Source organism: Tauraco erythrolophus, chromosome 7 (assembly GCF_009769465.1).
Source record: "Tauraco erythrolophus isolate bTauEry1 chromosome 7, bTauEry1.pri, whole genome shotgun sequence".
NCBI classification, from domain to species: Eukaryota; Metazoa; Chordata; class Aves; order Musophagiformes; family Musophagidae; genus Tauraco; species Tauraco erythrolophus.
Genome location: NC_141471.1, coordinates 31,346,986 through 31,419,074, shown reverse-complemented (window position 1 = coordinate 31,419,074; position 72,089 = coordinate 31,346,986). Strand labels below are relative to the sequence as shown.

Sequence of the window (72,089 nt, the reverse complement as noted above, 5' to 3'; positions counted from 1 at the left end):
CACCACTAAAGTTAGTCTTAAAAATCCAGGCTCTGTTTTAGCCCTTTTAATTGCTAGCCAAGTATCTGAAGAGTCACTTGAAGCTCTGTACCAGTAAGAAAAACTACCCTCCCTTTTCCGTCAAGCACTATCCTGCCCAGTTAACACTGTTTGCACACTCTGTAAACAAGAACAGCTTAAAGCATAATTAAAGCAGAACACAGGCCCATCCTGAAAATCTTCTTCCCCCACTGCCCCCCCACCCCCCATAGTGTCAAATGTTTGAGTGTATAAAGCATTATTACATTCCTAACCACAAAATACTTAAAGAGTCACGATAAAAAAAGCATACTTTGAAAGTGACATAGCAATACCACTTTAATAAAATAGGGTATTCTGGGGAGATACAAGATGTGCTCTGCTAATTTTAACTCTGTCTTTACTCAATTAAAATTTTGTTTTATTGCCAGAAAAGTCACCAGTGGAGCAAAGAACGCTGCACTGGTTAGAACCACAACAGCCAGACTTGTCTTTATAGCTCCTTTACTGCAATTAATTAACTTTTAACCTGATAGTAGGAGGACATAATACTCATCATTCAGAAATAAACTACTAATCTTGAGTAACAGTTTAAACCTGATTAGCACTGTATAATGATGAATGGCTACTTCTAGAAAATAAAGACTTCACATACCAAAAACATGCTCTACGTTGGGAAACCATTTTTTTCATGCTCCAGCGTGTTGTTTACATTTTTTACTTGTCAAAAAGTCTTCCTTTTATCAGTTGAAGAATTCACAGCACTTAAATTTCAAGTATTAGAACTGAACATGATCCAATTTGAAAAAAGTGCCAAATTAAAAAAAACCTACACATGTAGCCAAGCTTTCATAGAAATCCCCAAACAAGGTAAAAAACAGCCTCTCGAAATAATGGGTTACTAGCTTCATACATGTTTTTAAAGCTGTATAATGTTCACCTAAGCACTCCACTTACGAGCATTAGAAGTTTAAAAAACACAATACACCTTCAATGCAAATTGCTTGCAGAGGGCACCCTCAAACATATGAATACAACACTAAGCAGAAAATCCTCATTTTATTTGGCTATTTAGACATCCATGTCACACATACCCACCCATCCATTTCCTGATAGTATTACATCATCTATTAGGGCTTCTGAAATAATGCAGAGCCATAAAACTCAGAAGAGACTAGTTTTTTTAAAAAAAAAAAATAAATCCATAACTGCACAGCCTTCCATACGGCAAGGCTGTGCAACTGATTGTTTTAACGTAACTAAGCTTAACAGCATCCAAACAAGCAGGCCTGGGTTTGGAAGCCGCCTTATGTCAAATTTTGACCATGTAACTACTCTAAAATAGAAAGGTCAAAATAGAACTCATCTCTTCTTTTTCTGCTGCCTCAACATTTTCCTTCGCTTAATTATCATATCGTGTAGTTTCTCCAGTCCTTCTTTGAGTCCATCTCCAATGATTGCGCAGGTAGGCTGCAAATGCCAGGGAGTTGAAGAACTCAGCTCACTCATTGCTAACATTTTCTCAATTTCAGAAAGGGAGAGAGAGTTCCTCAAGTCCTGCTTGTTAGCAATGATAAGGACAGGCACTCCTTGATTTTCAGATATCCTAGTAATCTTATGAAGTTCTGTTTTGGCCTCCTCCATTCTCTCGACATCGACGGAGTCCACCACAAACACAATGCCATCGGTGCACCTTGTGTACGACTTCCACAGCGGCCTCAGCTTCTCCTGTCCGCCTACATCCCAGAAGTGGAAAGTGACCGTTTTCGAGTTGCCCAGCGTCACTTTGATTTTCTCCGTATTAAATCCTTTAGTGGGGACAGTGTTGACGAACTCATTGAACTGCAGTCTGTAGAGCACGGTCGTCTTTCCAGCGGAGTCCAGTCCCAAGATGACAATGTGGAAACTCTGGAAAGAAGGCAGGCTGGAGAGGATCGGCGTCTGGTCCGAGAGTCCATTCCCCATTGCCAGCAGGGAAGGTGACAGCAGGCTGCCACGAGCAGAGGCCGGCTCCCGCGGCTACGCTCGCCGCCGCGCTAGGCTCGGATCCTGCCAACGACACGAGCGGCGTTAGCCCACGGCTCACCTCCCGCCCGCCTCGGCCCGGCTTTCGCGGCCACAGCGCGCCAGCCAGCGCCGCCGCCCCGACTGCGGAGGCGGCCACGGGCAGCGCGACGCGGAACGCCACACGTCCCCCGCCCGGCCCAGCGGGCTCTGCCGCCCCGCGCCGCGGCGGCGGCCGCTGCCGACACTGCAGCTCGCCGGCCACCTGCGCCGCTCACCACCGCCGCCGCGGCAGTCAGCCCCCCCCACCGCCCGCCCGCCCGCCCGCCCGCCCGCCAACCACCGCCGCCTCTCGCCTACCGCTGGGCCCCGCCGGCGGGCACGTCCCTCAGCGCGGGGAGGCGACAGCCGCCTGCGCCCCCATGCCCGCGCGCCGCGGCCGCCGCACGCGCTACCGCCGCTTCTTCTGCCACCGTCGCCGCCGCGACTGCCGCGACTCCCCCGCCTCTGGCCGCCAGGCGCCTCCCAGCCCGCGCCTAGCCTCGCGCGCCCCGCCCCGCGCCCCCCATTGGCCCCGCCGCGCGGCGGGGGCGGGGAGGAGGGCGCTCTCCGCCTCGCCTGTTGGCCGGCGACACCGGCCGCTCATCGGAAAAACGATTTTTACCGTCTTCAACGGAACGCTGGGGCCGAGCGCTGCCGGGGAAGGGGCCGCGGCCTTCGCAACGCCGCGGGCGCAACGCTCTCCGCCGACGCCCTGCCCGAGCGACCCCAGTCCTCGTCCTCCCTCCGCCCCCCGCGGGGTGGAGTCATTGCCTCGCACGGCCCCTTCGGGGAAAGCCGCTGCTGCTGCGCCCTCCGCCCGAGGCGTGCGGGCCCCGTGCTGCGCCAACGGGCGGGCGGTGCCGGCAGCGTCCCACACCCTGCGGCGGGCGGTGCGCTTATTGGATGTGGGGGCTGTCAATCTAGCCTCGCCCCCTAGCGGTCTGAGCGATCGCTCGGCGGCGCCTCGTAGCGCACCTGCGCCGCTGCCGGGAGTGCGCGACCTGCGGGGGGAGGGCCGCCGGCAACGCCCTTTTCCACCGAAAGCGCTCCCCGCCAAGAGGGCGCCGCCGAGGCTGCTCCGCTCGGCCGGCTACTGCGTCATCCCTCCGCCACCACCGGCCGCTCCCGCAGGCGCCGCGCGCCCGCCCGTCGCCTAGCAACGGGCTGCGAACCGGCAGCGCGCGGGCCGCCTTCCGCCGGCTGCGGCCCTCCCCACGTGACCGGCGGCCGCCCGCCCCCCGCCGCGGCGGGGCTGCGTGCCCGCTGGCGGAGCGGTTGTGCGGAGGCCTGGGCGGCGAGCAGTGCCCGGGGAGGCTGGGGAGCTGCCGTGCGCTCGGCAGTGCCCTCGGAGCCCCAGTAAATTCCCTTCCAGCTCGTGATTTGTCGGAGTGGCGCAGCGAGTGTCCCGGGCTCTAGGGCACTGCCGCGCCTCAGCGGCTGTGGAAGAGCCCGCTGGCTGCCGCGCCCCCGCCACCGGGGGCATCTGCGCAAGCTGAGAGGGGCCAAGTTAAGAAGCAAGTGCTGTGATGGGGTTTCTTGTTCCTCGGGCCTAAGTAGGAGTGAGCACTCCAAGGCCCCAGGCCTGGCTGTACGTTCTTGGCATACTCTTCTTCCCGCATTCTTCTTGCCTTTTGCTTGTCCCCATGAAACAGGAGACCAACAGTCCGCAAGGAGCTGAGGATAGCTGAGTGGATGAAATAGCCCTGTTAGGTGCCTGGCACGTAGAGAGAGCAGCAGTGCTCAGGTCTGAATGAACATAAACCTTACAAGGAAGGTTTTCCACAGCACAAGAGTATGTTAAGTAATTCTGCATTTTAATATCTAAGCCTGATTTGAGCAGTGAAGTCTTTCAAAGTCAGAACTAATTAGTCGTGTCTAATAAGACGTTTTCGTATGTTACTCTTTCCAGAGCATACAGGTTGTAGAGGAGGCCTGGAGGAGTATTTTGTCTCAATATTCTTGCTGTCTCTCCATCATTCTGTTCCTTCCTGCGGCTCTTTTCACTTACTGCGTTTGCCACTGTAGTTTTTATACAGCGGTGGCAATGTAGATGGTTACTTCTGCCTGTGTGGGATGCACAGCAGTGCAGTGTAAAATACCAGTAGCACACAAGAGTATCAGGCTGACTTCAGAGTAGAGCATATTAAAAAAGTCTTCATTTATTATCCTTAGTTAGATAAAAAATAGATCAATCTTTTTAGTAAAAGCTTATGTTTAAATGCTAACTAAATCTATTGTGCTACTGAAGTCTACTTGTCGTGGTTTTAGGCTGATCCAGCAACTAAAACTCACACAGTCTCTCCTTCTCCAGTAAAGTAGAGAGGAGAGAAAAAAAAAACAAACAAAGGGACTGAGGGTTGAGACAAGAACAGAAGGAGCACCCACCAACCATGGTCCTGGGCAAAACAGCCAGGGCTTTCTCAAAGCAAAACAGTTTATTAATGATTACTTAGAAGGACAAAGGGAAACAAAACCGATTAGTCGAGAGAACAGAAAGAAACAAAACCAGATCTTAAAACCGACACCTTCCCCCCCCCGCCTTTCCTTTTCTTCCTGGCTCTACCTCCTCCCCCCAGCAGCACAGGGGGCAGGGACTGGGGGACTGCAGGTCAGTTCATTCCATGCTGTTACTGCTGCTTCTTTCTTAAAGGAGAAGGAGTCCTTACACCCTTTTCCCCTGCTCCAATGGATCCCCTACCCACGAGGAAAAATCCACAAACTTCTCCAGCGTGAGTCCAGCCCACTGGAAACAATCCTTCCCCACAGATTGCTCCGGTGTGGGCTTTACCACAGTCTCGGGTACTTAGGGAGTTGTAGCCACTCGCTCCGGCGTGGGTCGTCATGCAGACTCCAGATGCCTCTCTGCCTTGTCGTGCACCCCAACACGACCATCCTCAGGCTCAGGCATCTTCTCCCCACGGGCTGCAAGTGGGTCTCTGCTCCACCGAGGCCGTCCTGGTTGCAGGGGGGCCGCCTGCTATCTCACCATCAGCCGCAGGGGAAACTCGGCTCCGGCACACCTCCTCCCGCTCCATCCTCACTGACCTGCTGTCGATGCGGCTGTTTCTCTCAGATCTCAGTCCTCTCCAGGTGAACTCAGCCCAGTGGGCACCCCGGGAGTGGGGTGCCCCCGAGTTCCCCAGCTGGCTCCGCCGCCGCCATTCTCCGTGGGCGGCGCTGGCCCGACGCAGGCAGCCGCCCGGCCGGGAGCCAGGGAGCGGGGGCAGTGCCCTCCTCCCTTCTCTGCTCGATCCTGGGCAAAGCACCTTTTCCGGTTCCTCTGTCCTGACTTAAATAGGGCAATTCGCAGAGGCGCCCTATTGGCTCAACCCCCGAGGGGGATGGCAGTCTGATCTGGTGGCCAGAACTAAGCCTAACCCGGTTCCAAAACCAGGGAGGTCGCAGGGAGCAAAACCCCTCTCCTGCCACCGGAACCCCCCCCCCCCCGCATCAAATCATGACACTACTGTTCCAAGTGTATGTTTTCTCTGGTTTGTACCACAATCATCCAAGTCTTTGTCTAGCTGGGCTACAATAAAATAGAAAATGGGCATTTTCAATATTAACCTTGCATTTTTTCTTGATGACTTTCAAATTTCTTGAAGTGGCTGCTGAAAAGGGATGAATTTTAAAGAATATTTTGGCAATCATATTACTTTTTTTTTCCTTTGAAAGTGTCATACTTTTAAATCACAAAGAATGATGATGTATAAAAGAGAAGTAATTTAATAGTAAAAGGACATTGTATAGCAACAAATTTCCATAGTGTGCTGTAGACAAGGTTTCATGTTATTAAAGTGTTAAGATACCCATTATAGTTCTGCTAAAAATAGCAAATTCTCATTTGCTTACATCTGAGATTAATGTTTCTCTGCTTTTATCTTTGTTAATTATTTACATCCTGATCTTGCAGGTGACTCTAGAGGAAGTGGCCTGTTTGTATAGGAAAGTGATTTTACATCAGTGAAATAGTAGGGGTGGGTTACTACCCCTAAGGCCGATTGGTAAAGTTTCTGATTTAGCAGTATTTTGCACTGCTTTCGCATAGCACAAAGAGCTGCAGATCATACGATGTAGTAGAAAAGCATTTATAGTGACAGTAGAAGTGGGCCTTAATTATTTTGTAGATTGTTTTCAGTGATTTAAAATTGGTGGGAACCAAATAGAATTACCTTGTTAAAGAATATTATTAGAGATAAAAGATATATTCATAAAACTTGACAAGCAGAAATAAATCAAATTGACCTTTATCTCCACCTACGAAATCATCCCTATTTTTAATGGAAAAATAAGCCTATTAGATGCTATAGTCGTCTAAACTTTAATGTCTGATTGTTACCAAGATCCGTTCACACTTTAACACAGCTTTATAATAATATATTTTACAGTTAATTCCACAAGGAGGAATGTGGGCCAGGTCCTACTTTTATTGGAGGTATTTTAATTTTAAACATAAAATGCAGAAAGATTGCCTTTATTTCTTGCTCTGCTGAAAAGCAGTCAGTACGTAACAACAGATCTCATTGCCCTTGAAAAGGGAGGGCTACAGAACTGATGATTTCCTGGAGAATAGCATATCCAACACACTAGGTGGAGAAGAAATCTCAGAGATGATGTGTTTCTTTGGAAGAAGAGTTTTATGACTTCAGGGAGATCATTTTAAGAATTAGAGAGAAATTAATGTCTTCAGCAAAATGAGCCTATCTGTATTTGTAAATATATACATGAGAACTATCCACACTGTCCAGAAAATGCTTGGAGACGTAGACTATCCCTCCCTACAGTTAATTTAGCTCATCCACCTGTTGTAACTTGCTATAAAGTGAATTATAAACTCTGGGGCAGGGACTATTTTTCATTGTAAGTCGTCTTAGTGTTTAGCACCTTGATCTTAATTAATGCCTTTAGGCATTTCTGCAAAACAGCTATTAAATAGCAATCCGAGTTGATCAGCTCCTCCCATGCACTTCATGCTACTTTGGAAGTCAAACGTGCAGACTGGGCAGGTGTTCCAGGTGTTACGAAGGGAGTAATGGTATCTAAATTAGTGGGAGCGTAAGAAAGCTGACATGTTCAGCCTCTGGTAATTGAAGGCAGGGGCGAAGCAAGGCTTTGATTATCCTGTGCAGTCCTTGAATGAGGTGCACAGCAAGAAGTATCCTGACTTTCTTTTCAAGTGTGTAGCTAAAGAGGGGGAGTGGGCCCTCACTAGATGACAGGTGACAATAACTGCGAGATACATAGATGAGGAAACAACAGAAAAAGGCTTAATGTGCAGACTTTGTAGTGCAAAACAAGGAGGAGCCTAATTTCTGTGTTGGGGTCATTTGACGTACTGATACTGTTCTCACTGCCTAACTTGTCTACAGCTCTGAGTTCTTTCTTGGCTCAGCATTCCTTAGCTGGTGGAAACAATCTGCAACTTCACCTTCTCTGTGCTAAAAACCTCCCCTTATCTTTGATACCAATTTAACAGGGTAAATGGCAATACATTATTTTCTACATATGTTTCATACATATAGTCTACGTATATTTTCCACACAGAAAAGGTAGCCTGGGACAAACCTTTGTGTTTCAAGAAAAAGAAGCAGCACCTACATAACGTGCAGCTTCTTTGCTATGGTAAAAAGGATTATTTTTTTTTTAGGTCCTAAATGGTCTAGGGATAATTTTGGTTCAGGGCAGGTTCTGGAGAACCAGGCCTCCAATGGTGCAGCTGTTGACTGTCTCTGTGAAACTTAGGTAGTCCTTATTTGGGATAAGGACCACGAAACTGGTTGAAACGTTGCCAAGAAAGAATTGGCATAGAGTGGAAAGAGAAGACTCTTTGAAATCTTAATATTATTACCCAGCAGAGACTTAGGTTACCTTTTAACACACCCCACCCCATGCACTACAGGAGCTGTCTCACAGTGCCCAGGTAAAAACAAAAAGGATCATCAAACGTCCACTTGCCAGGCTGCACGTGTACTTCATAAGAAACCACCTTTCATATGGAAATAGCAATTCATGGAAACTAAAAGCTAGCAGTTCATGAGAGGTTCACTGTAGCAAGACATTAAATCAGAGCTTTCAGTCAGTGCTGCTCATTTTAAAGGTAAATTCCATTCAAGCAGATATGACTGTTGTTATACAACCACATCTAGTGACACAGCAGTGGAGAAATTCTTTCCAAAATCAAGTCAGTGGGCTTGAATTTCCTTGGCCAGATAAGCACAATATTCCTTTTGTTTTGTTTAAATACCATTATTCTGTAGAACAGGCTAATGACGTTTATTATCTCAGTTCAATAGCTAATCACCTTAGCAGTTATTTTTTAATAACACCACATAAGATGAGTGACCCAAATCCCATATACTGGAGATGCAGAGGGATACAGCCAGAACTATAGAACAGTAAAGGACAGAAGTAAATAAGAGCAAGTGCAGAAGGAGGCAGAGGAAGAAACCAGCTGCATCATGGAGGTGAATTAGCTGTAAAACACAAAGGAATGAAGTCTAAGGAGAAGGGAATTATTGCAAGGACAACGCACTGCTGGCTGCAGGTAGCTGGCATACAGTGATGGGATCCCAGCACCTCTGTCTTCATGAAAGAGAGATGTCAGCAACCTCACACCACCAATTCTTGCTGCTTTATATGGAAACCGAGCAGGTTTCTCAATGTGGACAAAAGAGAAAATCATTTGCATTTCAGTACAATGACATGGCAGACCTAGGGTAGAGTAGTATGTATTAATCTATCTGTAATAATAATGTTTATTATTGTCACAGCAACCAACTGTAGCTAGGTTGTACGTTCAAAAACTGAAGTTACTCCCTTTCAACTATACCCTAGATCTAAGATTAGAGCTAAAAAAGTATTGCTTTGAGATGACATTGTATGGTTCTAAAAGACTATCAGGTTCCCACATAAAAGGCTACAGCAGTCTCACCATGGATTTTGAGAACCCACTTGAAAATAAGCCGTAACAATGAAATCGCTGACAAATTGCTACACATGAAGTTTTGCTCTTAAGACCATCTCTTAAACTGACATACAAAATGTTTTGCACAAAGAAGCCTTTTATCATCTTTGCTACATCTGCTGAATTCTTTTATGATAACTTACATGCTGCATGAATTATTTTGCTTTGATTATTAAAAAGTGGTTGGTGGTAGAAGATCTAATTTTATTTCCTCACAATAAATGACGAGGCTTAGAGCAGTAGGAGATGGAGTCGCTGTGTGTTACAATTTAAGTTACCGCTCTGATTAGACTAGTTAATTAAACCTGTTCTTGTTTCATACATACCTTCACATGAAGTTTAACATTTACATTTTACTGCTTTCATTTTCATAAATAAACATTGTGTCATATAGCAAGCTAACAAACAAAAAGCCATGTTCTTTGGTACTGACAGTCACACCGAGTTGCATCTTCAATGCTGCTTAGGTCTGTCAGCTGAAAAGAAAGTGGTAGTAGCTCATAAATGTTCTTAGTCGTACTGAGCACGCGTTGTCTCAGGGTGACTACAATTATAATCTCCGCCTTCCAAGTTCTGTGAATTTTGGTTGCTTCATCCTCTGATAGGATGGCTGCAACGGGCGATGACTGCAGGTTTGCAGAGCATGGGGAACAGTCTGACCACTTTCTGTAGGCGTGGTTGTGCGAGTAGCACACCTGCTTCCTGAGGTGTGGTGGGACAGGGGAACGGCTGTCCCCAGCAGCATCTGCGTGTTAAGGACTTGTATCGCAAAACTCCCTGCCGTACTAATTGTTCGTTTAATAGCAGCATGTCATTAATGGAGGTTAAGCATAGATATAGCAGAAGGTGTCCCTGCCCATAGCAGGGGGGTTGGAACTAGATGATCTTTGAGGTGTCCCTTCCAACCCAAACCATACTATGATTCTACAACTACTGGCTTGAGTCAAACACACTCTTTTGCTGAGAATGCTGGGCTACTCAATGCTACTATGCAAAAATTTTGCCAGTTACAGCACTGGTTCCAGGAGCTTTTTTTCCCCCAGTATTTTTCCCCCAGAAAAGCCATGGGCAGTTTAGGGCTTTTTTGTATGCCAGAGTTATTCTATAGTTTAAAATTGTATCAAGCTGAGATTTCAATATCAGCGACCATCTCCTCACAATGCTTCCTTTGAAGAGGTTGCACAATTTTTACATATATCACTTTTCTTTAATACAATGGAAGCAATTTCCAAGCAGATTAAAAGTACTACAGCTTCAAACACAAGAGCAGCATCTGTTTTATTTTGTCCCTGCACAGCTAGATTTAATACGTGAAGGCATTTTCCCTGCTCCACAATAATAATGGAAATAGTAGTACTATATCATACTGCAGTTTGCTTTGTGATATCGCTAGCACAGAGTAATGATGAAGAAAAGAGAAAAATACAATTACATTTTTGCTTTTCTAATGAACTTTCTAAATACTCTATATTTATGTTTATTAACATTTGTAAGGGTGCTGAGATTTGCTGGAATTATAAAAGATTAGATAAGCAAACAGACCTTGAGGATCGGAACTGAGAAAGCTTATTTTTTGATTAATTTGTATCTCAGTTGATTGAATGTGGTGGGAAAAAGAGCTGCAAGTTCTGACTGAGACTTCTGACTAAATGTTTATGGGATGAAACATTGGTTTAAGCCAGTTATTTCATAATAATCCATCCACTTGCAACAGTTACTTATTTAAAAGCTGCATATATCCAAAAGGAAGTGCAAGGACAGGAAGAAGTGTAGAGCACTTACTTCACCGAGTAGAACTTTGCATACAGTTCATTAAATGCTTCACTGACAAGCGCAGCGCACTGAAAGCTGCTGTGAGACAGTTTCAGAAATGGTCACAAGAGACAAAGCGCTGCAGCTCCACTAATTTGCAGGGACCGGCCTGTCCCAGTGGCTGGCAGGGACTGGGGCACTTGCCCATGTGGTGCGTGCACCGCTGGCTCGTGGGTGCAGGCGCGTTCTGGCCCTTTTGGAAACGGCGGAGCAGAGACGCCCGTGCAATGTACGGGGTCTGCTGTGAAAACGAGCGGGTCATGGATCTGCAGTAACCATGTAAAGCCAGTTAAGTGCAAATTCAGTGGCTCATGTCTCCTAAAAAAAGGTGTAGCAGCAACAGAAAGAGATTTCACAGAGATTACAGTGTATAGAAAAAAAATTTGATGGGAGATATGCCTAAACTCCCAAGAGGGCTGTGAAAAACCTAAAATCTCTGCTTCAGTGTATAATATGTTAGGTGGTATAGTGATATAGTGATAACGTCTGCTCCTTGAGCATGGTGTTTAGAGACAACAGCTAGTGTAAGTCCCTACTGAAACAACGAAAGAGCACAAACAGTTTCATGTTCTCTAACCACTGCTGTGTGATTTATCGGTGCTCCTAATAATAGGAGCTTGTGAGTGCTCCTTGTAACACCTCATCAACCACAAAACAAATATGTATGGAATATAATACAGCTACTCTCTGACTTTCTGAAAGCATCTCTTTCTTAGATGAGTAAAAAGGCTCCTTAGATGCAGGGGGAGGGTTTATTTTGTTTTTTTAAAGAAGGCAACAATTTATTATGGATTTTAGTAAGATAACTGAGCTCAAGTGTAGTTGTAATTTCTTTAATGACCTGATTAATAGATTAACAACTTTCCTGAAGATAAACAGCACCATATATGCTCAAGCAGATGAATTAACTTGGTGTTTTGTAAACTGCAGAAAAATGATGAAGTCCACTGATTGTCTGTGCAGTCCATGAGTCTCATCTTCCACAGCTTCACTTTCTACCAGAAGTCTTTTCTGGTCGCTTCATTTTAGCATTGTAGTTGTGAGGCATTTGTGAGGAGTTTTCAAAAACTGTGTCGCTGGACAGATCTTTTACTCTGTCTTTTGGTCAATTGGCAGCTGAAGTGCACAGAGGAAAATGCTTAATCTGGTCCAGCAAAATAAAACATAAATTTGCATTCAGAATAATATATGGCCTGATTCATTGCTTACAAGGAAGGACAAACTTCTAACTGGCTTTTCATTTACAGATTTGCTGGGAACTAGGAGTTTTGAGCTAAGACTTTCTTGCACATTTTCCCCTCTTTCAAGCCAACAGCACTTCGAGGTGTAGCGCACACAAACCGTGATGTAGTAGCAGCTGTGCAGGTCTACAGCTTTTCCAGGTGTGTGGCAGTTGCATCAGGCCCCTGAACATGTTTGGGTTTTGAATTCTGCTCTAGATCAGAAGAGTGTTTAAAAAAATCAGCTTTACAGGAGGAAGTGGAAAGAGCAAATACTCCTTTGCTTTGATTTCTAGCATTAAAAGTAGACTTCAGTCAGCAGAATATGAGCCAGAGCTAAGCATTCTAGATTGGATTTTTCTCAAGCCTAAACAGAGTTGTTTGCCTGGAGGTGATAAGAACTATAAAGTTTCAGTGCAACTGGAGGAGTTCTTTCCCCCAGGGTCATGGACAGTTTCACCAGCTAGCCTAGCTGCTGCAAGAAGGCTTCAGCCTCTTACGTGGACACACACTGGGTATCTGATGCTTATGTAGTACTGGATATTTGTTGTAGCCTCTAAAACATCAGCAAACAAAATGTAATTATTCTTCTCAGTCACAATACTTAAGAGTTTCAGTGAGAAATCCGAGCCTATTATTGTCTGCGATATGAACACAGCAAAAGGGAACCAACCCTTATCCTAGGGAACTCACAAGTTTGTATTATGGTTCGGTGAAAAAAGGAGGAAGAAAGAAACCAAAGAAAAGAGGAGGATGAAAGAACAGGGTTTCAGGGAAGGCAAACATTGTGTGGGTGGGGAGCAGTAATTTCAGCTCATTGCTCAGCTATAGTCTAGAATTTTTAAGTCTTATCAGATCACCAAGTCTTCTTTTTAAGTTAACAGTAAATCTCAAAATTATTTCAATGAATGCAAGATTGGGCCTACTGTTTGCTAAAGTTTAACAGCTCAGTCAATTGCAAATTGATTTGAAAGCCGATCACAAGTGCAGTAGGCAGAAAGCTTACTTTCGCCTTCCTAGGTTTCAGTTCTTGGATGGAAACAACAGTAAACTCACTTTGAAGACCTTATGAAAGCTGTGTCTGCAAAATTGTTTTTGCTTTCATCTCACAGAGAATACAATTCAAACACACCACATTATACATTCCAGTTTCATAATGTTGAAAAAGAGTAGAAGTCTTTCAGAGAGTCTAGTACCTAACAGCTCTTGCCACTAGATTTGTAAACTCTACTTATGTTAAAAATTAATATTTTGGCAAGTTTTTAATATATACATTTTTAAGCCTTATGTTGACATCACAGCTTTTTGTCAGAATATAGGTTTCCCCTGTTGTGGCTGTCATGGCCAGGCCACACCACTTAGCAGGCTTTAAACAAAGCAAGGCAGATAAAGAGACTTAGGAAGGAAGGAGTGTTTGGCTGAGGTTTTAATCATGTCACTTAACTCTGGGGGATGGCGACAATGCTGCAAGAGCCAGCGATTCTGCAAGGGTAAGCTCTGCCTTTTTCATCTCATCTTTGAAGGCCTTCCTCTACTCCTCTACCAGGACAGAACACGAAAGAAGATTAAGGAAGAGTCCAGGCAGGACTCCAGAAAGCAGAAGCAGCAGTGGAATACCATAAACATTTTTTTTTTTTTCCAATTTACTTATTCCATTCAAGGCCTCTTTACTACTGGGGTATAAAAAGAAAATAAATAATACCTCTTTATGTAAGGAAAAAAAAAAGCATGGACATACTGTGAGCAGAAAGAGGCTATTTAGGGAATTCTCCATGCTTTGAAGTCTTTGCATTTCAGATGGTGAGTAATATGATAGATATCTGATGCATACAGCCCATGAGTGCATGCAACCCCAATCTGAATCTTCAAAGGAAGCATCAGAAGGCTTTAAAGAGGACAAACGGTTGCATCCCTTCCTCCTATTTTCCTAATAGAAGGCCTGTGAAACCACAGGTCATTCTGCAAAAGCCTGTTACTCGGTCTTAGAAATCCTACCTGCTGAGTCTCACTTCAGAGCCCAGCCCTTGTGTTTCAGGATACCGACATCTCCACAGTCTCTCATCTCAGCACAACTCCAGATAGAGGGTTTTTTAGGTGAGCACCACTGCACTCCCTTTGAATCACTGATCTTTGAGTCCTTGCTGAGGCTTGATTGAAGGCCCAGCAGTTTAGCACAGAAAGCATATACATCTTCCTGTGTTTTTCAGACCTGTGATAGTTCAGAGTTGAGATAAAACAATAGCCATCAGCACTCACCACAGAGTCCCTAACTCCAAGCTTTCCCTGTTACAGAACTGAGGAATTCTTCCTTTTATGTGAAACCAATAGCAGCAGCCAGCAACTTCAGGAGTGGAGTTACCATTAAAATGCAAAACCAAAGCCTCAAACCAAACAAGATATTTGGCAGTTACCTTCATCCTTCCATCTGCAGTCAGCAGGCACTTTTTGGTCCCTGCAGTTCATGTACTTTACCGTGGGCAGGAGCCGAGTCCTCAATGCTCAGCCTCTGGATTGAAGCCACATCAGTGGAGGTCTATTACCCAGTACAATTCAGTAACGAAAGGAGAAAGATCCAATAAATTATCAACAGCCACAGTCCTTGATTCACCTAGGCAACGCCACTTGCCAGAAACAAAGTGAGCTGTACTGCAGAGAGGCCTTGTGTCCCTAACAGCAGCAGCAGAAAAATTTAAGGACATGGGAGCTCAGACAAGTTGACATACCTTTTAAAAGCAAACGTTCTCACTCACCAGGTCAAGGTAAAGAGGCATCTGGGGGTTTTGCTATTCCTTTGTAAACACAGCAGAACCTTGTCTTCCCCTCACGTTTACTATCCCCAGAGCAGCTGCTCCTGATCTCGAGAGGAATTCGTATGGACCTGATGCAGATGCACCTATAGTTATGGCATACAGAGTGCTCTGACAAAGCAACCCTGAACTATACTGCTGGAGAGGGGGGGAAGGTTATTTTTGCTCATACTGTGTTATATCCTAAAAGCTTTACTTCTCAGCTGAGCTGGCTGCTGCCCGTTCTTTGCTGCCCCAATGCCAAGTTGGTGGAGCTGCACCTGTGCTTCAGCAGGGCTCCAAGACATCGATCGCGCTTGTTGAATCTTGCTCTGAGCAAGACTGTGCAGCTTGGCACTGGTAACCCTGGCAGCTGTCTGGATTATGAGCAGGACCTACAAGGTGACAGTGTTGAGGAGTGACTTCACTAGGTCAAGTATTGTACAAACACACAGTAAAAGACAGCACAGCTTAAATAAACAGGGAGAGGATGGAAGAAATCCTCATTTAACAGGTGGAGAATAGAAGCACTGAAATTCAGTGAGTTACTTCAGGTTACACAAGGATGCACAGACGACAGGAAATGCAGGTTACCAGAATCCTTGTTTGCTCCTTGAAATACAGGACACATTTCCATCACCTTTCCTCACACAATCTTAAAAACAACCACTTCAAGCTTTGGGAATTCACACATGGGATATTTACTTAGTGGATGCTGGAGTGCATCTACAAATACTAGGATGGGACAGAGTCTGGCAGCAGAAGGTGTGTGAGGTATCTACTGTTGACTGAGACTGTCTAGCAAGAAAGTAGAGGATTGTTAGAGAGGAATTTTTACCTGTCGTCCTTGCTGATAAGACATTCACTGTCACTCCTGTCTCCTCTCCCTGCTACAACAACTAAGTTCTCCCCCAAGTCCAGTATGAGAGCAGCTGAGTAGCGGTGAGGGCAGCAATCTTTGACACCAAGAAAGATAACCACAGCCCCACTCAGCTGGTTAAACAGGGACTCAGCTGTGCTGCCAGGCTTCTTACAGGAAACCTATGACCTTTCTGAGCCACCTCTACAAAAATCTAAGCCCAAAGGGAAATTTATCTCAGATTCCTCCTAGCAATAGTCTATTTTAATGAGGATTGTTGCTGATTCTTCTGTAGGAAGGGCATCAGACAACACAAAGCACAGTGAACTGTCAGGTAAATGATGTTATAATCACCTGATTGCGTTCAGCCTTGATGTTAATATTGCCAACTGCTGTGAAATCACCCTGAGTCACCTCTGTGAAATGTATTAAAGAGCAGCAGAGAGAGCTGTGCTCTTCTAGCACTGGTCAAGAGGGTTTGCTAGAATAATCAAAGCATTACTGCTGCTAAAGCAAACATGCCTTCTGGTGGGATACTGTTCAGGTTGTCCCAGCCTCACTGCTTGGTTTTGTGATATGTTCCCAAATAAACATGGCACATACCTTCACTGGCCCTACTCGCCCCCATCCAGGTCATACTCTAAGTAAATGATCTGTAGCCTATCAAACAGTAAAAATTAATGTTTTTACTGGATGCTTTCATTTCATTTTTGGGGAGGCCCATATTTCAGTACCAACTGATTAAATGTGGCAGTAAAAGGTACAATCTTGTAGACACTCATAGCATCCTTTTGAGGAAAAAGCATTTGCAGGGTGGACATGTGGATGCATTTAGGAAGCAGCTTGGTACAGGCTGATTCCCCTTCTATCTGCTCCCCTAGAATAACTCCATTTGTTATAATTTAAAAAAAAAATACAAATCACCTTACGTGTTTTGTTCTATAGGAATAGATTTTTTTTTTTTCCCTATATTGCAAATATGCTTCAATCTCAAGAGGAAAATGACATGCAGGGGAGAAGGGCCAGAACAGTCATCGACTAATTTTATGGCATGGTGGGCCTCCCAGTTCCCTGGGAGGTCTGCCCTTCCCCCTCTTGCACCTCGGAAGCTTTAATTGAAGTAAGTGTTGTTTATTGATTTTTAGCATAAGGTAATGTGTTAATAGTGAGAGGTCAAAGTAACTTCAGGCCAGTCTAGAGAGGATGTAATGAGACATTAAGGACCTGTAGTGGATTAATGATCTGATTATGGTTTCAATGAAATCAGAAGTTCCCTTGATTTTAGCAGCAAAAGTCCTAGCCATAGGAAGGGAAAAGTGTACCATTTGTTTATCTAAAGACAAAGTTATTGTCTTTAAAAAAGAAAATGCAAGGATTTGGGAAGTCAGCACATTATAGTATTATCTGTGGTTTTATGAGATAATAATTTTTTTGTCTTGTATACTTAAATTTGGCTCAGTTAAGCCATAAAGGCACAACTTCAGTGAGATGCTGAGGAAGCAATTGTATTCCAAATCAAAGTTTGAAGTTTTTTTCAAGCTTTCCTATAGAGAAGTGGACTCTGAAGAGCAACGTCAGTCCATGGAAAATAATAACCTTATTTTGGCTTTTTAAAGTTTTTTAAGCCTTTTTAGATTCAGTAGAAATGAAGACTACAAGAAGATTGCAAAGTTCATAACAAGACATGTTCCTGTAGCCTAGAGATGTCTGAGAGCACCTTCTGCTGTAGTCCAGTAAACACGGTATTTTCCTGTATGATTCCTTAGTTCTGCTGTGAGGGATGGTACTACAATCCCATTGTTTAGCGTCTTCATCATTTTCTTGGTGTTGCAGGCGAAGCCTATGTGTATCTGACCTGGCAAGATACTGAACTGTTCAACTGAATTTAGCTACATTTAACGTAATCGTTTACAGCAGATCAGATGCTGTGTAGCACTGTGTGCTATGGTCAAAATGGGTATTTAGAGCAGCGATTCCAGAGGCTGGCTCCTCTCCTGTGCCCAATCTGCAGTTGTATTCTAAGATTATGCTATTTTATGTAAACTGCCAATACGATATAATACTATGATGTCCTGTTGGCTCTAAGGATTCCTAACATCTTGCTGTTGCAGTGAGATTCTATAAAACAAAGATGAAAAACGATGCTGTATTTACAAGCAATAGAATATACGAATGCTTGCTGTTTGGTGGCACAATGAAACTGCTAACTCAGGGTCTAATTTTGCCATTACAAATAGAGTGAATGTACTATTACTGTATGGTAATAATGCAAGATATAGCTTATTCTTGACTGGACTTGACTGTACTGTATACATCTGCACAATTTTTTCTATTTATTCTGAAAACAAGGCAGATTGGTTTGCTATGGGTATTCATAAAGTTATGTGCTTAAATGTTTTATTGAAAACAGCCTAATCTTAAATATTTCCAAGCACTCATAGTCCATCCTATCTGTCCTCTCTCCCTCTTTCTCTTCTTCCAGAGAGAAAGAAATACATCTTTGTGTGTACTGCGCATATATGTATGAAAAATAAACTTCCTCGCTAACAAGCAAACCCAAGAACAATGTTGCTGGCAGCTGTTGTGCTTAAAGCCCAGCTGAGAACACTGTTCCGTTATGAGCTCTCAATGCTCTTCTCAACATCAGTAATCAACATCAGTAATCAACATGCCAGGACAATGTATTGTAAACCCAAACGCCCAGGCTAGGCGACCACAAAAACTCCTCTGTTTTTGCGAGGGAACTGAAAAGTGGCTTTCACAGCGCTGCAGAATACGCTGGCAGACCGTGCCAGTTCAGAGCCCACAGTGTTCCAGAAGATGTTTATGTACAAGGAGGGCAAGTCTTGTCTAATCCTTGGTTAAGAAGCTACTATAACTGTTATTTTTAAAAAATGGGAAGAATCATATGTATGTGTGGAAGACAACCATCAGATAATTACAGGCTGCTCAGTGGCTGCATGAAGTGCAATAGCTGAGGAACTGAAAAGGTCTTTGTGCCCCTTCCAGTAGGAGAAGGGCATCTCCTTATCTATTCTCACAAATAAAACACAAGACCTATGCTTCAAAAACAAACATATGCCTAATTTCCTCCTAATTTTATAAAACAGTCATTTCTGCAGTTGATAATTTTTGCAAGTAGAAAGTTACAAAGCCAAAGAGTTTGATAAAAACAATAGTCATTTTTCTTAAAGATGAAATCACAAGCTGATAGTTCTTTGATTTTCACTGAAGTAACTTTCAAGGTGCTGGGAAGAGTTAACCCTTCATTGGGTAAAATGGCTCCAAAGTAAAACCAAATAAGTTCTCATTGTGTTGTCCATCTAAAAAGGAAGGTACCACTGGGTTTTTTAAGAAGTCTCGCAAGATGTCAGTGGAAGCATTGAGCTACAATATGTCAGAGAGAGGAAGATCAGCTCAGCATACAGAATACTGGTTTTTGTAATTTTATTTTAAATGAAATTACATTCAGATACAGCCCAGTTATATAATCAGAGATATAAACAAATGTTTAAGGCTAAGAAACTCCTATAATTAATCTCTTAACTTCACAATTCTTTTCTCATTGATATTGATTATGATCTTGGACTAAACTCACTCTTTTGCATTACCCAGATTCAAAATCACTATCATGTTAAAAAACAAATACAAAAATGTCTAAAACTTCACTTTCCAACCTAATTTGTAAGAATGATAAAAATATTGAAATGCCTTCAATAAAAAGCCACATTGACATGATTTACAGCTGTGCGAATTGTTTAAAACAAGCATTTTAGGATAAGTGATCAAAGCAGTGCTGAAGATTTGAAGCGGAATTTTTCCCACTGCCCTTACATAGACTTTTCTGGCTAAATTACAGATAAAAAACACTTAAAAAATGTACTCTTAAATTCACCAGAATAAAAAAAATCCCAAATAACTGTGTCTGAGAGAAAAGAGAAGGCCATATTCCATGATGAGTACTCACACTCCAAATTCCCAGGATGTGGAATGCTACAGAAAGAAGGCATATCCTTGCACTTGCACTTGATGTACTTGATACCTGACTAAGACCTGCATAGAGAACAAGTAGAAACACATCCTGCACCTGAAAAGGTGAGCATTCCGCGTGCTGGAAAAGAACTGAGTGCTGCTGAGTAAGGCAACTGAGACAAAAGTATGGCTTAAGTGCAATCGGCTTAAGGCACAGTACGTACTTTTGAAGCTGTTAGTTCTTCTGCTTCCACTTAAAAGCACTAGTGCACTAGAATGTGTTTAAGAGCTTTGGTTAAAAAGACCTAGTGGAGCTGGAGGTGGTTCACAGAGATAAATCTAAAGAAATTCATTGCAATGAGCTAGACAGTCCCTCAAAAAAACCTCTGTCAACTTCGTATTCTTACAGCCATTCAGTCCGCAGCTCCAAATATATGTACTACCGAGACAGACAAACATGCTAAGCACAGCTTTCTCAAAATACCCTTATTTGCCCCCTGCAAGACACAGCTCCCATTCTGGATTGGTTCCATCTGAAATTTTATGTGAGTGTGGCTATATTTTGGCCTAGTAAGTCAATCATGTGCAGTCCTACCGTTGCAACAGATGTAGAATTAGTCCTTCATCAGGCCAAATTCTGCACAATATTATGCTGACCTTAATCTAAAGGAATTTCTGTGGCATTAGTTTGGATTTTTAAGTGAAGGCAAAATTTGGCCCATTTTAGCACATTAAAATAAACTGATCCGCAGCTTCTGTTTGAAGAATCAATAGATTAAAGAAAGTATTGGTAGCACTTTCCATATTTACTATATGAAAAGCCCCACTCACTCCATTTGACCAGTTTACAATTATCATGTATCCTTTCCAGTGCTAAGAATTTCTATGTTATTCATAGAAACATACTGAAGCTTGGGAAAGCGTAACAATAGATACGTCATATCATTGCACAAGCTTATGCTTAAAAATACTAGAAAGTAGCTGGGGTCTGATCATTCTTTGGCTTGAAGCTGAAGCCTCCTTGGATAGATCAGTTCTTCCATTTGTTAGAGTCCCAAGCCAGGAACCAGCCTGTGAATGTTGGGGGTTCATGCCCCTGCTTCACGATTACAATGGGGGTCCCCTTATCTCTGCCAGAAGGATCTGTTTCAATATAGCGTTTGGCTAGAAATGGAGAGGGAATAAAACATGTCATATATTAGTTCATTCCTTTGGTATAAAAAATACATTAAAGGCCCTCGTGAAAGAACCCAGGGCTACTATAATACAGTATTCAATTAAATTATTTCAAAGGCAATGAAATGATCAGGTAATTGCTGATTTCTCCCAGCTGCCAGTGAAAGAATTTTCCAGGAAGTTAAAACAGAGGGACTGTTGCTCTAATCACCTCAATTGCCATACAGCTGGGACAATTTGGCTCTTGAACAGGGGAAGGAATTTTCTGGTGCTGTGCAGACGCACAAGCTTCATTCTCGTTTTTCCTATGTAAAAGCCAGTATAGTCTCCCTTGACATCGGAACGTGACATCAGTACGTATCAGAAGCACAGCTGGGTGACTCTAGCTGCTCCAGGGAAATACCTGCAAGCATTTTCAGCATGAACTTTGTCAGAACAGCTCAGCTATGTGAAATCACACCAGAGATGACACTAGATTTTTCAAGGAGGTGCGCTCCATGTGAGTTGTCTTCATTTGCTCTGCAATTGGGATGTCCTTCTCCAAATTTAACTCAGTGAAGGGTGGCAGCGTAAGGACTTGAGGATTTGGAGGCATTCCTTTGGCTATATACATTAGTGTAGAGTGCAGCTCAGCAGGCATCTCCTTTTAAATTCTCTCTCTTCAGTGTAGTTTCTTTTTATGGAGCTCTCCTATATATTCTTTAAAAAGCTTTTCAGCCCAGTAATGCTATCTTGATTAATTTTACCCTTCATAAACTTACAAATAAGATACAATGAGTTTTAAAGCACGCTTAAAGGAGAAAATCTTCTTCAGGATTAAATCTGAATAGGCTCAGTAACACTTTTAAACACTGTAAACATATCTAGATTTCTTCTACATCATCTTTTTCACTTCTTTAAGTAATACTGATGCTACTTCACTCAGAAGTCTGCTAAATTAATTTTATTTACCAGATTTAACAGATTCCTCTCGCTCAGTTTCATTAGCATCCTTCCCAATCCAGACAAAAACCTGCAAACAGAGGAGAGACAGATAGAGCTCCCATGTTGTTATACGGATGTTGTGTACAGCAGGTAAAGTACAAAATAGTTGGTTCCACTAGGAGATAGAATATACACTATCAAAAGACTGCAGAAATACACAGCTCTCACAAACCACAATTGATGATTTTATTTTTCTCTTCCTGTAAGAGACTGTAGTTCTATCCTCTGAAATCTCACTGCTCTCTTGATGCTGGAGGACTGTATCTTTATGCACTCTGATGAGAGGAGCTCTAATTACCTTATCCATGGATATCTTTTACAATTTGCCAGGGTAACTAGTAGATAACCCACTGAATAACCCAACAACCAGAGCCTCGATCTGCAGTCTCTGCTTTTTTTTATCTGTCAAGGATCCTTTTGGAAACCAGCTACATGTCCTGGACTTCTTTCCTTCTTACCTGAGCCAGTATGTCCCAACTACTACCCATCCAGCTCTTCCACCCACCTTCCCCCATGGACCTTAGACATTCCTTCTCATTTCCAAAAACCTCAGCCTTTTTTTCCTTAAGGGTTAGGCTGAAGAAGACAAACTGTGGGATCTGTGGTCTCCTCCTCCTTTCCCTCCAAGAGAAGAGGAAGGGTAGAGAGAATACACTGTGAGAAACAGATGTGCCCTCCGTACCCACAGTAAGTTTGCCTGTGATCCAAAAAGCTTTCAGTTTTCAGTGAACCTGGGAAAATGACAGATTATTTCTGTCACCCTCCACTCAGTTCTTCTGAAGAAATCTGTGTAAGGGTCTACTGTTTGTCCCCCTTCTCTGGTAAGACTTTTTGTAGATGATGCCTACATGGATTTTGAGGCTTCTGAGTACCTTCTATGCAATACCTTTCTTTTTAAAATGAATAAATATTAGTGATAAAGTCAAGAACAGTACTGAGAGCCTTTCAGTACACTGCTGGGGCTTATACTCTTGGAGCCTCCATTGGTTTTCCTGGGAAGTGCCTGCTGTGTGCTCACATTATGCTTGGAAATTCAGTTGTGTATGTTCACACTAGCACATCATATAGCTCAAAAAATGTAGCTCCCTCTGGTATAATTTAAAGAAAACAAAACCTCTTCCACTCTCACAAAGATGATTTTTCCTCCCATCTTATGATCTAAGTGGTTAAGAATAAATTGTTCTTGTTACCATAAAAAGCAGCAGTCAAGTACACAGCTTACCTGCTCCCAAGCATCCAGCAACATGACGTCATCTTCAGCCAAATCGTCCTGAGTGAATTCTCCTGGGACCTCCTCAATCTAAAAAGGATATTATGTTTAGGGGTTTTGTTGGTTTTTAATGATTTATCAAGATATTCTGATTTTGCACAGACCAAAGAGATTTTTAAAAGGAAATTCGAGAAGCTGGTGTGCAATTCTTTTTGCTCCTAAAGGGTCAAGCCCTAAACGGATGTGATGAATGTGTCAAGGGCGTTTCACTGAAAGGAAACAAATCACGTAATTGCACGTCCTATAAAATCAGCTCTCAGGTTGTCAGAATTGATAGGATATCCTCAGGAGAGGCAGAGGATTGCGACTATTTGTAATTGCGACTATTGTTAAGTTGGGACTGAGGTCTACCAGAAGAAGGAGACAGGGAAATTTCCGTAGAGCACCTTGTACCAAGCAAACTAAATCAATCAGCTGATACATTAAGGCAGCTTACATTCATTAATAAGGAAAAGAGACTGCTTTGGTTTGCAGTGGATGAGCTTAGTGATGAAACACACACCCAAGCAAGCTTTTCTGTCACTTGGCAATGGGATGTTACAGCTGACTAAGCCATCGAGGATTAGTCCCCAAAGGAATGGCAGACTGCTTGCTTCTTCCAAGGATGTGCAGGCAGATAGGAAAGCAGTTTAATGCTATTCTGTATGAGAAGGAGAGACAATAATGTAGCTAGTGGTCAGCCCTCTACTTTTAAAGAACTGTCAAGGGTTTGGCTATACTTGGTCAAATAGGAGTGCTAAAGGGAGAGTAAGCAGACGGTGCAAAAGACATTCCTTTTGCCCACCCTGTGGTATGGTGGCCAGAAAGGTGAGAGTGATCTGACCTACCTTTTCTGGTGAGTTTTAACAGTGGTGATGCTGTTACTAGAGAAATGCTACAGGAAAGAGAGGATTTCACAGAATTTGGAGGGAATTTAAAACAAAACCCAAAACTGCATAGCTCCCAGCAGACTGTTATAGAGAGGTTGATTCCTATTACTGTATTTCACAGGAGTGTTTTAGAAGCCTGTTAGAAGAATACACTTTACTACTCTCATAAGATTTTAAAGTCCTTATTAAAGGATCCTGTTTGTTTTATCCCTCTCCAAATGAATGAGCTGTGCCTTAAGGAGGCTGCAGAGCTGGTAGCCAACTACGTCCTCTACCTAAAAATTAGTGCATCTTTGCCCAACTGTGACACAGCATCCCCCTCCCAGAATACAGTACGTAATTGAGCCTGAATCACAGGCTTCACACCCGGCGCACAGCTCTGGGTATTTCTGCTAAGGAAATAGGTCTTCTTAGCTCCTTGGGCACAGGCCAATACCTTAAAGGCATAATTACATGTCTTAAACCTCCATGGAAAATTTCAGACTGCTAGGGATTTTTGGCAAGGGACATTTCTTTTCCTTGCCACCACTATCAAACACGTAAGGGGCAAGGCACCGACCTGCACTTCCTCAGCGAAATGACAGCACTCTGGCAATGCTCTGCAAGAACACAATCGCGTTTGACTGAGCAAACACCTTATCTTTTGGCCTCTGCAAGCCTCTAGTCCCAGGCTGGAGCAGGGAAACTTCTGCAGCATTAATTCTTCTGTCCGTCCTCTGCATGTGGATTGATTCAAAGCACCAAACCTCAACTCTCTAGTTCCTGCCAAGCATGGCTAACTAAGCCAGATCCCCAAATTCATTCAATGTCTGCTGATTCCCAAGGCAAAATATAACAGGAGCTATTTAATTAAACAGAGAGGAAAGTATCCCTCATATACTCACAATAAATCTGCCAGTCTTATTAGAACAACCATACAGGCGAGGGGGATGATCTTCACCCTTTGTCAACAGTTGTGATGAAGTCTGATATTTTTTTTTACCTCCAAGCGCCTTCCAGAATTCCTCTGAAATACACAATAATTTATTCGGCAGTGTATTTAACATTTGTTGGTTTAGCTTGTTAAATACTGTTTCAAGAATCCTCAAACAATATCTTTGCTGTCTCAAAGTTGAGTGCATTGTCTTACAGTTCTCCCTGCAGTTTGTCAAAATAACAATAAAAATATCACTCGCAGACCTAGAAAGAGCAACACGCTATGACTTTCTCCCCTCCTAGGCCCTCAGGGTAAAGACCACATTCCTCTGCAGCTCCTGCTACTGTCCTACAGACTTCCAGAGCATCGCACTGCTTGTGCATCAGCCAGTTCTGGATAGACCTCCATGGTAAATGTCAGGTTGGATTTTCAGAGAGAGGGAGAGAGAGAGAGCGAGCATATGCTTCTGCCTACAAAATAATGATCGCAAAAACCATTTAGGCTGTATTTCCTTGCAGTGCTGGGTATTCTCAGCTGCCTATTAGCAACCACGTGGCCTCATACTAACCGGGTTCCTGGCCTTCATTAATCTTAGCGGTCTGGCATTTAAGAACGCTGGCAATGTATTGAGCTCCTTGTTCCTCCTCTTTGTTTGCTCCTTTTCCTACCCAGGTGTAGCCAGAGTTGTTTGGCAGTTTCAGAACAAAGACATCATTAGAGTTTAGTGAAATTGCATCAACATCAACCTAGATAAAGAAAGAAATTGTTTTATTCTTCATATTTTCAAATAATGTGATCACTATTTTGCATGTTTATATAAAATATGTAGATAGATGTTAATCAGCTATGCCTTTTTTCTTCATTTTTTTCCTAGATTAATACTGATATAAATTAAAGAAGAACTTAAACCTCAGACAGGGAACTGACGTGAAGGGCAAAAGTTAGGACTGTTTGGCAGATAGTTTAACTACCATCTCGTAAAATAGGAAAGACTGTCTCATAAGGGTTGCTGATTTCTTGTCTATTCTTTGTCAGCTGACTGTCCACTACACGTTTTCTGACAGTTTCCTCTGAAAGATGTAGATTGGTTGCAGCCAGTTACAGTTTATTCTCTTGGATTTATTAGATGGGTTGGTCACAAGGAATTTGATCTGGAGTTCTGCATTCCTACCAGATGTGACTACCTAACAAGATTAGTCAGAAAGGCTCGTGGCAGCTACACCATTTCCCATGGGGAATAGTTGGTTTACTTAGCAGGTGTCCTCACCTCCGCAATCCTAGTAATGGCTGCCAGGTTCCTGCGGATCTGGAAGAGTCGTGTGGGTGGAGCAGGTTTCTGACCTTCCTGCTTGGATGTCCCATCCTTGTAGATAATAAGTGGTTTGCTCTTGAACAAGCTCAGTAAGTGTGCAGGCTCTTTGCCTTGGCTGACTCGGATCTGTACATACATACAGAAATGCAATCAAAGAAACAGAAAGGACACAGGTAATTATTTTTGGTCTTTGTTGAATAGCACAGGGGATGTTAGCCAATAATGCTAAGTATGTTAGCACAAATGAGAAGTGGCAAGCTGAAAAGATCTAAAAATATAGTTCCAGACACATTAAAGTTAGAACATTTGTGAGATTTTTTTTGTCAATCATGCTGACACAAAGACAAGATTCAAACTTAAAACATAATGGTTAGCTGATTAAAATGGCTGCTATCTACTGTAATAAGAAAATTACTCTTTTTCAAAAGAACTGTCATTTCATAGAGTTTTATAGAGTGACTTAATTCTCCTGAAAAACTATCTTGGAAGTTTAGGTGCCCTGTATTTAAGCAGAAGAGAATGGTTATTCCTCCTGTTTATTATTTCTATTTGTATTTTATCTGCAAGAAGATGAAAAAGATGAGCCTAAATCTATCTTGCAGAAGATAACATGGATGATGAAAATGAACTTCCAATACAGCTGCAAAAGAGGTTATTGCAATCTCAAAAAAACATTGAGCTATGAAGAACGACTATTTTTAGGTGAATGTATGATAAAAGTTATTTGTATACAACTGTTTGTTCTTCTTCTGTATCAGTCCCACCTGTCAAGGAACAGGGCTGCAACTCCCCCCTGCCTTTCACTCCCGGAAAGAAAGGGGAAAAAAGGGCATGAGGCATACTGAGTGGCCAGCAAAAGAGGAGAAGTGGCGAGCCCCAGCCCTGTAGCCCTGCCCGGGAGGCTTGGGGCAGCCGGAGCCGGGCAGGCCGGGGTGCGGGGCAAGGTGCGGGGCAGCCCGGCAGCGGGGGTCGTGCTGGGCAGCAGGAGCAGATGCTTTTTTTTACTTATCTCACAGCTGGATAGTTGCCTGATAAGGATACCCTAGGATGTTTACACTTGTAGGTGCCAAACTGCGGCAGGATTTTACAAACGCCAAAAAAACCCAAACCCAAAAGAAACCTCCCCGAAAACAGAAAAAAACCCAACCCTCTAACTGAGGGAAACACGTTCCTGCAAACGAATAGGGGACCGACTATTTAATGGTCATTTGTACTGTAGTGCCATCTAGTGACCACAAAATGATGCATTTAAACCTTTCAAATAACGCTAACTTAGACGCTAAGCACAGGTGGTAAATTCTAGGTAGCCATGTACATGCATACAAATGCATATATGCATACATACATATGTGTGTGTATATATGCACATACATATATATACACATACACATATTCCTAAATTCATTGCAGGCTAAAAGTACTTTTAAGTAACATGTCCATTGCAGCAAGATGGATCTCTTTCAGCTTTAGTAAAAAGGCTTTTTAAGCCCATTAGTATTGCAGCTGTTAGTAGTAATATTATTATTACTGTGGTATTAATATTGGCCTTAGTTATGAGGCAGGACCATATTGTGCTGAACTCTGTCCAAATATAGAACATGTGTTAGGAATATTTAAAGGAGTAATTACCTAGAAGTGTTTTAATCCTTCCTTAATATAATTTCAATCATAAATTGTAACTGATTAATAGCTAAAAGTGTGGTCTGCCATCTAAATTAACTGTACCTTGGTGGGTGGGGGAAGCCTTTTACTTTGGTAATTAAGAAATGGGAAGCACAACATTATCTCCTGCTGCCTAGAAAATCTCTGCCTGTCCCTAGTCATCTTCCAGCTCCAGCCTTCCTGTGAAAAGAGGAGGCCTCTCACCTCTCCACCCACCCACCACTCATCACTGGTGATGAAAGGAGAGCACACACTCTAGTCATACTAAGACTAGCTCATCTCGTCACACCTTTTAGCTGCCGATGTCCTGCACCTTCCCTTGCACACTCCATCTCTGCAAGCGAGGATGCGTGTCCTGCTTTCACGGAGCTGCAAGCACTATGGGACGGAAAACCCCAAGTTGAGTTCCTCACTACGGCAGGGACAAGCCAGACCCTGCGGCATCATTCCTGCAGGCTCTCCCCTTCTAGCTGTCATGCAGCTTTTATGTCTCCCAGTTTTGGCCCTCTAAAAGTCAGGCATCTTGTCTGGGCTAAACATCACATAATCAAAAGGAGACAGAGGAGCTCACGCAGGGCTATTGCCCTGTCAAACATCTGCTTCAGAGTGAGTTGCCCTTGGAGGATCTTATCCTTTGGTCTCCACTGACTGTACAGAGTTTGTAAGGCTAGGCAGGACTAAAACCTAATTTTTAAACAGTAAAAGCCGAAGGAAAGAAAAGGCAGTTTTAGCTTGTGTTATACCTGTGTTCTTTTGGACATCTACATTCAAGAAGGGATGATTCGAATGGGAAATCTCTGGTGACTTAAAAGGAGCCCATGGTGCTTGGCTCCATACCAACCATGAGCAGTTGATATTCCCAGTCTTCAAATGCTACCTCGTCCTTTCAATTCTGATAGACATTTGCATATATTGCATGCTTTGTTGAATTTTATCCCAAAGACACTAACCTGCACAGCCTGACCGTTCAATAACCGATCCAGCTGAACTGTCAGAAATGCAGAGGCAGTCAGTTCATCTTTTGTAGCATGGGCTCCCTGCCTGAGGACGAAAATGAGAAAGACAGTGGTTAAGTCCAGTTTCACATGGTTCTGCTGAAAAGGACATAAAGTCAGCTAAAATAATATCCACGTGCTGACCAAGCATACCATGTGTAGATGATCTGCCCTTTAGGGTAAGTGTAGAGGACAATGTAACAGTCACCGCCGTAGAACTGTCCATACGTCTCAGGTCCCACAGGAACTCTGCCGCTGCTTTCCACACGCCAGATCTGGGGAAACACAGAAATCACTGGAGAATGCTGAACTTCATGCTGAGACTCTTCAGGAAGCAATTTATTGTGTCAGCCCTTGAGTGACCTTTGTTTCTGTTCCCAAGTGCTATAGAATAAACCAGGAAGGATTCTTCATGAAGTAGATAAGATACACCCTGCACCCACTGAACGAATGAATTATGACCATCAACAAGCCATTGCAGTACACTTTGTCTTGATGCTTTAATTCCACATGATCACCTCATCATGCTACGTTGAACTTACTTTCTTCAAGTCTTAAGATGACAATATGACATGAATGGCAAAACATTATGATTCATCATAGAACTATCATATCATTTGGGAGAGGCACACTGCAGTCAGGTAACACGCTGTTAGGCAGATTTCTTCCTATTTGACTCACTACAGCCCAGTTCAGTTAACAACGGCTCTCCAAAAGCATACTGCTAAAATTATACAGCAAAAAATCCTTCAGATCTAAGCTGCTTAGAACCATATTTTCTGGTTAGAAACCTAGAAAATATGCTCCTGTGGCAGGGAGGTTGGAACTAGATGATCTTCAAGGTCCCTTCCAACCCAAACCATCCTATGAAAATACACCAGTGAGACTGTAGGTATTTATCCCTTCTTTTTCTTCCAGAATCCCAATATGCAAACCTGTATTCAACAGGCTGTGTTGGTGCAATGCCAAACCAGCCCCGTGTAGTCCAAAGATATTCCTGCAGTGAGATACGGATAGATCTAGAAAGACTGTACAGTCATCTTTTTCGTTCCAAATCCAGGCTGTGTGAGACACACTAGGGACAAGGAAGGTTCCTCTAGAAAGCAGATTGGATACATCCATAAAAACACAGAATGAATTTCTGACTCCAAGGGCAAGTTTTCCCATTCCAGATTTCAAGCTGATGTGAGCTAGAAGTTTTTCTTTAGGCTGAGGATCATATTTAAAGCATGTTTTTAACAGGTATTGTGTAAAAGGGGAAACGTTTCTGCTGTTTCATTTCTACTAATGACTGGTACAACATCTTTCAGAAGCACCAAAAAAACATGACCCAGCATACAGCTGACAGAGAGATTCACTTTTTACTTCAAAGTACTTTTTCTGATGATAGAAGTAACACTGCCACTAACATAGCATTACTCTACACAACAGTTTAAATGGTAAAACATAGAGTAGCAGCTTATCCCATCACAAGTAACAGAATACACTAGGTAGGTGGCATACAACAAAAATTACCTCTACTTTCCCTGAACCGTCATCTACCATGTTATGCTGGGCAGCCATTTGTGGACACTCGTGTAACTTGGCAGCGTCAAATTCAATCTGCTCAATCTTAGCCACTCTCTCTGTGACATATACTTTGCCAAAGCCATCACTTTGATCTTTATCCTTCCAGTCTTTGAAAAATTGTTTGAAAATTGGCGTTTCACCTCCTTCAGGAAGGACTTGAATCTGAAATAAAGCAAGACACTTGAAATGGAAGGAAAACAAAACTGACACAGTTACTCGAACAGAAACTTTTCTGAATTATCTGTTAGTGAAACATTACCTTTATTGTCTTATAAGTCCTTAAAAATACTTTTTTTTTGCTGATTTTAAAATAAAGTCTTTATAGAGCTCATGCTCTCCTAGTATCATCTCCTAAATAGATCGCACCTGTGTGTTGGCAGGATAATTCATCTGCTGTAGGAATTGTTCAGCATTCTTCATGGCGGCCTTCCTCTCTTGTGGGTTAGCGTTTTTGCCTGGTTAAAACAGAAGGATAACAAGACATGAGAAAGGGCAATAAGCTCACAGATCCTGCAAAAACAAGATGTCCTTGAGCCAGGTTCTCTTCGACATCACTCTTGCTTCAGTCTTGAACAGACACAAATGCTGGACATAGCATGAGCATAAGACTCGTACAAAGCTGAATGGCCAAAACAGTATCTAAGTGGCTTCAAAAACAGTTAAAATAAAATAAAATTTAAAAAAAAAAAAGTGAAAAGGAGGCATTGTTTTTTGCTTAGTGTGTGTGTTTCCATTAAAAAAAAAAAAGCTGTTTATAATATCTGCTTGGTTCAAGGTACAAGAACACCTGGGCTCTTTCCCCTGAATCTTGCCGTGCTGGGCTGCAATGTGGTAAATAAAGCTGCTGTCCAGAACTGCCTTCTTCTTCAGGCAGTGCCACAGTCCGAGTAGAAGAAACTCCCATTTCGTCTAGCTGGGCTGTGCGATTTTCCACCCCCTGTCCCCATCCATTGCTCCTTGTTCAGCCTTGCTCAGTGTCAGACATCTCTGAAAGTCTTTGTGGGATGATAATTGTGTTATCAGGTCTGTGTCCCAGCTGGCTGTCAATGACTATACTCCAAAGACCTCTTAGTCTAATAGGATGCTCTGATAAGCTATTCATTGTATTCCATTTTCAATGAGACTATTAGGGAAGCAATTCACACTCCTCAGCTTAGCTGTCTGAAGATTGCCAGCAGAGATGATAACTGCAGCCTCCCAGTGCAAGGGTGAGACTCACACACTAATGGGATTTTCCACACATTATTGTTACCAACAGTAGCAAAGTGAGGATGAACTGAGGAGCACATAGGGCCACGTTCAAAGGGCCTAAATTGTATTTTATTTATTTTATGCCTGATCCTATTGGCTTGGTTCTTCTAGGAGCTGTCAGGTAGAGAGTGGAATCCAGGAATCATGGGGTCAGGTAGACCTTAGGCCATCTAAGCACAATGCTCCCAGAATGCTCTCTTTTAAAGGCTGTTTCCCTAACTGCAAATGAAGTTTTCAAGCAAAATGCTTACAATGCTTCCTGGACTGACTTCAGCAGTTTGACTACTGCATTGATTAATTATTTGCTGTGGCACATGGTAAAAAGAAATGCAAATGCCACAGAATAACTAATACACTGCCTCAGACAAAAAAAAAGGGAGATACTCAGCACTGGATGCAATAGCAGCACCACAACAATCTAGCTAATGTGTCCACACCTAATCCCCTCAGTAATATTCTTCTCCTGGGAAATGTTCAGTCAAAGCAATTGCAGACACTCCTACAAGCATTGATGATACCACAGAAAAATATTCACAAAAATAAAAAAGAAGCATGAAAGTACTTGCAAGCTCATGCTTTAGTTGATGCCTGAGACACTCACCTTTCAATTTCACACCTCTGTGGATCAATGTATGGAAATACAGTGTGTAGCTATTATCAAACCTTCAGTGTCCAGATTTTGTCCCAGAAGATAGGGGTTTGATGACAATATACAGAACTTGTAGAATTCTTTTTGTTTGCTTTGTAATTGCCACTCAGATAAGCATTGAAGCACCCAAGCTTACAGATATCTCAAAAATAGCCAGGATCCTTAAACAAGACTCGATCTTGAGGTCCTTACCCAAGTGGGCAATCCTTGTCCACTGGCTGCACCAAGGAAGAACTGTGTGCAGGGTATCGTGTCCAGCCAGTGTTAATTTTTGCCAGCGTCCCGAGTATATGGTGTCAACTCCTTAGATATGTCTATGTAGCTTCTGCATTTGCAACCAAAGTGATCTCTTACCTTTCCACACAAAGATCTTCCTTGCAGCACCATTGTCCAAAATGAAGCACTCCTCAGACAAAAGCATGGCCTGGGAGAAGGGGTTTTCCTCTGCTACCACGGACACCTTCACAGATCCGCTTGCATCTGACACCTAAGAAAGCAATCATTTCAAATTTAGATCCCCTCTGGCTTTTATAACCAAATTAATTTCTAGGTCTAAAATTACTATAAAAATCAGTTGCCATTATTATATAAATGGCTGTACGAAATTCGTGTGCTGCTTGAAAGTAAGGTAGGCTAATGATTTTGTTTGTTGTTTCATTTCATTTTACATCCAGTAGAGGGAGATGTAGTGTTAATTTTTGTAAATTTGTTGGATCCCTGTCTTACAACTTCTTAAAATATATCTGTTTCTCTTCGACTTTCAATTCAACTGCTCATTCAGTAAACACCTCACAATCAAAAACCTGTATTTTCCTCAGCCAGTCTGGCTCAGCTGAATTGGTGGAGTCCCTAGCTGTCATCTTCTCCTACCAAGCAACCTGCACTGAAGCCAAAGGTACATGTAAATGCTGAATAAGAGCATTTGAAATTATAATAACATAGTCCTACACTGATATTAACAAGTGAAATACCTACATTTATAACCTGCAGTTCTTTAATTGGAAACTGTAATGTAAGACCTGTTGCAGAATCTGCTTCGTAACCTCTACCACCACTGTAAGTTCATGTAGACCTTTAAAATCTTTTAAAATTCACACCTGCATGACTGAAAAGACCAATTATTACTACTGAAATTATTATTGTAATAACTTTCCTAGCAGTCTTTATTTCCTTTCATAATTAATATTAATTTTAAATACACTACTATATCTTATATTCTGTATTATGGAAGCACAAGATGGAAATTACTACTGCAGACAAACAAAAATTAACTATTATACCTGCTGTGAGGGCTCACCGTAGACCTGTCTCCTGACTTTGATGCTCACTGTAATATTGCAGCACATTTAAATGTAGCTAACAGAGCTCTGTTTGCAGGACCCATGTACTTAGAGGAATTTATTAGATATGCATAGAATTTCCTGAGAGTTCTTAGGATTCCGAAATTCACTGCAAGCACTTTTCTCTTCTCTAGTATCGTCTTACTACAATGGTCCTGATCATACCTGCAGGCCTTCTTTTTTCTTCTTTTTCTTTTCTTTCCCCCCTTCACCTAAAACCCTGCTATAAATATAAATATGTGCCATATATTTGGCAAGAATGGAATGATTTATGGGAACTAAACACAGCACAAAACCGACAAGGACTAAAAATGGCCTTGTAACAATGATCACCTCATACAGGCTTCTTGTAAACCCCAGCCACACATATGGGTAGGGGAAGAATCAGGTAACAGGCAGGGAGAGAGGTGGCTCCATCCCACTGTGGTCTGCGGGATGCAGGAGCTGCAGAGGGAGAAGCTACTGTAGATGGCACCTACCAGGTCATACGCGTGGGGATCCAATAGCACATAGTGCTGTCGGAGCGTTGCCACTTGTTGACTAAACCCTTCTTGTTAAGTGATTATGGGGAAGGGAAGAAAGTACATTGTATGCCAGTGAAAGATTCCTTTCTGTCACACAAGGCAACCTCATTGCACGAGCCAGAGCACAAAGCGCTGAAGAGAAAGGTCCAGATCTCAATGCTAATGAGAGCTTGTAAAAAAAAAACTCTTCTTGCAATCTTCAGGAGAAAATAATCTTTTTTTTTTTATTGGGAGGAGGGAGGATAAAGTCTTTTCTAGATTTCATTAAAAACATCCCCCTTTTCCAAATAATTCCTCGCTTCTTTTCTCAAGTGGGAGAATATGAAAGAAAGGGGAATGGGGCGGGGGGAAGAGAGAATACAACACGGGCCTGGAAATAGTTTGGGTTTTTTTTTTTCAGAAAAAAAAAATAGTGGTGTAGCCTTGTATATGGGTGAGATACTGGATTGTTAGTTCAAGTGAATTCCATGCCTTTTCTAGGCAGTATGCCTAGCACGACGTGAGGAAAAATCATAACTTTACTGAATATAATCATAAAACTCCTACTGATTTAATGGAGTAAATATTTAATTCATTTTGTTTATAGGTAATTTTTCTGGCAGTAGCACTGTCCTAGTCAGTGTTAAGCCATTGGAGGTGAGGAAGGAGGAAAAAGGCATTGCAAAAGAAAAGAGTTTTGCATTCAAATTCTTTTGGATTTATATATAAAATCTAACATAACTGTCCATCTCTCAAACTCTGCTAAGAATAACCAAATCATATATGACTACTAGAACTCTCACTGTTAAAATCAAGAAGACAGGATATATAGTTTGATTTAAAACCAGTTAATTCTTCTTTGACCTGCGCTGAGTGGTTCATAGGCCATGCTTAACTTGTTTCCTGAGTAAACAGGACTGTAATTAATTTCTTTTCCTGAAATTACCTGGGCCGTCTGGATTGACATCCTTTGAGAAACTTCTCCTTTGGCTGCAAATCAACTTAACACGTCTGCAGTTCTGCAACTGAAGCCAGAACTCCAGGTATGAGGGATGAATGAATGCATGAATACTGTTGAGTGTACCTAACTAAAATCAACAAACAAATAAATAATTAAACAAATTACCATATATAGTTTAGCACTTCTCCTGTTTGTAATATCAGCCAGCTCATCATCATCATCACTGCACTCGGGAAGCGCTGGTTTGTTCCCTAAAACCTGTACAACAAGAGAATAACAAATTCAATGCAGAGAGAGAGCAGGTGCTGTAGTATAAAGACATAAACACTGTAATGTGTTGTCCCAGTAATCGATTAATTGAGATCATCTTTACATATAATCCAATCTAAATCCAAACTCATGGGTGACTTGTTCACAAATATATGGATAATTTTAAATAACTGTATCAGATCTCCAGCAGCTTTAGATCTACATGCTGTCTTTCCCACAGGCCAACTCGCTGGTCGTCTATAGACTAGGATAGGAACTTATGTACAGAGAAAAGCTTCAAAGGATACACACATACACAAATACACAGACTAGAAAGGTTTATGTGTCTGTTTATATGTCTGTCTTCCCCTTTTCCTCCCAGTAACTTCTAAACTGTCGGCAAGCATGTCTTAGAATTTTTGGAACGACATTACTCTTAAAATGCTTAATAATACTAAAATTAAAGCAGACAAAGTGAAATAGATGAGTTGAAGTTATCTTTTAAAATATTTCAATTGACGATATAAAATATCGGATTATGAGTTCAAAAATCTTAAAAATTACAGATTCTTAATCCTGTTTTAAGGAGGAAAAAATAGGTAAGGTCTTGAAAAAATTTTATGAGCTGAGAAAAACAATTTCTTGCTCCACCATCAGATTATCAGTTTTAACACTGTGGCTGTTCTACACTATAGTAGTTTTACACTACGGGTAACATTATAATAACTATCACTAGAAGACATTTGCAGAGGTTCATCAAGAACATGTTAAGGTTGGGCAGTCATCAGATCCTAGTTACCCTGTCTTAAATGATCTTTCCTTAATGATTCATATATGACCAGATCCAAATGTTACATACAGAATATTATGGATTTCTCTGAAATTATGTCCCAGAGTGAAGGTAGCAGTGCCTGTTGGTGTTTGTGACAGCATCTTGACAGAAGCAGCCTCTCTATTCACAGCACAGTCTAGGCGCTCCACTCTGGTGGCAATTAAAGCAAGCAGCCTCTATAATTTAAAAATTGGGTTTTAAAATTGACTCCAGCACAATTTAGATTGCTGGTCTGACCTGTTGGTGTCTTCAAACTGCATGTAGAAATGTTTTTCTGAACTAGATAGAGAACTATTGTCAGACTTGCTAAGCCTTATCTTAGGAAATCTCAGTTCATCAGTACTGGCACAGAGAGAGGGGTCACAACCTCCTTTGCGCAGGTGCGGTTACAGGTATGAGATGAGCTGCCCTGGAAAGGGCAGAGACATTCTGGTTCTGAGGACATCCATTCAAAGTTCACTAAACAGTGGCTTGCACAGTAGCTCCTCTGGCGAACGCCAGTCCTGGGCTTCAGCAGAGGCAAGCAGAAAGGGAACATTACTAATTTTTGTAATTCTTCTGCAGTTTCTTAGAGGAGCCCAAAAATAAATGGAGAAGGGTCTTGAGGGTGCTCCCTTCTCCTGCAGTTGAAGGCACAGTCGCTTGCAGATCCTCGATTTTGGTGACCCTTGTTAAGAAGGGACAAGATGTGCTTCTCCTCCTACCAGATAAGAAAATCCAGGACTTGTGAGGAGGGCTGTGCAGCCAACACATCTATTAGAATACGCCTGGAGCTGAATCACTAACAGGTATGTACACCTGTGTGTGCTGGTATCAAAATCAGAAGATGATACAACATTTAAACGGCCTAAGGCATGTGAAGACACCAATTGTGAAGAGATGCAGCATGTGCTATATATACTCAATATATGAAGTGATAAATAGGAAATACATATATAGTCAGTACACTTTTTGTATTGCTAGGAACAACTTATGTCATTCCCAACATGCCTTAATTTCAGCCAGTTTGTCTTACAGACTGGAGGATGAGATAGACCACAGAAGGAAACATTGTGTGCTTAAACAGAAAGCAATCTATGCTGAAAAAAGAGTTAAGTTCTGTCCCAAAGAAATGCCTTCCAGAGAGGTTGTCTTTCCTCCTTCTACGGTGAACTCCCATGCTACCACTGAGTCCACACGCAGCCACACATATGCCTGGATGTTATGATAACTGATAATTTTATCAATAAGATCACAAAGTGTGTATTGAACAACTGCTAACTGCTATGCTGGAATTGGGTTGTATCATTACCTAAGCATATGGCTGGCTGAGTTGCAGCTCTCCAGGGCACCTCACCTTTATACAGATAATTCTCATGTGATGCATCAAAAAGAAAACAACTCACGCCAGCTGAGACTATAGTCAAAGGCTCCCAAAGCTTTTCAGCAAGGTCCCCCAATAAAATGACTTAAACCAACAGACAGTTTAAAGGACATTGAGTCTATATATCTACATATAATCTTAGTTTCACACAAATCCAGTGGTAGCTATATACTCAAGATCTTGCTCATATAATTCTCCCTATACAGTCAGGCTTCTCTACTGGGTCTTTACATCTTATGACCCAGCGTACTGACAGCCCTGAGCTGGCTCTCCAGGGCTGCTCTGAGGTTCGAGACCCAGACTCGCAAACCTGCCAGGAATTCCGATCCACAAATCAACCCTACACATCTGAAAACACCAATGCTCTCTTGGGGATGCAAAACAGCCTAGCCACTCTTTTCCCCAGACATCCAACCATATTGGCAACTCCAAACCATATCTCTCATAAATGCACAGGTGCACGTGCAGGTGTTGAAACCACTTTAAAAATCATTATTATTATTATTTATTACTATTTACTGCAGTAGAAATAATCTAAAGAATAATTAAGGGCCCTGAAAGCATACCCTTGCCCCAGCTTCTTCATTCTTTGGGCTTAGCATCTTTCTTTGCAGCTGCTGATTTCCAAACCACAGTGACTCTTCTTATCACTTCACAGTCACTTATCTGCCACGGACAGATTAAGGTGTCAAACCACCCCTTGCTTTCTGTTGCTCCACCATAGAATGATGCTTATCGTCTCTCCACCATTGCTTCCTGTGTGCAGGTTTATCAAAGTCCTGGAGAAAAGCATGAGCAACTCTGGCCTCAGCGAAGGTGCACACAGGTGTAAGGCCGCTATCCTGCAGTGACCACCGCTGTGCACACTCTAACCTCACGGTATACATAAGGCTGTTTAACTACTCGAGGCTTAATCTGCTTCACAGCTGTTTCACAGTAAGACATGCCCACAGCTGGCTACAGCAGCGCCTACCTCGCTTTACATGGCTATTGCCTACTGCCAGCTTACCTCTCCATGAGAGCATCAGACCACCAAGTTGGCATTGTTTTAGCAAAAGTATTTATTAACTCCACACCTTTAGATCTTGTCTGTGGGAGGGAGGTATAACAAGAAATCAATCTGCATTAATTTAGAAAGTTTTGGTTTTTTAAATTCTGTTAAACCTTTGTGTTGACACTCTTCAGTTAGCGCAAGAATATCATAGTGGAAACCAACAGAACATCAGTTCAACTGCCCAAGTTCACTCTTATCTTGTGGTAAATGCAATGTGGCTTATCCTGCCTGCAAAAACATAATCTCCTTTCATATTCTCATGTGCACGAGCTCTTCTCTGTAAATATCTGCACCTTCCCAGAGAAGTGCAAAATGCAGAGCCAAAGCCTTTACTGACAAGTGAAACTCCACTTTGTTGCCTTTAAAAAAGAATAGAAAGAAATCACAGACAAAAGGTTTCTAATCTGTAGGAATGCGACAAGGTAAATAATTTAAAATAAACCCGTAAGAAGAAGAAATTTAGCAAACATTGTCTTTGTAACTGGAGAAGCCAGCTTTGCATCATAAAATAGTTGATATTGATTTAATGGGAGCAAGAAGTTTAAAGAGTTCAGTGAGGCTGAAAATCCAACTAGGAAAACAATACTTGAAGAACACGTCAGGTGAAGGTCAATTAAGAGAGAAAACCAGTTTGGTACAGTTTAACTTGTGTACACTAGCACTGTGTTTGTGTTTATTCTTGCTATACACAGTTTGGGTTAGGTTTTTGGGTCTGAAACTGCACTATTTGTTGTGGCTGTGATCCCAAGTGTCAGATCTCAAAACCACTCAAATTCTCCTCTTTACATGCTAAAAGCAATAGAAAGAAAAGCAAGACTTTTACATGGCTTAAATAAAGCTGTCTTGTGGGCCTGACATTTTATTACTTAATACTTTTGGAAAACAATCAGGATTAGCAGCTCATCATTTACTTTCTTGCATAATCTGACATAAGCAAGTATATCCTGCTCCCACAAACTCAAGGTGCACGTGTAGACTGTGACAGAGAATAAATCCTCTGTGCAGGACAACAAGTCTGAACTACACGCACAGCGTGAACTCATTGGTAGATAAAGGCTTAGATTTTTATTAACCTCCAAAGCAGAGAAGAATATTACAAGGAATGTCTCTCTGAAATAAATATTGCCTCAAATATCTACTCCAGTAGCCAGTAAAAGGAAAAAATCCAGCAGATAGAGGAAAGGATGAATGTGATGCAGGTAAGTAACCACCTGGCTGACCCTGGGTACCAGCGCAGACATACACCCAGAGGATCAGCAGGCAAAGGTGGCTTTGGGGCTTCGCTGCTAAAGTAACCAGCCACAGTTTCATTTCTAATCATTTTGGCTTACTGGTTCTCCGGCCAGAGCGCAACCACTGCAGAGGATATTGTGATCCAGGCAAAACCGACTTTTGACATTGGTCAGACTATGAATAGCCGAATATGCTTATTTCACTGGTTATTGTAACCTGGAACTCTTTCCATCAATCTGAGCAAACGTTCATAGCCTCACACAAAACTACACTCCCAACAGGAAAAAAAAATCCTTTCACTAAACTGCACCCAGGTAGCTACCAGGATTTCTGCCTGAAATTGCCTCTCTCTAGCAATTCCAGCAACAACAGATGTCATTGCATGCTCACCTTGAGCAGAAGACCTCCCACCCGCCTGAACAGAGACTGAAAATAAGATGGAAACAGCCACAACGTGCTGAGAAGTGGACACAAGGATGTTTTATGGTAACAAATAGTTCTGGCACATTGTTAACTTTTTTCGTTGTTTTATTCTATCATGTAATTCATCAAAAGGACTTTCTGGTACTAAGGTCTAAACCTGACCTCTGTGCATTCAGCTTGCTATGAAATAGCAAAACCCATTAGTTGCTCGTGGCACTTTTGACACATAAATTATGGCCTACATTTTTAGCCAGTTTCTGTTGTCTCAGCACTTTCAAATGCAAATCATAATTTTATTCATAGCTCTAGGCTTAAATTCTTAAAAATAGGGCATTAAGCTTTGGCAGTTTTTCCTACAATATTTGCAACTTTGCATATCTGTCTGGAATAATTTGAATATAAAGCCTTTACTGGTATGATAATGATATTCTAACACTAATTTTCTGCTCTGTGAAACAGGCCACGGATAACATGTATACAAAAAAGTATCTAGATCAGTCCTGAGAGTACAAATTCAATGTTTTTCAATAGTTTGCCTTTGAGGTAAAACAGCTACCTTCTGTCCTGCTGGGACTGCGCAGCGGGCTGTACCTAAACTACCTATTTACACTGAGATCAAGTATGCATGAAATGAGTTGAGGAAACCCCCAGTCTCTTATCTTCAAACGTCTGGCTTTTAAGATGCCTCCAAGATGAACAGCGATCCCACATTAAAGAAACTGGGAAGGTGAATGGCAGTAACTATGCAAACACAGCTGACTTTTTGTAACCATTACTGCTGCTGAACATTGAGAATTGAGCTGTTCATCGACCTGCCTACCTGCAGCATAATTAAAAATACAATAAGTAATCACCCCTACATCTTTTTTGCATTTATATCAATCCTCATTTTCTTAATCTTTATCCTTTGTTACTTCTTGCTCTGATACCAGCAGAAATATTAGGAACAAGAGCCAAATCCTGCAGAGACTTGCACATGTGCTTGAGATGCCTGTTTTTCTGCTTTATTGGGACATAAAGTTAGGCACACACTGAAGTCTTTGTAGTTTTGCAGATCTCGGTTTGAAAATCTTGTGGATAAAAAAACTTACATGCTGCATGACAGCGCATGCTTAAACTGGGGTTCGAGTAGCTGCTCACGGGGGTTGAGGTAGTAAGTAAAGTAACATGAGTAACAAATTGGTAGAAATTTCTAAACGGTCGATTAACTCTAATTGTATGCCAAGAGGAAGCCTCAGACACAAAGAATATTCATTTGCTAAAATCCACAAAATTCCCAGCTTTTCGCTCCTGAAGTGCCTCCACTTTCACAGCAGGGCATCTGCAGTGCCACAAGCAGGCTGGACCATATCAGTATGGGGGTAAAAAGAGGAGTATGGCAAATACTCTGTGAAGCTTGAAGCAGCAGGAAACGAGCTGGAGGCAGCAGCAGGTGACAGGCAGCCAGTGATCCTGCCTGAAAACCAGCATTCCCAGAGGACCTAAAGTGACAGGAGGGAGCAGCAGGCAGCCGTGATACACAGCAGCATCAGGGCAAGCAGAAGAAGCTGCAGCAAGGTGTTCAGCACTCAGTCCATGAGATGGGAAAGTGGAAAAAACTACTCAAGAGCTCTGAAATATTTTCCCAGTGCACCACCGGCTGTATTCACAAGCTCAGCATTTCCAGTCTTGTACTGCTCAATACATCAGGCATGCCAGGGGATCCCCTCTGGTATGACACCCAAACTCCTCCACCGAAGACAGAGCACAGAGTTGGATCCTAATGTTTAAGAAAGCAAACCAGACAGTATTTTGACACATTTTCCCTAATGCCTCCTGATGAAACTCAAAATAAATTAAGTATTTATTAGGACAGAAAAAGAGCAAGAATGTTTCTTCCACCTGCTTGTATAGGAGATACATCCTGATTAGCTCTTTGAAAATCATTTCCTCCTGCTAGTTTAGGTGCCCTCCACTAACTGATGTCTCTTCATAAGTTTCTCCACCTCCTCAAAATTTCTTTAAAGGAGCCAACATGTTCTAAGGGGCTATGATTTACAGCTCTTAAAAATTAGAAGTTGCACCATTGATTACTCTAATATTTAAATCTTACATAATTTTATCTTATTTTTACAGGCAAAGACAGGTAATATCAAAGTCATAGACAGTTATGTAAGCAAAAGACCCGGCCCTAATGACCTGCTTTGCAGTAAACACAATAATATATTTGCATAATTCCTCAGCATTTCATGTGGTGGAAATACTGAACTAATCTCATGACACATGAAACATTTTCTTCTGTTCTTCACCCTTGCCCAGATGTGAGAGGACTTTTACTCTAGTGTTACCTGGCCTGGACAGAGAAGAGCAATCTGTGCACATGCAGACTCCTCTGAAAAAAAAAAAAACTACAAAGTTTTCCTCCCTGGGTTCTTCCTGCACTGCAGAACTTTCACTTAACAAAATTTAAGAGCAACCTTGAGCAGAGATCCCTTGAAAGTTGCTCTGCACAGGTGCTAGCATGAGGCAGATCTGCAGGAAAAAAAAAAAAAAAAAATTCTTTCAAGGTGCGTATTTCTTGAGATCCAGATCCATCTTGAGATGCTAGATTCCAGGAAGAGTATATCTCTGAGCTTTTTTGTACAGCAAGGAAACTCTGCCTTTTCAGTTCTCCATGAAATCATCCCGTTGCTAGAAAGTACATGGAAATAACTGCTAACAACTCTTTTCTTTCGCCTTGTCTTCTTAACTATGCTCATTTAATAACTGAAAATTATAGTGTTTTTTCATCAATAGATTTCTTGATAGTCTAGCACAGAAAGGAAAAAGCCATTACAAACTCCATTAATACTCTAACATGTAATTATAAGATCATAATTGACTAACGTGGTAACCCTGCAAGCGCTACAGCTGCTGAAGGGTAGCTAAGATAACACATAACAAAGATGAGTGGTTTTCTCACCCACAAGAACACAAACGAGACACATTATAATTTAATTGCAAGCACTTCCAGAAATTAATTATGATTTTAGAAATTCACTAAGCTACCTAGTACAGAAGCATCTTTCCTAGCATAACAAATCGGGTTTTCAACCATCTATATTATTTTAGCTGTTGCTAAACGATTTAGCTCATGCCATGCAGTACGATACACCTGAACACTTTCTGAAGCAAAATTTCTAATGCAGGCACTGAAATTCATATTTAGAGACTGAATTAAAAGCCTGACTTTCAGATGTACTTGCCACCTGTGCTCCTATTCAGTTTCCTGTCATTAAGTACCTGGGCTTTCAGGCAGCGAAGATTGAAAACTGCAGCTTGAAGAACATTGTGGGTAACTCACAACATGGCTGAGGAGTCCTCCTTACCAGCTTCTGCGGATCTCGGGCAAAACCCCCGCTGATTTTTTTACCTGGGCCTGGGGAAAACTGGGCCAAATGCTCTGCTGGTGCAAAGCAGCATAGCTGTACTGAGACCCAGGCCATGCGTGTTTCGTCTGAGTACAGGCTGCATAATTGAGTCCTTTAATTGGAAATTTGCATCAAGAAAAAGGACTGTCCTTAATGAAGGAGGTACACTCAGTAATTAGGAAGAAAACAGGACGCCGGTTTTGACAGCTTGAAACTGGCCTCCTGCAGGGCAAGGGGTTTGTACTTTGTATCCACATTCGAAACCCATCATAAATTTTAATTAAACAGTGTAATGATTAATAAACTGCCACTCCTCAGGCTGGGCAGATGTTGCTGTGAAAGGCGCAAAAGCACAGGCAGTATTTGTCACCCTAGACTATTTTGAGTTCATATCCTACAAACTCTTACTGTTCGAAATGGCAAGGCTCAAATTGTGTTCTTGCTGACATGTGCATATATCCAAAACCATTCCAGTGAAGAAGCATATTCATCATCCTGAGGGACAAATTCGACCCATAGTTTCAAAGCAGCTTGAGAAAGTTGTCTGTCCATGGGAGTAGCCAAAGCAGCTACAGCTGGTAACTACCGCTAGCAGTTCTGCTATTTGCTGCCCATTGGCTTTCTTAAGTCTTTGCATTCTCATGAAAACGCAGTTAACTTCTCTCTGTGCATCTGACTGCCTAACAATCCTGCAGTGGGGACTGGTACAATTTCTATTGTCCTCACCCCTCTCTCAATATTTTCATTTATCTTTGTTTGTGACTGTTCAATACTGCCTCTGCCCCGGTACTGAAATTCATTTCTAGTTTTATTTCACAAAATTCCCTGGAAGCTCGTCCATTTTCCCCAACTATTTCAATTTAGATAAAATGATACTACTTAGGCTTACATATTCCCAAAGCCATGGATAATTTGGCCTAATATGACTTCATTAAGGTATTTTGCATATTGGGCATTTTCTTGCCAGTGAACAGGTCACACTGGATCATAATAGATACATGCAATTCAGAACTTATGAACACAGAGCATTTGAGTAAAACTCTGTACAAGCTACACAATTAGACAATTGCTTAATCCCTAACAAATGCCTAGAGTTTGTATTCTGCAAAATCTGAAGGACTTGGGAGTACTGGTGGACGAGAAGCTCAATATGAGCCGGCAATGTGCTCTTGCGGCCCAGAAGGCCAACCGCGTCCTGGGCTGCATCAAGAGGAGCGTGGCCAGCAGGTCGAGGGAGGTGATTCTCCCCCTCTACTCTGCCCTCGTGAGACCTCACTTGGAGTACTGCGTCCAGTTCTGGAGTCCCCAACATAAGAAGGACATGGACCAGTTGGAGAGGGTCCAGAGGAGGGCCACGAAGATGATAAGAGGGCTGGAGCACCTTTCCTATGAGGACAGGCTGAAAGAGTTGGGGCTGTTCAGCCTGGAGAAGAGGAGGCTCCGGGGTGACCTTATAGCGGTCTTCCAGTACCTCAAGGGGGCCTACAGGAAAGATGGGGAGAGGCTGTTCAGGAGGGCCAGTTATGATAGGACAAGGGGTAATGGTTTTAAAATAGAGGGAGGTAGGTTCAGGTTGGATATTAGGAAAAAATTTTTTACTATGAGAGTGGTAGAACACTGGAACAGGTTGCCCAGAGAGGTGGTGGATGCTCCATCCCTGGAGACGTTCAAGGCCAGGTTGGACAAGGCCCTGAGCAACCTGATCTAGTTGGAGATATCCCTGTTCCTTGCAGGGGGGTTGGACTAGATGACCTTTGAAGGTCCCTTCCAGCCCTAACCATTCTATGATTCTATGATTCTATGATTCCTAGACTTCCTAGATTAGATCTTAGGAAGAAATTCTTCAGTACGAGGGTGGTGAGACTTTGGAATAAATCGCCCAGAGAAGTTGTGGATGCCCCCTCCCTGGAGGTGTTCAAGGCCAGGTTGGACAGAGCCTTGAGTAGCCTGATCTAGTTGAGAGGCGTCCCTGCCCATGGCAGGGAGGTTGGATTAGATGATCTCTAAGGTCCCTTCCAGCCTATGCCATTCTATGTTCTATGATTCCTCCTGCATCACCCTCACTCCCACTGTTCCTCCACTCCTCTGTATACGAAACAAACATGTTTAGGATGGCTTGACCTCATAATACAACCAAAAGCAAGGGAACAAGAAGAAATGCAAATTTTATGAGAGTAGCAATAGTGATTTTTGCTTTTACAGAGTTGTGGTGGCAGATCCCACTCCTACTGCTTCTGGGGAAGGACCAGGTACCAAACCTTGAGGGCAGGCGCTGCTCTTTGAGCCTTACGCAATGATCTACGTGACAGGACCAGAGACTGCAGGAACCTGCCTAGCTCCTTCAGAGGAGCATGCCCTTGCGCTGTCAAACCCATTTATACTAGTCACAAGCCACAGCAAGCCTCAGCTTTTCCCAGCTGCCTCACTGTGCTCTGTGCTGCTCTTGGAAATTGTCTTTGTTCTGGAGAAAATAATTTTTAGGGGCTTGAATTTAAGAAGAAAGGAAGGAGCAGTCCTTCTCTCTGTCCGTATGCCCAGACACCTATCCAGCCAATTTAAGGTTTACTGGAGCTCGATGTTGTGGTGATGTTTGCATTATTTGGGTCTCCAGAGAAGCAGCCTCTGTAACTTGCATGTGCGATGGGCGCTTCTTCGTCATACGGATAAAATCTCAAGAGCTCAGAAACTGAGTTAGCTCTGGGCAGCGTGACCAGTCCCCTTCCAGTGACAGAGGTGGGAAGGTGCGACTGACTGTAATATGATCAAGCCATTCCCATAGGTCTGTGCACAGTATTTATTCACACCACATGCAAAAATAATCATCCCTGAAGACAATGGCACTCAAGAATTCTCAGGATTAAGCATTTCTTAGGAGCTTGAGAGAAAAAGGAGAGAAGAGAAAGGCTGCATTATGGGAAAGAAGGAAGCAGTTCCTTTTGTTGTTCAATATGTAAACAAGGTGAGTATTTACACAAGTATTTTATGAGACATGAGTCTGCACTCATCTGTTGCAAGGCCACTAGAACTCTACTAAAACCAGGCACACGACAACTGCAAATGCTGAGTAAGCGAAAGTCGTGGCGTTTTTTGTTTAAAGGCAGAAGAGTGATTTCAAAGATGTGTACTAACACGATCTTTCCTTGTCTTGTGGTTTTAGACCTCAGTAGTCACGTTTCTCAGGTTTCATTGTTTCAGGCATGGCATCAAAAACTTTTACAAAAATGAAACAAAGCCAAAAGCCTCAGCAGTAAAAACCGTGGCAATCACAGGCTACCAAGAGCTGCAGTTTTAAAGGAGTCATTTGTGGGGAAACAATAAAAGAGTCCTGAGAATCAGACAGTTTCGACTGCACAGAAAACAAGAGTCATCCTGAAAACTGTTAGCTGAACACTTCATGATTAAGTAGAAGGGACCGGTGCAGGCTCAATACTTACTTTAGGTAAAACTCAGTTTGTCTTACTTTTTCATTGGCTCTTACACCCTGCAGAGAGACTGTCACAGCTGCCTGAGATACTTGAAATCTACCACAGGGAGATGAGCCTATGTAGTCAGAACACTACTGTTAATCTAAAAATCTCTTAGAGTGTCTAATATTTCAAATTACACAAATACAGTAAAACAAATACACGAAGACGTTCTCTTCCTCTCCTAGAGGTATTTTCATCTCTACAGGTATGATACCAGATCAAGGTGTTGCTGTGCTATGCATGGAGGATTGGATGCTTTTCATCTCACCCTTGGGTGACTCAGAACTGAATTTCTGTTTCCTGCATAACTGCAAGCAGCTTCAGCTTGCTGACCAGCTAGAAAACTTAACAAAACCAGACATTTCCAATTCTTTGTTTCTCCAATTTGCCATTACTCTGAAACAAAAGCACAGCTTACACATTCACTAGCCTAACAGAGGACAATAACTTCCCCGGAGAAAGGAAACAGGGTACCTCAGTCATTCATGCATTTCCCACGATGCTGAGTAAGGAGATCATGGGAAACTATTTTTAAAATTTAGCTTCCCCTATTTTGTCCTCTCTTCAGAATTAGAGCTGAGATTCCAACTACAATTAGAAAATTGTCCGTCCTGAGCACGGCTACCTGTTGCTGTGGCTGCACTCTCAGACCTCGGTGATCTCAGTCATTGATCTCTTGGGTATACAAACGTGACGCTTTGAGATCTCTTTTTACACTGCAAGCTGTCCGAAGGACAAGGATCAGTGTCAGTGCAGTCGGCCTAAGGGGGTTTCTGACAGGGCTAGCAACTGACCCTAGAAGATTTTGGTCCTAGGGTAGCTTAGAAACCATATATTTAGTGTTTCTTTTGGTTCAAGGAAAAAAATTAAATGTTGTTAGTGCTACAGGGTCAACTCTACAGGGTTCAAACTGACGCAAGCACTGCTAAGACTTAGTTTTGGATTGGTCCCAGGCAGATGAAAATCTTCTCGTAACACAATTTCAACATTCAGGCCTAAGATTCAGTAGAATGACCAAGTCTATTTGGCTATTTACCTGTGAAAATCAGAGCAGAGTTGGCATCTGGTGAATTTCACTATGGGCAGCTGCGACTGTGGAGACCGGTCACAGTTACTGAGCAGCAAGAGCAGCAATTTGTCCAAGGTGGGCAGTTTATTTTTTAAATTCCCAAGGCAGCAACACTATAGAGCACTGCTTATTTAAACCCGCCAGTGAGTACCTTGCCTAAAGTGCAAACACGGAGGTGAATCCAGGTAAATACCTTTGATGTGCTTGTACAGAAAGTTTCTGCCTTGTCTTCGCAGTCAAAGAGTTCTAGTGATTCCTGCAGCACCTTGAGACCCGCGCACCCACTGCAGGTCTGACCGTCCAGACACACTGCGTTTCCTGAGTACAAGCACAGGATGGTCACTGTGTGTCCCCAAGTGGCCTCTGGTCACTACAGCACGTGAAAAAAGGGCTTGCTGCTCTCAAAACTACTCACGCACCCAGCTTCTAGCCACTGTCCTTCGGAGGGCAAGCAAGCTGGCCTGCTGCAGCAACTCACCCAGCCCTACAGCGTGCTCCAGGCAGCACTCTCCCATGGGGAAATGCACCCTCAGCAAGTCTGCTGAAAACATCAAGCTGTGTGGTGTGGTTGACACACTGGAGGGAAGGGATGCCATCCAGAGGGACCTTGACAGGCTGGAGAGGTGGGCCTGTGCAAACCTCATGAAGTTCAAAAGGCCACGTGCAGGGTCCTGCACATGGGTCAGGGCAATTCCAAGCACGAGTACAGGCTCGGCAGAGAGTGGATTGAGAGCAGCCCTGAAGAGAAGGACTTGGAGGTGTTGGTTGATGAGAAGCTCAACATGAGCTGGCAATGTGCGCTGGTAGCCCAGAAAGCCAACTGCATCCTGGGCTGTATCCAAAGCAGCATGCCCAGCAGGTCGAGGGAGGGCATTCTGCCCCTCTACTCTGCTCTCGTGAGACCCCACCTGGAGTACTGCTAATTCACCTCACCCTCAGCTCCCCAGATCCCAACAGGAATGCAGGCAGGCTGGCAAACACCAGCCCGGCACAGCCACTGCTGCCTCTGCTAATCCTGTAGCAGGAGAAAAGTCTGGCAGGGCTTGCTGCTTCAGCCTGCATGTCTTGCCTCCGTGGTGATGCACAGGCTCAGCAGTCTTGCTTTACTGACTGGGAGACACAACTGTGCTTGTGGAGTAGGGATAAGATCACTAATGGCTCTTTATGTTGGTACTCGTGGTGGATCTGTCAGCCCTGGCCTGGTGAACACTCTTCTAGCAGCGCTGCATGAGCAGGTTAAGCCACTGATATGGAAGTAGATTTCTAGCTCGCAGGAGGGGGAATCATTCCTGACATTTATCAGATGACATAATTTCAGGAAATCTCATTCTGATTTCACTGGCATACTGGATGGCAAAATGAATATTTTGAGTACGTAATTCTTTTCCCCAGGAAAAAAAAAAATCAACCTTTTTCTAAGAAAGCTGGAGATGACAAAAATCCATTCTTGCAAGCATAATGCCAGTTTCAGAGCAGTCAGCCTGGGCATGTGCTACAGCAAGTTAGAGACAATTCTGTGGCAGCAAGGAGAAATCAAATGAAGAACACCAGGAACTGGATACAATTTGAGCAGGAATAGAGATGAATAGCTGGTTTATGTTTGTGAGGTTAACTACTCTCCTGGCTTATTAGCAGCACATTTCAGAGCTCAGTCCAAGCTTTGAAATGGCCACAGCCGAGCTGCAAACCTTGTTACGTGAGCAGCACTTCCAAAACCAAGGCTACCCAGCACCATGCAGGCTAGAAGGTAAGCCCTGGCTGCCAACAAACTCACTCAAATTAGGCTCATTACAGCAATGGCAATAAAAGCCAGGAACCTACTTGCACTGAACTACCCATTTTTCTTCCCTCTACACTCACAGTCCAAAAGGAAAAGCAGAAACTTCTTCATACACTGCTGAGCAAGTGAAGAAAAGATTTATTCCCTGATAGAATAACAATGCACTACAGGATCAAAATACAACCTTGGCCTTTCTCCTGCTCTTAATCACATGTCAAGGTTGCTACAAAACAACAATCACATCCAGCTGAAAAAGTCTGCAAAGGGATGCAGGGATGAGGCCGGTATATCCCTGCCACTCAGCCTGTTGCAGGGAGGTGGCAGCCGGGCTCCTGATGGCCATCTCTGTGGCATGGTGGTCCTGCATCCTTGCTGCAGCGGCATGGGAGGCTGACTTTGCATCTTTTCCTCAGTCAGATCAGAGGTGCAAAGCACAGCTGTTCTGATCAACGCTCCCAACTCACACGTGAGCTCATCGGAACCCCTGTGCAGAGCCTTGAGCAGTAACCCCAGGATGGCGGCTGCTGCCAGGGGACCCTGCCAGCAGGTTCTCACCGTGCCACCCAGCCACCAGCTGCAACTGAACACCGTGACTCAAATAAGGAGCAGGAGCTTGGGCTTTGATTGTCAATCTGTGCTCTTTTCATAAAAGTTACAGGTGTAAAATATATGCCACATCAAAGCCAGCATGAGAAGTCTGTATAAGGAAGTAAAAAGCCAGAGAGAGGATTGTTTGGGTTTTTTTTTTCCCCCTTCAAAAACCTCCAGTGCACTGGGTGCCACCTTCCCTACTTCTGAGCACGCAGCCACATCTGTACTCACATCCACAGGCAAAAGGTCTTTTCAGGCAGACAGACAGATCATCCAAAAGAGTCACCACAGTGAACATGGCCAAGGGCTAGTGGCTCAGCATCTGCCGTATTTGCTGCTTAGGCAATAACTACTTATAATCCATGGATTTCATGGATTCATGGATTTTCTAGGTTGGAAAAGACCTTAGAGATCATCCAGTCCAACCGTCCCTAATTTCCCATTAAACTATATCCCTAAGAAGTTCATCCACCCTTTTCTTAAACACATCCAGGGATGGGGACTCAACCACCTCCCTGGGCAGCCTATTCCAGTGGCTGACAACCCTTTCAGAGAAGAATACTTCCTAACATTCAACCTGAATCTCCCCTGACTAAGCTATACCCATTTCCTCTTGTCCTATCACCCATCACTAATGTAAAGAGCCCTTCCCCCACCTCCCCACCATCCCTTCTCAAGTATTTGTAGGCTGTAATCAGGTCTCCCCTCAGCCTCCTCTTCTCCAGGCTAAACAGCCCCAACTCCCTCAGCCGCTCCCCATAAGTTTTATTTCCCAGCCCCTTGATCAGTTTAGTCGCCCTTCTCTGGACCCGCTCCAGGAGCTCCATATCTCTGTTAAAGCGAGGGGCCCAAAACTGGACACAATATTCCAGGTGCGGCCTCACCAGTGCCGAGTACAGGGGCAGGATCACTTCCCTGCTCCTGCTGGTCACACTATTCTTGATACACGCCAGTATCCCATTGGCCTTTTTGGCCACCTGGGCACGCTGCTGGCTCATATCAAGCCGGTAGTCAACCAACACCCCCAGGTCTTTCTCCGCCAGGCAGCTCTCCAGCCACTCTTCCCCGAGCCTATAGCGATGCTTGGGGTTTTTATACCCCAAGTGAAGGACTCTGCACTTGGCCTTATTAAAGCTCATGCCATTGGCCTCAGCCCAATGATCCAGACTGTTCAAATCCTTCTGAAGGGCCTCCTTACCCTCAATCAGATCGACACAGCCTCCCAGCTTGGTGTCGTCCACAAACTTACTGAGGGAACATTCAATCCCCTCATCCAGGTCATTGATAAAGATGTTAAACAGAACCGGACCCAGTACTGAGCCCTGGGGAACCCCACTGGTGACCGGCCTCCAGACGGATTTAGCCCCATTTACCACCACTCTTTGGGCCCGGCCATCCAGCCAGTTTTTAACCCAAAGGAGGGTGTGCCTCTCCAGGCCAGCAGTTACCAGTTTCTCAACCAGAACACTATGAGAAACTGTATCAAAGGCTTTACTGAGGTCAAGGAAAACTACATCCACAGCCCTTCCCTCATCAACCAGGCGGGTCACCCCATCATAGAAGATGATCAGGTTTGATTGGCAAGACCTGCCTTTCATAAACCCTTGTTGACTGGGCCTGATCACCCGGTTAACCTGTATGTGCTCATTAATAGCACTCACGATAACCTGTTCCATGACTTTGCCCGTCACTGAGGTCAGACTGACAAAACCGAATTGTAAGCACCATCAAAAATAATGGTATACCTTCATGCACCATTAGCATTACTTCCTGAAGTTCATCTGAAGCACAAGATAATATTCTAACTGTACATCTTGAAGTACAAGATAATATTCTAACTGTACATTTTCCATTTTATTAAAGGATTGCTTTATGACCCTGCTTCCCTCTTTCTTCTTTTTAGAAAATTAATGGAAAAAAGCTTAACTTAGCAAACAAATGCCAAGTGACAATGTTTTTATTAGTATGTGGCCCACAACAATGCATCAGTGCTCAATTTTTTCAAGATCTGGAAACTCCATAAATTGGGGATTGTTTTATTTTTTGCAATCTACTTTGATCAACTCAGTTCTGAAATTTAAATTCTGGTTTTTAAGTAAAAGATTAAACTTTCTAAACATATGAGGAAAGGGCTCAGTAGGGTTACTAGGGGTTAAGTGCATAAGAGTTTGTAATATAAGTGGTTATACAAAGCAGTGTGCTTGGTCCTGTGCATCTTCATGCAATTTCCTACGTTTGTTGACATCCTAGACATAGTAATGCTATGCCTTCCTTCTTGTTTGGTGCTGCCCCACCTCGATGCTGCTCTTTCCTCATACAGACCAAATAGTGTGGTTCAGGTATGAGCTATGCTCTTAATTAAGTCACCCTATGGCTAATTCAAAGGAGCAAACATTTAGTTCTTGAAAAAGTGTTCTCAGATGATTAACTATCTCAGACTTTATCACCCAATAAACTTAACACTGCTTGGATAAGGAGGGAAGAGAACTACAAACTGGCCTACCATAATCTAAATCTGACTTCCTGGAGTCCTTGAAGAATATAAGGTTTAAGCCCAATCCTATTTAGTTCCTGAGCTGTAAAAACATTTTATTCATAGCTATGTTACTAACTGGTACACATGTTATAATACCTCTATGAGCTGGTCTGGTTCACTCCCTTCTTCCACAGTAATTAATTTGGACCTTCCATTTCGTTCATTGTCCCGAATGCCAACAGCAACTTGAGTAGCCTTCAGCCGTTCGTATTTATTGCATGATGAGCCACACCACTGATAGATTTCCTAAAATAATTAAAAGGACACACATATTAGCAATAAGATTCAACATTGAGCAAAATCATTAAATCAATATAAATCAATATTTTATTAATATTTATATTACTAGATCTAAACTACCAGAACATCAGTGAAGCTACATCTTTCAGAAATACTTTCCAGAAAAGATTTGCTAAATAACCCAGACATTTGTAAAATGTAAGATATTTAGGTAATGTAATTTAGCATCCACATATTAGGAGATCATGTGATCTCAGAATAGCCAGAGCTTTGGTTTGACTGATTTTTGTCCCAAATACAGATACATCTTCAGCTATCTAAGGAAGCTGAAACTCCTAAATTTGCTGCTGAAAATTATTTTTATTTTATATCTGGCAGCTCATCTTCTATGCTACTTCAGCAATGCTGGTTCTCATCCGTTGCAAGAAACAAAATAATTTCAAAATCTAAAGGAAAATCCTGACTGTATTTGCTACTCAAAGGTGAAGTTAGTTTTTACTTTGGTTGCCTTTCGCTGTGTAATGGTATTTGTCTTGCACTCTGCTGCACAAAACCAGCTCAAGTGCAAACAGATGACGTAAGTTTTCAATATAAAGTCTTCTATACTAGATTTTTCCTCAGCATATAGCTAATCCAATGCTCATAAAAGCTTATTAACCTCAGATTAATGCAAGCTCTTCCAACTGTAGTTATCACAAATGTCTTTATAAATTACTTCTGAAGATTTACAGATCAGGAATGCATAGTTTTTCTGGTTAGTTAAACCACCAAGCTGTTCCCCAGCAGAAGATGGACATACACCTGGCTCCCCTTTCTGCCTCAGGAACTGACTAAAATAGAGCTAAGAGACACATCTGTAAAAGATGCCTCCATTCAGGAAACACGACAGCCAGGAGTAAGCTGCTGCCACTTCAGCACTCCACCCCATCGTAGTCGCCACCTTTACAAGGAGCTCCTCAGACACCGTGGAAACAGCTCTTCATGTCGATGAGCAAGTGCTCTGCTGGCAGTAGCGCACTCCCAGATACCATCTTAGGGGCTTTGAAGGCCTTCCTTTCATCTGTCTGAATATGCAGTGAATAGGTATTCCCTGCACATCATGGGGAAAGGGCAATTCAACCCGAACGGAGCATCTTCCCAAGACACCTCTCAGAAAGGAGGGCCACTATAACCAGGTCATCTAATCCAGTCACACCACAGACCAAGGACTCCCAGTTTTGACAAGTCCCATTATCCATCCTGAATGCAAAGCCTTTCAGAATAAAGAATTCAGATTTCAGTCTTGATGAAAATTACTAAGAGGCAAAACATAAGCCACAGAGCTACTAGAGGCTGAGCTGGAAGGAGCTAGTCAAAGGAAATTAATCAGCTTAACTGGTTGCTTTCCCTCCCTTTCCTTCTTCTGGAACAAAGTAGTTCGATTCTTCTTCACATGATTTTATCAAATAGCCCAAGTAGTACAGCAATAAAGGTACACATTTTCAACTTAGAAAGGTTGAACTGTTTTGTGTTCATCTACAGTGCAAATAACAAGGATTTAATCCAAGCCCTCACTGAGGTCTTAGTTTCATGATGTATATACAACTGTATACAACTTCAGATAAAAATCTGTTTCATTCAAAAAGAGCTTTTTTTAAGCTATTTTTTCCTGACCACTATTGTTATTTAATAGCACTTGAAATAAGTGAGAGTTGAAGTACAGCTTGTCAGCACGAGCAGATGCAAACTGTGGAAGATAGCCAACGTTGATGCTGTCTGCATGCGAAACAGTGCTAGCAACTTCTGATACTTGGTTTTCATCAGCTTGGACACAAAAAAAGCCAAACCAACAAAAACAAACTCAGTGATCTCACAGCCAAGTTCCCTTCTCTTCCCTTTGGAAGTATCCTTTCAAGACAAAGTTTTAAGCTTACACCAGGATTACACAGACTTCCAGAACTGGGCCCCTTTCAACTTGCAGATGTTATGCAATGAAAGCTGTGAGGTTTTCAGCTTGCCTTTGCCAACTTGACTGTAGGCTTAAGACAAGAAAAAAAAAAAATCTGCTTCCAAGTTCTGGTTTAAATACTGTCAGCTTACTAAGTATCCAGAATCTGGAGACATATTTGGCTTCAGGTCTGAACTTTATCTGAAATTTGAATTTTGACATTTCCATAGGGGAAAAAAAAAATCGTGCATACTTGGTGAAACAGGATTTTCTAAAGAATTAATGAAAGACTGCCATGAGCGTGTAGAAAGGCAAACATTTAGATTTGAGCAGATTTTTTTAATATAGTTATTATAACCAGGCACTGCTTCAGCCATCTTCTCCCAAGAGAATTCCCAAAACGCAGACTACTTTAGTTTCTGAGAATTTCAGCACTCAAACTTACCCATTCTCATCTTGGCCTGCCTCCTACTAATTGAGCTTTTTTGAACTTATGTGAGAAAACAGGAGTCACTAGAGATACAGCAGCAATAAATAGGGATTCTTCATCTCTCAGTCTATAAAAGCAATAAGGAAGAGGAAGAAGACATATATAGAGAACTAGCTGAAGAGGTCAGGCAGCTATTGGCTTATCTCAGTGTGCATGCTGCAATTCACGGAGATTACTTGTTCAGAAAGGTTAAAAGTTCAGTTTCAGTTATACGTGTCAGCCTTCTCTTGGTCTTTTGGTAACCAGCCATGCAACCTCAAACAAGTATTCTCATCTACAGAATAAATAGTATTTACTGTACTGACCACAAAGCACATTGTGAGACCAAAATTGCCACTGCAAATTACAAAGACCTTTACTTCTCAGACAATAAATTCACATTTTCTTTTCTTAGCATCTCCTAAATGTCCCACCGCAAAGCATGCCCTGGCTACCCCGCATTCACAGCTTATTCTCCCACTTTGCCTTCAGTCAGCAACTGACTAAACTGAGCTCTCCTACACTCTGCTGGTTCTAGGCTTCAAATCAGCCTGAGGAAAGAGAAAGACTTCTAAAAACCTACAGTAATGGCTTTCAGATTATTTGATTTGTGGACTTCATTATTTTCCTTATGGAGTACACCTTCCTAAACTACAGAAACATTCCTACAAAATAATGTGGCCTAAATGCTTTTGTCCTAAACTAAAATACATACGAAATTTTGTTAGCTGTAACCTTGAGAAACCTTGTGTAGTAAGGTTTTCTCCTGTAGCATTAAAAAGTAAAATAAAAAAAAATAATCAACAAGCAGTGTCTGAAAACATCCTTGATCTGGACTTCACATGGATGAGCCATACCATTCCTATAAGCTCCATCTTCCTTGGTTATTCAAAAAAAATGGTAATTTTAAAAGCTAGACAAACAAGAACCTGATTCTTTTCAGCACTAAAGAAAAAAGACAGTATTCTTCATTAAAACCCTGAAAGCTGAACTTCACTATGTGTGTAATTTAATAGAAGGAAGCAAGCAGTCACAAGTCATGAAAGCGTGTAATATTTTACTGTATTTACTATAAGCACTAAACAAATAGCTCCGACATTCAGTGCTATAAGCCTTCAGGAGCTCAGATTTAGTTTTCTTCTGAAGTATAATCATCTTCTCAATTATTTTAAAATGTATCTAATTTTGAGGCCTCATGGTAGAAGTTCGGCTGGATGTTTACAAGTTTGTCTTCCTGATATAATTACCCATTTCAATCTCTAGGCAGATTGGGTTTTCAACAATTTAAAGCTAGAAAAAGGTATTTTTAAAAGTTGAAGCCACTTCTTCACAAGGCTAATATTTAGATCTGAATTTACCTGAAATACAGTCAGATAGTTATCTAACCATGGGCAACTGAGCTTTTGGCCTGTATTTTATTATTCATGCATTTATTTTTAGACACATTTTATATATACACATATATAGAAATAAAAGTGCTCAACTACGGCCATAATATGGTGTTTAGCTTCAGCTCACTCAGCGCTTTCACAATTTCTTAGCTGTACTACACCTTCATTATTTTTAGGCTTGTTTTGCTAACCTTATTTTGAATTGGCAGGCTGACAAAAAAAATATTTCCATTAAAATGAAAATAGCCTTCAAGTGTTCACTCCTCTCAAAAAGAAAAAAGGAACTTCATTCATCAGTAATTCCTGTACCAAGCCCAGTTTATTTTCAGAAGTTTGTACTAGAGTATTTATTTATTTTTTAATCTCTTTAATGGAGTTTGAGAGAGATGCTAGGGAAGAGAGCTATTCTGCTACCTGATAGTAATGGTGGTTGTTATCAATATACTTGTTGGACCACAGTGGGACAATCAGAAAATGAGGGTGAGAAAACGTTATCATGAATACACACAATGACCACCCTAGAGTTCCTGAGGGAGGTTCGGAAGACAAACCAGGTCTGTGCCATGCACACTGCAGTCATAGCCAGGTCTCTCTTCATCTGCATGCTTTGGGGGATGCAGTTTGGTCTTCTAGTTATAGAGTAGCAGGATTCACTGCTTTTATTCTTGATAGCTTCTGGCCTGCAGAGTGACCTTCATCAAGTCACATGAGATTTCTACAGCACATTAAAAAAGACCCAACGCTGAGCTTCTATACAGAAGCATGTGGCAGGATGACTATGCATAGCTCATGTGACTCTGAATTCAAGTACCTTGGCACTTTCCCCTGTAGGGAGAGGGATTGTGAAATACACCTCCTGCCTTCCAGCTCCAGCCCCAAATGGCATGTAGAACACGAGAAGAAAAAATAAACAAAAAAAAAATTTACTTATTTCAGAAGTGACATAAAACCAAGTTTTCCTTTCTAACACACAGCCACCTCTGTATTCAACTGGCAGCCTGCTCAGTTTGGAGGCAAATGAAAATATACTGTGTCTTGGTGTCTTTTCTATGAATCTCAGCCAGGACTATGAAAGCAAAACCAAGAAGCTTAAATCTGTGAAGAACTCACAATTTTATTCTAGTTACAAACATCTTGAATATAAAGGTAGTTTAATTCTATACCTTTGTTGAAGAACCCATTAATTTCCAGGCCCATACCGTAACTGCTGATTTGTATTCTTTTACATGAAAAGATATTAAAAAGCTAAACTAATCAATGGGGTTTCAAAACTCTATTTGAAGCAAATTTGTTGCAAAACTTCAATTTTGGTAGAAAATAACAGTGAAACATTTAAGGAATTAAATCTCACTAATCTTAAAATATTAAAATAAAATTTAAGCTTTCTTTAAGGAAGGACTTTAAGCCAAGTATCACAAGTTGGAGTGACTCTATTCTTTGTTGGCAGGCCCTGATGCACCCTAAGCCAGACCACCTTTGCCTGCATCTATACCAGAACACACTCCCAGAACGTAATTGCACCTCAGTTACAAAAGTTACCACTCTTCATTAAGAGTCAGCTTAACCTATAGTGTGGATAGTGTCATGTCAACATGGCGTAGCTTATGCTGACTCTATGTCAGTCAGGACATTGTCTTCTGTTCCTCTAAACCACATTAGGTACGGAGGCACAGCTATGAAGCAGAGGGGCTTAGCACAAAAAAGCCCTTAAGCTAAACCCATTCACTCATGTGAAACACCATACCACATTTCCTTTACCCCCCAACTCATGCAGAAGGGCTAAAAGCAAGAAAAGAAGGCTTGTAAAGTTATTACTGCCTTAATTCCTCTCTTAGGCTTAGCTGCCTCTGTTTATCAGATAGAATCAGATCAGAGCCTGGGGAAATAACCAGGTCACAGAAAGCCACTGTCGTGGTTTCACAGTGGGTAGGCAGAAAAAAGGTGGGTCAGGAGGAAAGGAGCTGTGGTGCAAGAGTGCCCAAAGGAGCCTGCACTCCTAACACTCACATGTGAGTGAACCTGAGATGTCATTTCTTGAGGGAAGTAGGGAAAAAAAAAAAAATCAACTAGCAAAGCTAAAGGCAGATTGAACATGCATGAATTTTGGCAAGTTTTTTTTACACATATCTTATCATGCTTCTGTGTTTGTATCCAAATAACTGGCATGCACTCAGCTGAGACTCCATTCATTCTCTTCATGGTCATTAACAAACAGCTGTTCTGATAAGGCAAAAGTTCATTTTAGCTGAAACTATTCTTTGTTATAGTCTCTTAAACTGAAGTTAACAGATTTTAAGGAAAAACGTGAATACAAAATACAAATAGTCTTGGAAAAAAGTTTTTACATGAACTGCAAATAACAAAAATGCTTCTAGTGCCTTCAGTTCTCAGTAAAAGTATTTGTAAAACAAATGCACATTACCTTGGTGTCTGAAATACAAACACCAAGTTTTTGGAAACTAAATGGAGAGTCCTAAAGCAGGAGTGTGGAGGGGTTTTTTTGTGTGTTTGTGTGTTTTTTTGTTTTGTTTTGTTTTTTTTTTAAAAAAGAGTGCTAAATCAAGAAAACAAAGTCCAAATAACTAAACAGTAAAACTGAATAAAAGCAGCTAGGATACAGCACTTTGTCAGTTCATTGACATTCAGGTTTTTTAGAAACTAAGTATATATCGAGAAGAATGTTTGGTTTGAACCAGGTTAATACAGGCTTCTGGAGACGTTTTTCTCCTTACATTATTCAATGTTTTCTCCTGTCCTGACTGTTTAATTCTTGATACAGGCAGGGAAGAGAAAAAAATCATTTCACATATTCATCAAATTTGTCTTTTACATTTGTTGAAACTGTAATACAGTGAACCATTGAAAGTTGTGGAGTTTTGATAATCCAAAATAAACTCTGAATTCATTCAGCCACAACATTGCTGAGGCCACAAGCCTGGCCCTGGTATGATTACAACAGTGTCTTTGTAATCAGCCTCGGAGTCTCCCATTTGATTCAACTGGAACAAATTATCAGACTAAAAATAAGTCAGATGTACCACATTCATACACTTAGCACATTCATTTTTCCTCACACCTGTTTTGCTAGTACATTCTGGGAATAGCTGTTGTATACCACAGTGCATTAAAGTGTGAGTACTAGTAGGATATTAATTCTAAAAAACAGCAGCACAAGCAGCAAAACATCTGGATTTTCTACAGCATCAGGACGAAAAGTAACCCAGCTGAATCCCTGTGCATACATGGATGCCCTGACCACCTGAAGCTTTAATAATGGTCTCTGTTTCAACCACTTTTCTGTGTACAAGTGGGGGCGAGGGGAAGCTTTCCAGTCCATAGAGTATGAAAGAAAACTACATATACCCTGAATACTCTAACTGAAGTGGGGTGGGGGGAAAGGCTTAATACTTAATTTTCTCTGTCTGATGACTTTGGGACTATAACAATTCCCAGAATGACGGAGTTTATACTACTGGAGCTGTAAAAATAATTGGTTCACAGATTTACAGAAAAATGAGATGCTTGCTTACTAAGACACACTGTGCATAGGTATAACCACATTTTTAAGCTGTTAACAAGTCCATAAAGTTAATAAAGAACTGAAGCAGTTCAGTTCTTCAAACTCTGCTACTTATTTGGCAACTCCCTGCTACAGAACAAGCAATAGTTTTGCAGCTGGGGGAAACTGAGGAAGAGGTTAGTTGTAGGAGAAATATGTGAACGAAAAATATGGAAAAAGGACAGGACTAGTCGGTTGTTAGTGCCAGGGAAAGCAACTACAAAGAAACTTAGTGATGAACTCCAACATGCAAGAATCTGCTCTTCCAATCCCATTTATATCCAGACAGTCATTCAATAAAGTGATTAATAAGCTGACTGTGAACTGGTTTCTCTGAAGGAAGAGAAGCAAAGCCACCTAGAAGAGAGTGCAGGCAAGAAGCAAGTGACGCTCCAACTGTGCCTGCAGTTGCAATGTGATGCTGAATCATACCCTGTAGTCATAATCATAAAGCAAATATCTGTCCTCTTGGTGTTTTACTGTTAAGAAAGCAGAAGTTAGTTTTCTTTTTGTAAGCATAATTTAATCTATAGCGAGTTAAGAGCTTTTATACAAAGCAACTCTCAAAAAAAGCCAGCCTGTTTGCTTGATATATTTCTTCTAGTGTCTCTGTGCAAGACAGCAATCTTTCTTTTTCACATACTTATTATGTCAGGAGTTCAAGTAGGGGCATACTGACAGATACATGATCACAACAGCTTCATTCAGTCTCATGCTTTTGAGTTCTAAGATCATAATTGTCACTTGTGATTCATGGAGCCCTTGAGAAGCACATACATTGACTGCTGGATGGCAAAAGAAGTTGTTTTTAAGCACACTGCAGGCTCTTAAACGTCAAACCAACCATCTCTTGGCTGTTTATAAATCAGTGTATAAGAACCACTACAGGAGTGGGAAGGATGGACAACTGAGTGCAGTTTACCTTCAGCCTTCTCTTAATTTCAGATATAGTTATCTCACCATCTGCATTCTTCCTTTGGGAAGAAGGTTAACGTTTCATTAGCAGAACTTCGTACTGACAAAACCTTCCAGTCTCAATCAGGCTCAAGCTCAGAACTGCTTGGAACTTATTACGCATCCCTCTGCTTATTTTAGCAACTGTCTCCTAATTTCTTCCAGGAGGCCGAGTGGTACACAGCCCTCTGCCGTCACTTGGCTCACTGCACTGCTGCTACCCCCTATCCAGAGGGAAATCAGACAGAGAGAATCAAGTCTTACATTTTACAATACTCTATCTGAACAAACACCTAGAGAATATTTTTGCTGGTCACTAAGGACACAACTTCAGACAGCCTTCATACAGCAGAGTTTCCCCAACTGAGTTGAGAGCTTTCAATAAAATCAGCTGATCACTTCATGTTGTTTTACTGTATTGCTACTGTATGGATCATCCGGCTCAAAAATCCAAATCAAGTTTCTCGGCAATGCCCAGCACACAGGTGGCACAGGGGGGTTGTGGAAGCAACCCGGCTTTGTATTGCCTTGAGGCAGAGACGACCCACGGGGAGCTGTGTAGATCGCTCAGCCCTGAGTTCTCTGGTGAGTCAGCGCTGCATTGTACAAAGAACCAAAACTTGATTTGAGCCTTGAAATCCCTCAACAAAGAATATGCCCGGAGTCTCAATTCAACCATTGTCCAGTTGCCTGAGATACGGTATTCAGGCACAATCGGTAAGGGGAAACTCCGTCACACCCTTAAAGACCTTTGAAGACCCTCAAAGACACCCCCCCCCCCCCCCCCCCCCCCCCCGGTACAATCGATAAGGGGGAGCTCCCTGTCACACCCTTAAAGGCCCTCCTTAGGCATGGTACCCACACAGTCATGTACATCAGGGGATAAAAGCCCTATGATTTGGGTTGGAAATGGGGAGTTGCTTCTCCAACTACACAGCCAGTCTGTGAGGAGATTCTTTCCCCCCTTGATCGGGATGCCGGCCAAGGTAACTTCCCTGGAATTGAGAGCCTTTACCTGAGAGGTAACTGATTTCTTTTTTTTCTTCTTTTTAGCACACTTTAAGTCCAGTGCACTTGTGTGTTCTCTTGCTCTTGTGTGTGTAATAGTGTATTCTGTGACTGCTGTGCTGCAATAGTACATTCCATGACTCTCTTGTGTTCTGTGATAGTGTATTGCAATAGTGTATATTTTGGTTTTAAATTGCAATATTACATTCCTCCATTGTATCTATAAGAACCTGTAACAGCGGCATATTGAATCTGCAAGTGCAGTTCAAGTACATTGTTTGCAAATAAACTGTTTGCTTGGACCTTGTAGTCGAGACTCTTTCAATAGTGGCCTATTGAATCTGCGAGTGCAGTTCAGGTAAATTGTTGCAGTATCTTGAACCTTGTAGTTAAACCTGTAAGCGCAGTCCAAGTGGAAGCTGTTATCTTGGACCTTGCAGTTAAACCTCCCAGTACGGTCCAAGTAGATCGTTTGCTTGAACCTTGTAGTTGAGTCTCTTTTCGTCACAGCTACTCCCAATACTTCTGCTCCATGTTTTGGTAACTACCCAAATTATCCATGCATCTCAAACATTCACGTTTTGTACATGACCAGTATACACCAATGTATGTAGGGTGAACTTCACAATACTGGTAAGTTTTCTTCCCACTATAAACCAATCACTAAGAAAATTTAGGAGATGAAAGTCTTTAGCACATCTTATCAGAAATGTAAGCTGTAATAACATATGCATCTGGATAATACTACAATAGCCTGGGACACTGTATGTTATTCACTGAATGGCACAATGATTAATCTTTTTCCTTCCCTTCCATGGTTATTTTCCATACTCTGTCATGTTGCTTGCTGTTTTGAGAATTTGTCTTGGTGACAGAGGAAGAAAGAGGGATGTGGCTAAGGGGAGGTAGCTGGAGGATGGGGGCTGCATCTGGAGGTAAACAGGACAGCACAGAGCAAGGCCAGACAGTTTATGGCCACCAAGAACTGCCAGCTCCATCCTGGTGCCTCTCAGGTGTGACACCAGGAAGAGCTCAGCACCCTCCAGCCAAAAGGACCAGATGGTAAGTGTGGCAGAAGACCATGGCTTCTGAGAGGGCTTGAGCACAGCTATGCCAGGACAGGACACGCTAAGCAGCACCTGACAAGTTAAAGTGTGCTCTACTCTAGGACTGTACAAAGCATCCTCAGCACCTGCCTTGCATTTGTCTTGTTTGCCCCGTCCCAAAGGCTCCCTTCCAGGGAGACTCAGAGGTTCATCAAGGTGGTGTTATGGAAATCCCTTGTACGAAAAGAAATAAAATAATCACAAATCAGGGTCTGGCACCCCAGGCACTCTCCTGGATCACTCACTGCCCTGGAACATCAGTCTGGTGGTCACAACGCTCATGTCATGGTCTTAGAGAAGACTGTTTGAATAAAAGGTCTTTACATGTTACCTACAGCTAATGATTCCCCTCATATCAAAGACAGTGCTTTCTCTGACATCAGCAGCTATTTTCTGTTCCAGCCTGGAGAGTTCAAGAGAGGCAAGGTAAGACCTGGGTAAGATATCTGAAGATCTTTAAATGTGGTTTAGTAACGTATCTAGGTATGAGGTAACCATCAGAACCTGACCTGTAAATATGTGTACACAAATGCTTTTTAGTTCAGGCATTATCACTAGGAGGGAAAACTCAGTGACTTCAATGATTTTATTCCTGATCATTATTACCTTTCTTAATTTTCCCTTATCTGTTCAAACCACAGGTTTAAAATACTGCTATAATTAAGCTCAGTGGGAAAAAGGAAATGATTTTTCATTATCTAATATAAATGGCTTGATAAAACATAACACCAGATGGACGGCACAAGCAGTTTTGCAGTGCCGTGGAGACCATCCTTCTGGTTAGCTAAGAGACTAGGGAAAGTAAGTCTTGGAAATTCATCTTATTTGATATGCTACAATAATTTGATATTAAAAGCACTGACCATAAGTTCATTATTTTATGCAATTACTGCCCATTATTCTCAGACAATGATTCAGTAGTGCCCTGCTATAAATCTCAAGACTCAAGAGCAACCTTATTTAAGATTAATTATTTCAATTATTAAGTAATCTACTTGAGCCAAAATCTGTTGTTTTTTTTTTTTTAAAGGACCCTTAAATTCAATGAAGAGCTCCTGTAAAGGCTCACCCACTTACAATGGAGCCATGGAAAATTTCAACCAAAATACATTACTTCTGTTTGAAATGTAGTTCTTAGAAAATATACTGTCACAGTAGAAATCTTGAGCAAGTTTTACACCACACCTATTTCTCTATAGGCATTTCACTAGACTTACATATCTTCAAGTATGTCACACGCTGCCTTTTCATCTCCCATAAGAAAGGTCTGGTTTATGTAATAACCTGTGATGAAATTACTACAAATGTCTGGATACTGATAGACTTTTTTCCTTAACTTCTTAACACATCCAAGAAAACCCATCCCTTGTAGACCACTGACATGGCCAGACCAAGAACTGTTAGTCATGCGATTTGACTGACATTTCCCATAGCATGGTAGATATCTAGATGTTCACATCTAATCTTTCTTCCTGCAAAAGCACAGAGTGGCATTGCTGCTTAACCTCTGTCTTGTCAAACAGGAAATCAGAAACTAGAGTGATGTCATCTAAAAAAAGAAAAAGACTCACAATGGACATTGAGTATTAGAAATCAAGACTCTAAAGCCATATTAGATATAAATTGCTCAGTGACAGTGCTCTCCTCAACAAATGGGATGTACCCCAAGCTATACACATAACCACTATATACCTACAGTGCATTTCATCAGTGTCATTGCCTTGTCTGCAGCATGACCTGAGTAATTACTTTAGGAAAACTGGGTAACTGTGGCATAATACAGGTCAGAACAAGTCAAATTCATGGAGCACACCTAGTTTCACAGGGTGTCCATGGGAAGTTAACTCCAAACCACAAAACTCAAGCCTTGTGACACTCTGACTGCCAAAGCAGCATTTTCTATCAATGTTTAGTTCCAACTTTCCCATTTCCTGTGGGTTAACTCTGAACGGGAATAGACAATTTCAGTTTTCTATGCATCTTTTTTTATAAAGTGACATCGAGAGAGCTGTTTGGATACTGATAACTTGGCTGTTTCAGATGAGATCTCAGTGTCATGGGAGGAATGGGATAATGTCAGGAAAACACTAGTGGTTTTTCTATCTGAAGGCTGCTAAGCATGATAAAATTCTAAACAGACATAATCAATATAGCTACTTGATACAAATATCTTCACTTATCACACCAGGGGACGCTTTTCAGAAGAAACAGCCAAACCTGTAACATGAGTTCAGAAGAGCTCCTTCTTCAATAGGTCAGGGAACTATTCTCTGAAATCTTGCTGAAGTAGCTGACCACTTCCTTGTGAAGCAGTACAGTTAATCTTAACTGCAGTTGCTGCCTCGCAGATAAACTATTTTCTTTCATATGCTCTTAATTTTATTCATGTCAGTATATCACGTATGGGAATAATTTCAAACTGATAACTAGCATCTAACTCACACAGCCTATAACCCAGCTGCTACTTTCAGAATTCGTTTTAAGACTTCTTGCTACTAAAGTGACAGTACTATAAGTCATCTGAACCAAGCAAAATTATCTTACCTGTCCATATGCTTCTGCGCTAAGTCTACTTGCTTTCAGCAGAAAGCCTTTAAGTATGGGATTGCTTCTCAAGTGATCGCTTGAAATACTCAAGTAGTTTTATAACACGTTGTATGACAAGTTTATTGTGACTTTTTCTGCAGCTATTTATAGTGAATTGTCACAATCAAAGTTTTATGAATACGAAGAAATGCTCTTAAGAGAAAGGTCTAATCTGTTCTGCTCTGAACCCTCACACTGATCCCATTCAGCTGGTAGATAGTGTCAAAATCAGACAGGACTTAAATGTCAGTAGCTTAAGGTTCAAACATCAGTAGTAAAAAATCCCAATGTCTTGAGTGGGAAAGAGAACTGTTTCCTGAAGAATAATCTGTGCATACTTTAGAAAACATTTAGGGCAAGTTTTGAACCTTCAAAGTATTGTGACACTAAAACTGATTCTCTAAAGCAGATTCTTTTTTGTCAATTTGTGTGAGTGACAAAATCGGTTGTGCATTTTAGATGATGATTCAGACCTCAGAAGGGATGCTGCATCTCTTACATTTCATAGTGTTTTGCTATAGGAAAGACTTACACTTCCAAGGTCAATAATGAAACAATCTCCTCTGTTGAAGCTGGTCCAAGCCAGGGGCACTTCTGTGGCTCTTACAACTCTCCGGCCCTTGATATGCAGAAGCCTCTGAGCACTCAGATCATTAGTAACAACATGATTAAATCCAGAGGCAACACCGCCTGCCTGAATAAAACAAAAAAACAAAGCAGCAAGTTTTATTTCAGTTTGATTTCTGCAAATTTACCATTTTGCAACAGCTGAGAAGCTAGCAGGGGAAATAGTTTATGCAGTGAGAGGTGAGCTGAAATAAGTGTATACTGTTTAATGGTGCTGACCACAGACCAGACGGACTTGGGGAACACTGCTGCTGCTGAACTCAGGTGTCACCCTGCTTCAAAGGGGTTTCAGATGAACAGTGAAAGGGAAAGCACAGGATTTATCACATTTTCCTGCATCATCCAGAGGATAAAGTAACACTAAACCACACTGAGGACAAAAGTCAGTAGGTTATCAAATAAGGACTGAGAGGAAGCAGGACAACGTGCAGCTTCTGTGCAAGTTTTCACAACTTCCTTAAATTCAGAGGTCTGGGTGTTTCTAGTACCTGGTTATGTGTAGAGGGAGGAGTCATTCCACAGCAGCTTTGTAATTTTCTGAAAGGAATACCTGCAACTTAGGAGAGAACCTAGCAAAGTGCACCAAACTTGGGGAAGGGAGACCAAACTATTGATTTACGATCTATAAAGTTTAAGTTAAAACCTAACTTATTCCTGTAAACTAGCTCGGCTGTCTGCCTCTGTGGGGCAGCATTCTCCACTCCTCCAGGAGATCCAGACCTTGGGTTGAAACTGTTTATTGAAATTACAAAGAAAAAAAAATAACAGAGTGGGCAGGTCACTGTCAAGCTCTTATGCAGAGTTAAAAGCCTTGAATGGGCTGTGTAGACTGTGACAAGTTACAAACCTCCATAAATGGGAAAAATGCTGACTGAGTGATGGCTCCTGGAGGTCCTACTACAAGGAGATTCTCAGGAAATGCATTACTTTTTACTTTTAAAAAACACAGATGTCTCAAAGTTTCCTCCCAAAGATTCTGCTTCTGGAAGTGACACAAGGAGGCTGAAACTACAGCTTTTGTAAAAAAAAAAATTTGGTGGAAAGTATATGGGAGTTTTTTACCTCAATGAAAAAAACTGCAGTAGTACTGCAGACGCACCATTTTTAGACTAAAGTGAGGTTTTAGTATTTTCCACTCTGTTTATGCTTTTAACCACTTAAGCACATTGGGTTGTGCATTTGAACAAAATTATTCAGTCTACACATAAGTCTCTGTGAAATTTACTGCCTCTCAAAGACAGAGTCCCTACTGTGAGCACCTTTAGACACACAAGTACAAAATCTCAGGATAGCTTGATTTGGGGAGGGAGGAGGAGACAAATCACTGGGACAGTTATCAGAAGAGACACTGGTAAACAAGCTGCTGCTATCTGTACAAGTACTGAGACTCCTATAGTTTAGGATAGGTAGTTCAGATCTAAAAACCACTAAGCATTAAGAAACAATTTTTAAACTTTCAGTAACGGACACAAAGCAAAAGATTTGATTTTACTTGAGACAATGTTACATATATTTTTAGAATGTATTTTGACAGCTGGCTCTTTACCTTGTATTTAATTCCTCCTTTGAAGTAGCTCACAAACTCAGTAGACTCATATCCTTGAATTTCTCTACTCTGCACGGGTTTTCCTCCTAAATAGTCATCCATTTGAACAGCAAAGATAGCTGCAGCTGTACTTTCGTCCTGGGTACATTCTTTTCCTGAAATAAGATGAAACATTATATCTAAAAAGCACTAATATAAGTTTGAATTCTGTTAGAGAAATTGTTTCTGTGACAATCAGGCACTGCCTTCAGCAGGTTGCACATCCCATGTATATGTTGCAACAAAACACCGCATCATAACCTTGTTCACCACTGAATGTATGACCATCCAGACCATTTCTTAACTACTTGTAGAACTGCCTTCATAAACAAACAAACAAAATATTTAAAAATAGCCAAGTTTGTCTTCTCTCAGTCTCTTTGAACAAGAGAATATTTTAATTAAATTTAGCATGGCAAGTATCTGCAGTAATGATTTTTGGACTTTTGAGTTGAAGCACAAAGATCAAGGAAAGTCACATCAAAGGACCGATTTGATGGTAAACCATATATTTATGCTAAGAGCAACTTGTCAAGCCATAATGTTAAAATAATCCAAAAGCAGTCCTCTTGACACTATAACGCAAGTAAAGGGTATATTGCTTAGATATCTTTTATTAGGTCGCCTGGTACAGCTGGGAGAAAGAAAAGCAGCTTTGGGGCTCAGATTTTTGCTTCGTGAGGTCACACTGTTTTGTACCTTTCAGAGCTTAGCCTCTTCTCAGGACTGTGGCAAAACGGCCTCCTTAACAAGATGTGTTGATGGCCCAATGACACTGCAAAGCAGGCTGTGTATTAAATGAGAACTTTTAGCATGGGCCTATATATTTTTGATGAACATTTTCAGCAGATTTGAGTGTTTCAAGAGCAACACAAGTAGGATTGAGTCTCAAAAAATTGGCTTCTCAAGAACTTTTGAAGAGTGAGGAAAGGCAAGGTTTGCCATTTAGTTTTTAGCTGTTCTTTCTAAGTAAGAGGAAGAAGCTGGTATACAAACAATTCTCAAGAGCAGCTTCTCACTTCCATTAACTATTTCTTTGCTTCCAGGTGACTGACTGGAAAAATACCACAGAGCTCCAGGCAGCCCAGACAGAGATGCCTCTCTCAGGCTGTGGGAGAAGGGGAAGCGTGCAGTGAGGTGCTGGTGTCACCTCACTATCTAGTGAGTCGTTGCTGTCAGAGGATGCCTGTCAGTAAGGTATTATGGAAGAAAAAAAGCACGGGAAAGCAGGGACAGGGTTGCCTAAGCAGATCACTGATTTGTCTCGATTTGTCTGTAGGGTTTCCAACAATCTAAGTTCACAAAAGTTCTTCCCATCTCAAAGTCTGACTGATAACTACTGTAACTTTTTAGAGACAGCTTACAAGAAGTCTTCAGAAAGACCACACTGAGATCTTCCTTGTCCAGAGGTTATACAGCCTTTGCTCATGAGGGAAAAGTTTGGTGTAAATAACAATGGTGAGAATCAGTCAGCAAAAATACCAAAACAATTCAAACTCTTGCACTGGGTGTGACTGTCCTTCCCCATACACCTTGCATGAAGTCCTGGTCTCCTGTTCACATTATGCTTGCAGCAGTCTTTGAGCATCTCCACCCACCACTGGAGTATCTTGCAAGCAGGAAGGGATTTCCCAGCAGTTAGCCACACTGCCGCCAACCTGCCAGCTGCGCAGGAACAATGTGTGCCCAGATTACCTGAAGCTATTTACAATATCTGGATATCACCGCATCAGCACAAGATGTGCATGAACGTGCACAAGTGAAGGACTTTAGCCAACAGCAAAAAGGTTTTCATTCATGCAAATGTCAGCAACCGTTTTGATTTCACTTCCAGTTGCAAAGTCCTGGCATCTTTTCCAAGAGAGCGTCTACTGTACTTTAACTACTACATAAATAGTTCTAACTTCACAAACAAACATCTAAATAGCCAAATCCTGCTATTAACTAGCAGTGCTGTTGACATATCTGCCAGAAATTAATTTACACTGCCATCTATGATTATACTCTTGTCAGTGACAAACAATATCCCACATGCCAGCTGGATAACTCATAACACATGCAAAACTACACAAGCTTCAAATATTTATGCAGAAACAATTCCAGCTTTATCAGCTATTCTTTTTCAATGCATCCAAAAGTACAATGAGAATAACAGCGACACAAACACATTAACGTTTATACACATTGACCTGTCTTTATGTGCATTCACCGAGATGATTGCATACAAACACAAACGTGATAGTGAAACAAGAACAAACTAATAGATTTCAGGCAGCTACACAGCAACCACTGTGGTTGGATGACTTGGTGACAAGTCAAGGAAGTCTCAAGCAATCTCCAGAAGGTGAGGAAGTCACCTAAAATGCATTCATACATCAGACGTCTGGTTTGCTGTAAGCCCTGCGCTAGTCAAGGTCAAAGGCAAAAGACATCAACCCAATTCCAGTGTTCCCAGTTGCTTCAAGAGAGGCTTTACTAGGCTGTCAGACTGATATTAAAGAGAAGAGGTTTCACAGAAAACCTGATGACTTTGCCTCCAATTTCTGTATCATCAGAGAGCGAAATTAGCCTAGCTGAAAAAGGCAAAATCTGGACACAAAGCAGTGCAACACCACCACAGGGCGATGGCTGAGATGAAATTTTGGACCCTGTGGAAAAAAAGGCAAAAAGACTCTTCATCTGAAGGAAGGCAGGATTTCACTTGCAAATCTCGGTTGGATGAGGCCAAGACTTGACTTTAACCCTTCAGCACTTTTCCAAACTAACATCACCCTTCCCGCATACCCCACTTCCCCAGCCCCATAGCACCGCCACACGAGAGGCGGTGAGGCTCGGCATCACCCAGACCCTTGAGCACAGCCCTACTCCCATTATTTAAGAGCCTCAACTTGGAAGCTGCACGCAAGCAGCGCCCCTGACGAGGAAAGAGGAAAAAATTCCGGTCCCGACCCCCCCGGAGCCCCGCGAAGCGGCACGGCAAGAAGCTTCGGCAAGAGCGAGCCCCCCGCGCTCCTACCGAGCCAGTAGTGCAGGCGGTAGGCGGCGGCGGCGGCGCGGCGCTCGGTGTGCAGCACCAGGTACGCGTCCCCCACGAAGAAGTCCCCGTGGCGGCTGGGGGACACCGGCACCAGCTCCAGCCGCTCAACGCGCCACACCTGCAGCCCGCTCTGCTGCCCGGCCTCGGCGAAGGCCGGCGGGGGCCGCTCGGGAGCCATCTTGGGGAGCGCAGGGGCAGCGCTGCCCGCTCGCCCGCGCCGCCTTTATAGCGCGGGGCCGGCCCCGCCCGGGGCGGGGAGCGCGGCCGCCCCAGCGCCGCCGAGCCCGGCGCGGGGAGCGGCCGGTGCCCGCCGGGCGTCGCCGTGTGCTTTCCCTCTCCGACCGCCGCGGGCGGCCCCGGTGCTGGCTGGCCGAGTTTTTTGTTAATTTGTGAGTTTTGAACACGCCCGCAAAACTCACCTGGCGTGCCTTTTCTTTCCGTGCTTCAGAGGTGTTGTCAATAATCGGCATCCCTCGCTGC

General features: G+C 42.3%; 2 protein-coding genes across 2 annotated transcripts; both read right to left on the bottom strand.

Moving 5' to 3' along the window:
• Nucleotides 1-1,058: 1,058 nt before the first annotated feature.
• On the bottom strand, nt 1,059-2,704 carry ARL4A (ARF like GTPase 4A). The gene is made up of 2 exons (XM_086614385.1): nt 2,687-2,704; nt 1,059-2,067 (listed from the first exon to the last, which is right to left on the bottom strand). Exon 2 carries the CDS (start codon nt 1,981-1,983, stop codon nt 1,381-1,383), a length of 603 nt encoding a protein of 200 aa, XP_086470511.1. The 5' UTR covers nt 1,984-2,067; nt 2,687-2,704; the 3' UTR covers nt 1,059-1,380.
• An 18,003-nt stretch (nt 2,705-20,707) lies between these two features.
• SCIN (scinderin) lies at nt 20,708-71,787 on the bottom strand. Its single transcript, XM_086614268.1, has 16 exons — nt 71,589-71,787; nt 68,534-68,688; nt 66,893-67,054; nt 53,217-53,366; nt 35,300-35,392; nt 32,685-32,817; nt 30,797-30,885; nt 30,377-30,592; nt 29,015-29,136; nt 28,817-28,907; nt 26,160-26,330; nt 25,461-25,638; nt 24,861-24,982; nt 23,060-23,137; nt 21,805-21,865; nt 20,708-20,841 (listed from the first exon to the last, which is right to left on the bottom strand). Exons 1-16 carry the CDS (start codon nt 71,785-71,787, stop codon nt 20,708-20,710), a joined length of 2,154 nt encoding a protein of 717 aa, XP_086470394.1.
• Between the last annotated feature and the right edge of the window lie 302 nt (nt 71,788-72,089).

Excerpts from the sequence above, each read along its gene's own strand:
- ARL4A (XM_086614385.1), bottom strand. The coding sequence starts at position 1,983 with ATGGGGAATGGACTCTCGGACCAGACGCCGATCCTCTCCAGCCTGCCT.
- SCIN (XM_086614268.1), bottom strand. The coding sequence starts at position 71,787 with ATGGCTCCCGAGCGGCCCCCGCCGGCCTTCGCCGAGGCCGGGCAGCAG. Across the intron at positions 67,055-68,533 it reads AAGGAGGAATTAAATACAAG|GCAGGCGGTGTTGCCTCTGG; the intron begins GTAAAGAGCCAG and ends TGTTTTATTCAG. Across the intron at positions 32,818-35,299 it reads GAAGTGCTAAACTATATATG|GTGTCAGATGCAAGCGGATC; the intron begins GTAATTTGTTTA and ends TTGCTTTCTTAG.